This window comes from Uranotaenia lowii, chromosome 3, assembly GCF_029784155.1.
Source record: "Uranotaenia lowii strain MFRU-FL chromosome 3, ASM2978415v1, whole genome shotgun sequence".
In the NCBI taxonomy this organism is placed as follows: Eukaryota; Metazoa; Arthropoda; class Insecta; order Diptera; family Culicidae; genus Uranotaenia; species Uranotaenia lowii.
In genome coordinates, this window is record NC_073693.1 from 179,607,151 (window position 1) to 179,679,239 (window position 72,089).

The 72,089-nt window shown below is 36.9% G+C and overlaps 3 protein-coding genes across 3 annotated transcripts in view; 1 reads left to right on the forward strand and 2 right to left on the reverse strand.

Moving 5' to 3' along the window:
* Positions 1-908: 908 nt before the first annotated feature.
* Positions 909-3,186, reverse strand: LOC129755616 (tRNA (adenine(37)-N6)-methyltransferase). Its single transcript, XM_055752201.1, has 5 exons — positions 3,036-3,186; positions 2,852-2,975; positions 2,399-2,782; positions 2,081-2,344; positions 909-1,146 (listed from the first exon to the last, which is right to left on the reverse strand). Exons 1-5 carry the CDS (start codon positions 3,104-3,106, stop codon positions 943-945), a joined length of 1,047 nt encoding a protein of 348 aa, XP_055608176.1. The 5' UTR covers positions 3,107-3,186; the 3' UTR covers positions 909-942.
* Positions 3,187-9,257: 6,071 nt separating this feature from the next.
* On the reverse strand, positions 9,258-38,252 carry LOC129756837 (uncharacterized). Its single transcript, XM_055753868.1, has 4 exons — positions 38,027-38,252; positions 14,751-15,149; positions 9,870-9,992; positions 9,258-9,787 (listed from the first exon to the last, which is right to left on the reverse strand). The coding sequence occupies exons 1-4, from the start codon at positions 38,045-38,047 to the stop codon at positions 9,713-9,715; spliced, it is 618 nt and encodes a 205-aa protein (XP_055609843.1). The 5' UTR covers positions 38,048-38,252; the 3' UTR covers positions 9,258-9,712.
* A 32,390-nt stretch (positions 38,253-70,642) lies between these two features.
* The window catches only part of LOC129756455 (uncharacterized), a 2,483-nt gene continuing 1,036 nt past the window's right edge, over positions 70,643-72,089 (forward strand). The window contains exons 1-2 of the mRNA XM_055753346.1: positions 70,643-70,797; positions 71,855-72,089. The exon at positions 71,855-72,089 is cut by the window's right edge and continues 1,036 nt beyond it. Coding sequence (XP_055609321.1) covers positions 70,783-70,797; positions 71,855-72,089 — 250 coding nt within the window. The 5' untranslated portion in view covers positions 70,643-70,782. The remainder of the gene's footprint in view (positions 70,798-71,854) is intronic.

Here is a 72,089-nt window from a genome sequence, read left to right on the forward strand (position 1 = left end):
CGCAAAGAAAAGAAAAAAGAAAAGACGAAACAAATAGAAGGAAATTTTAGAAAATTTAACGACTATTTCCTTATTTAACATCATAAACTGTGAAAATTAACGTAGCTAATAAATTGAGGCCCTTGGAGCCAAAGTGAATTAAAGCTAATTTCGAGAAAACACGCTTTTAAGTTGTTGTATTTGGCCATATTCCATGTACTTTTCGAAAATTAGTGTTTTCTTCCAAACGTAAGAAATACTGACACGACACTTAGAACAAAATCCGATCATGCTCTGTCTAATTTTGTCTAATTGGACAAAAAATTCCCTGTAGGAAAAATTTACTTGTTTAGCCCGTACCTGTATCGTCAAAATTCCTTGAAAATTGGGTGACACTTTCCAACTGGGATAGAATTTCATCAAAAGCGATCAATGCGCACTCTGAAATAGATATTGCGTACTGCTAGAAAAATTATCCAACAAACGTAATCGAGTGTCCAGTCAGTATGATCAGTAATAAAAGTATGTAAATAAACTTCTCAAAATCTGAAAAAATTACCAAATGTAGTTTCAAATCTGAGAAACGTATGGCATAATTAAATCAAAATAAAAAATGTTGGCAGTTATACCTCTTTGGCTCTGAGGACCTCAATCGTACTGTCTGAACAGCAAATAGAAATTTGAAATTTTTAAGTGGATAAAATTCCACTATAACGACCGTTTTGAAGATGATGGCCGCTTGCAATCTGATCGAGGTCTCCCTGTTTGGAAAAGAAACGGATTGGCGGGTTATGATAAAGATTTCAGGAAAAGTTTAATTTTGGTTCAGAAGTTTTCACTGTTGCTAAAGTCTCCAGGTTATTTTCAGTTGTTTGGATGTTATGAAATATTTATGTGATACCTATACGAAAAAAATAAATAAAACATGATCCTTTTATCTGTTTTATTACATTCAACAAAGAACTACAACTCGTCTTGACTGCCAGAAGCGAGATCACACAAATTTATCACTTTCCTTACCTGCAATACTGTTACCGTGGATTGTTGGTCGTCAAATTTACAGGTGACAGTATTATTGCTCAACTGGAACGTAAATATCTGTGATCCATACTTGGTACGAAGATAAACTGATCGCGGATCCGCCTTAAGTATATCTGCAATGGATTTCTAAAACAACATAGATATTCAAATATGTTAGGTTTTTTTTTAATAACATAAAATAAAATAAATAGACTTGAGTAACTAGTTTGTGGCGCTTGCACTTCTGGCTTCAAATATTTCCTCGAAATTTATTTAGTAATACAGATATCAATTTAGAAAACCCGTTCAACTTGATTTTACGTCTAAATAAAAAGCCTTGTGAAAATCATCATCGCAACCTTCATAATTTTATGAAAATTGATAAGGACCTTCAAGGAGTGGGTGAGATGCATCCCGTTACAGCAACTCTGCCATGTTACAGGATGCATCAGCCAACGGTCATGAAAACGCATCCCAGTCACGGCGTAGTACACTTTTTGTAGGTACACTTTTTGTAGGTTGGTGGTTTTAGCATTTGTAAAATGCTAGCCATCCTCGAAAGTTTTACGCTTAGAGTTGAGTAAAAAGAAATCTCTTTGAGGAATTGAGATCCTGTGAGTGTGTGTTTGTGTTTAAAAAAAAAATGATATTTTGAAAGTTCAGGGTTATAAGCTTCCAAACCTTGAACTGTGTTTAGCGCAAACTTTTTTTGTTTTGCTTTGTTCGGGATTTTAACAGTTTAGCGCAAACGAAATTTAAATTTTCTAGAGTCTCAGATCTCGCTAAATTCAAACACATAGATGACATTAAGTGATCACTTATCGTCCTTCCATGTGGCTAGTATTATTCGGTCCGAAATTGTGATGTCTCAAATTTTGCCGAACATACAAAATTTACTGTCTCTGAAATCTTCATAATAAAGGTTGTATGTATTAAATTTCAATACTGATAGATGTTTTTTGCCAATGTTGATTTTTCCTGAAACAACCTTTGGTGACCCCGTGGTTCTACTGAGCAGACTTAAAACCAGTAGGTCCCACAATTTTTGATAGATTTTAGAAAAACTAGAAGTGGAACTTACCTTATCGATAGCTAATTCTTTAATTTGATTTTCTGCATTTTCGTTGAAAAGGACTCGTAAAGTAGAGCTATTGAGAACCCAATTAGGAACAGCAACAGAGGAGATCGCGTTAGAAGGCACTGGTCTAACCGATGCAGTGTTTTCGAAATTTTCCTCTCCGTCTGGCGCTTCCCTTGACCAGTGAAATTGCTGTTCGTCAAACTTTTCCGGTACATCATACTGAGGTATGTATGGTTTAATGTCAAGTACTGGTGTATCATTTACCTAAAAATACAGCTATTAAAATCGTTTTTAAGGATGTGGTTCAGTGTATTTTACCATGTCGGTTCCAAAAAAATAGATGGAAGAACCCTCAATTCTGTCAAGTTGAACCAAAGAAAGACCGATTGGACACGGTCGGTGGGGAGATCTGGTGCTAAAAACACCCACCCTTTCTCCTCCTAGACGGGGAGGGGCAACTTTAGCCTTTAGATGTGCTTGGTTTCGATGAAAGTGATATATAATCCAAACATGTGAAAACTTCTCCAATCCATCGAGTGAATGTTCCGGGTTGTTGAATATGGCCGAGCTAAGTTCAATCCGACTCACAACCTGCGAAAACATGTTCGCTTGTCTAGGAACAGCCTTTTTCTCCGGAAAAACTGTTTTAATAACACCGATAGGCTCGAACTCTAGCTTACTATTACTTGGTTCATTGATAATCTGTAAACAAAACATAACACAAATTTTATTTTGAAAACTTCAATTAAAACATCAAATTCCATGACTTACGGTATTGCTAGCAATACTATCAATCTGATTCGTACGGCAAGACTCGCATTGAAAAGATTCTAGTTTTTGGTTGATATTTTGAATCTCTTTCTGATGGACATGTTGCAGATTTCCAATTTGAAGCCTGCATTTGAAAGAACAGATTAACGATTTTTGTTCAAGATTAAAAGTTTATGGATCATACCTGAGATTCTTAATTTCGTTTCGCGCAATTGAAAGCTGATTTTTTAAAACTTCAATACAATTTTCATCCATTTTAAGTGATAACAAAATAAGTTGTAACTAGTGTAAAATGCATCGGATTGCGGTCTGTTTTTTTCCAAATAAACAAACCCTATCACATATTTTCAAAAAGTCTTAAACACATTTTTTTTTAAGGAAATAATGTGCTTTCTAATGTTTTCGTACAATTTTTAGGAAATTCGAACAAAAGGAAATTCATTGATCGTCAGTTTTTCTTAAATAAATCGTTTTGAGAAAGCTTACTAGAAAATTTCATATTTTCCAATAAGAAAAATATCCTATTTGGACATCAAAAAAGTGTGGCCAGCTTTTTCGAACCAAATAAATTATCAAATCATTCACACTCAATGTGGTGGAAAGAAGGTGATGAAGAAACACGCACACTAATACAGAACTCGTTATTCAAGAAGTAAAAAGGTAAACAAAGCCTACGTCACTTGCCAGGATGTTTATGTATCCTAGGCGAGAATCGTAAACAGCAGTTGGCAATGATTTTTTCTCTTTAGTTTTCGCTGTTGGTTGTTTGTTTGGAAAGGCAACTGACGTCACAAATTGTCATGGTTTCAATGTTTACAAAAAAAAACTTTTACCAACACTTAGCACGGGATTTCCTTCGCCACCTGAGATGTGTATACAGGTTGATTCACACTGTCAATCGGAATACATTCAAAATATACTCAGTTTTTAGCCACACGCCCACACGGTTTGTTTAAACAAAGCTAATGGTTTGTCGTTAAGAAAACGCATTTTGTGTTTATAGAATAAAGTACAGTCAAATTTTGCATAAATTTGTCAGCGGCAAAATTTATTAGCTGTTCTGCAATGGAACATAAAATCAGAGCTTCTGGCATCCTTGCTGGCAAACCACAATGACACACTGATGTAACCTAGCGGTCACTAGTGCAACTCATTAGCAGTATTATGTGAGTATTTAGCTTCCTCTCGTTTTTGTAATGGGTTTTCTTCACTATTTTTCTCAACTTTAAAAAAATGCATTTTTGACTATCCCGACAATTATTACTCAGTGGAGTATATTTTGCGTAACAGGTTATGCTCCTTGCATAACAAGTTACCCAATAAACATTTTGGCTGCTTAAGAACGGCAATTCGCTGAACAAAAGCTGAGCTAAAGCGTAATTGCTGCTTCTGCTTAATGGTTGAATAAAGACAAACTATAACCATGTTTCAGCGTTTAAAGAAGCCTCAGTGCAGCCAATGAAAGGAGTTGAAGAGTTGTTTCCATAACACTATTTCAGCCTTTGTTCAACCATTCGCTACCATTGGAATTTGACAGACTGTGAACTGTGGTAAAATTGCCCTGCATGATGGCGGCTTGATTGGAATGAGAGGGGAATTTTTGTTTTCTTTATGCAATGAGATTTTTTTTATGATTTCTCATTTAGCTTAATTTTAAAATAAAGAATAAATTTTCTCACAAATTTTATTTTTGGTGCCCAAAACTGAAAAAAAAATCATTTCTCTCACACTTATTTAAAAAAAAATATATATACGGTTGAGAGGCATGTTGGTCGCTTAAGATCGACAAATTTTCATCGCGCCGCAGACTTCATGATTGGTTCTGCGTACTGCGGCATGCGACCAACAAGCCGGAGGTTTAAAAGTCGGGGCAGTTGAAACAAAAAAAAAACAACACAGAGGGGAAAAAGTGGGTGCGGAAACATCTGACAGACAGACATTTGACTTTTTTTATTTTTTTTTTATGATCCGTCAATTGACGTTTAATGACGTTTGCTGAATAACTTCTCCAGATGAAGATGATTAAAGGCTGAAGACACGTGAATTAGTGAATTTTTGAGACCTTCTTTCAGCCAGATTGCTGATTAAAAATTGAACCACGATATTTTTTCAGCGTTTATCCGGCAAAAAGTGTTTGTTGAGATATGCTCCAAAATAAAGTAAACACGTTAGATCATTAGTAAACAAGTACAGAGCAGCTCGCAATAAGACAATCAATTTATTTTATCAGAGATATCATCCAGGCTTCGGACGCATCCTGAGGCGCGACTCAAAAGAGGCAGAGCAGTACCACTCATTGAGGAGGAACTCCCAAACTCCTGGCAGCATGGTTGCCACATGTACAGATTTATCTAGACAGGTACAGATTTTTGAGCTCATTTTTGGTACAGAATCTGTACGTACAGATGACAGATTTTCAAAATTCGGTACAGATTTGTACAGATTTTTGAATTTTTTGACTTTCATCCAGTTTATTGAAAACTTTATAGAAAATAAGTCAAAAGTTAGCCAGCATTATTCTGACGATAGGAGTTCCTTACTGGGAAGTACACGATGGAACAATAAGATTTTCAAATTTGCTACAAATAATTAAATATCTGATTATAATCCCCAATTCGTCAGCAGTGGTTGAGCGCATTTTCTCGTGAGTAAATGCCAATAAAACCAAAGTTCGTAAACGTCTGAGTGTTGACACATTGGACGCTATCTTCAAAACGAGAAGTTATTTAAGATTAAACGGTGGATCGAAAAATGTCGTATTAAATATGACGCTCTCAAATCGTTTTAATAAAACTATGTATAAATATCATGAACATAAGAAAGTGTTGGTTATGAAAAATATTTTTTAATGTCAGTTTTTTCAAGAGAGAAAATAAAAATGATTAAATGAGTTTCACAAAAAGTGTTTAACTAAAAACTGTACTTAGTGAAATAAAGTATTTATTTTTTTAAGGATTAAAAATAAGGAATCAAAATCTTCACATATCAGCATATTTAATGCAGAACTTTTTTTTTCTTTGGTACAGATTTTGGTACAGATTTTTGAGTTTTCGGTACAGATGAAAAAGATTTTTTCGATGAGCGGTACAGATTTTGATGTGGTAACACTGCCTGGCAGTCGAAAATCACTCTTTCTCGCTTCTCTTACCGCCAGAATCGCTAAGAGCGCCAGTCACTCTTTGCTCCCTCAGAGGCTCTGAGCTCCTCCCAAAGAGGCCTCCCTGGGAGAAATCACTTTGCGTGTGACGATTCAGAATTGCGTTCAAGTTAGGTGCATATGGGCGATGGAAGCGAAAAGCTATTCTTTCACTCCTCAAGAAAAACGCCTTTAGAACTGTCAAAAGTTGGGTGAAATTATAGCTGCATCCCACTTGCACTAATGCAAAACCATCACCCAAATTCGTCAGCGCTTCCATCGCCTATTTGATTGCTTTAAGTAGCTCACAGCCGCTGGCTGGCTTCCACCCCCGGCTGTGCCTAAACAACGTTTATATTATTACTCTAATTTACGTTCAATGTTCATGTAAAACGATTGTCGAAGTTAAGGCTTTCAGATAAACAAAGAAATCGGCCGGTGTTGAAAGAAGTACCGTGAACTGGGGCATCATACACAACTTAAATGGCTTTTAAAAACTTAACGTCCACAGATAATCATTCTGCTTGTAAATCAAAAGGCTTAAGGTTGATGGGACATCAAAATTCCGTAGTCAGAAAAATTATTGCTTCCCCAGCTATTTTCAAATCTACAAAAACATACGATTTTCACCCTTCACCCTTCACGCATAAAGCACCAAATGCAATAAGTTTTGGTTATGTTCGAATAAAATTTTACATTTTTTTCTGTCAAAAATGATTTTAAAACCATAAAGGTGCTGCATACATTTAGGGGTAAAAAATCATCTAGCTTAAATCATAAAAGTTCATGTTATGATAAATGATATATTGAATTGAACAAACGCGTGAAGTGAACCAATCATAACAGCTTATGGAATTAAAATTTAAAAGATGAGTCTTTGATTCGCATTTTGATGAATTTTTGGCCCAGATTGGTAACTGAATTATTCAAATATTTATTTAAAAAAAATGCTGATTTTCCAAAAAAAAAAAAATTAGACCAAGAGTGTTGATAAAGGCAAGATATTTTTTTAAGGCATTGCAAAAATATATAAAAAAAATTAGGTACATCTATGGCACAATTATTTATGTTTTCTATGATAATCAAAATATTTAAAAATCTATCTCACGATGTTAGGAAATTGGTCATCATCATTTTGTTAACATCAAATGATAACTTCATTACATTATATTCAAATGAAAAATAACACCTCTTGATGTGGTATACAAACGTAGCATCTAATCCTGCTGTTGCATGATGCCCCGTTTGACGGTTATTGGTGAAATAATAGCTACTCGAACAAAATATTTGAAATTTCTTTACAAACTTGAGGCCCTTCTTGTGCTATTGAACTTAAATTTTGCATGTTAACTTCACACAACAATCTGCTTATTTGAGCCACTCTACTCAACAAAATTATCAGCGGGGACACGTCCTAACTTTCGCTATTCATACTGAATCATTTCGAAATGACACCACCGGTGCAAACCAAAACAAACGAACACGAGCCAGCCAGATTCCCAGCTCATAACGTTTGCTTTTATGCGTTCTCCTAGGGAACTACTCCCGAAGAGCGCTCGTTTCCGTTTTAAGAGCAGAGCGAGAGGTAAAAAGAACTCCCTAGGAGCATGACATCTTCGAGGCAAATGGTCACTCCTTCTCATTCCTTCTCGCCTCTTAAAGAGTGGGAGCGGATTTTAGCTCCGTGGGTGTTTGCTCTCAAATGAATCCGAAGCCTGATATCATCAGTGAGCACTAAGAAGCGATTTGGAGAGATATTAATTCCCTTTTGAAGAACGTTAAAAAGTTGTATGTTATATTTTTTTTACCTTCGAAAATCATGAGAACCATAGGGGGGGGGGGGGGGGGTGGTAATTATTAGCGTTACGTAATTTTCGTAGGGAGGTACGTCGAAACGTTACGATTTGTGACATACGGGGGGGAGGGGGTCAAAAAATGCATTTTTTGTGTTACGTAATTTATGGATGCCGCCTTAATGAATAGTTGATTTATAAGAGAGCTAGACGAGGTGGTCCAAAATAAGTCCGTTACCCTATCTATTAGGATAAAAATATGAAAAACCAGGTTACAAAATCTTATTCTGTCCATTCATCGAGAAACATCATTTAAGCTTTAGCTCAGCTTTTGTTCAGCAAATTGCCGTTCTTAAGCCCGCAAAATATTTGTTAGGTATGACAAATTATTTCATTTTCATCTCAGGTGCAAATGCTTAGAAAAATAATGAAAAATCTCAGAGGTTCAAATGCGAATGTTATGACTGTTTTAAGAAGAAAAAAAAATAAAATGCTTAAGAATCTTAAGTTTGGATTGTATCATCAAAAAGTTTAGGTTGATTATCTGATTTTAAATACTCGATATTTATTCTAATAGTGTTTTCCATCGCGGACCGAAAAGTTAGCGGCCCTATTCAAATTGCTATATTAACTTGATCAAAATTATCGACCGTCATTTGACACCTCTAGATGTTAGGCAAAGGTAAGCACTAATCATTAAGTGAAAATAAAAAAAAAAATACGAAATTCAAATTTTGAAAAATTGTCATAACGAAAAGGAACGACTGGACCAAATATTACAATTTTGTATGTATGTTGGTAATCCACCATGGGAGCACGGATTCACCGCAGTTTCTGCAAAGTATGTGCTCACACGCATTCTTTAGATTATTTTATTAAGTTCGACAAATCTCCAATGCAACCATACCCGGAACCCATGGCTTCGTATGAACTGTTATGGAGTGAATGTATTGCGTGTGTTGATGTAGGTATATTTTGGAAGAACGAATCAATCAGAAGGGCTAGTTTACTTACAGGTATTCCGGCATCCGTGTATATACCTGACCAGCTGGCAACTGATTGAACATTCCTATTATATAGTCAGTTATAGAATAAAACACATCTTACATGTCACATCTTATATTCGAAATCAAAAGTTTTTCTTGCCGATACCGGGAATCGAATCCAATACGCCTGGCATACCAATACCAGACTCGCGTCAGTCTATCCGCTAGACCACATTGGCGCTCCTGGACAAAATATTACAATTTCGTAGAATAAAGTCTCTTTATAAAATTAATAACATTTGAGTTATTGTTGGAGAGGAACTGGAAAGCTATACATAAATATTTATTATAAAGTTATCAATTATGTATATCATCACTGATGTTTCATTAGTTGTGTCGTGAGATGGAATACTACAATTGACTTGAATTCAAATAAATAATTTTTTTAAACATTTCTCAATAATTTTCCCAGGTAAGTTAAGAAACTGATGTTTTAAGATACTCTGTTTGTATTTAAATAAATAAATAATGTATTCTTAAAACTAAAACTCTTTTGAGCATAACCTACAACTAGCATTCAATCTATTGGGAAGCATTTGATCGAGGACAATAAATACATTAAGGGCTCATTTTATACATTAATCATCTATATGTCAACGAAAAGAGAGAAGGAATTTCATTTTCTAGCATTGTCATTAAATGTGAGCTACAGGCTTCTGGTAAGAGATGTTCCCATTCGCTGAGGCTGCTCTCGAGTCAGCCGATTGCAATAACACAGAACCGTTTCACGCACATCGTCTCCCCGGTGGTTTTCTGAGGGTTCCCTTTTCAACTACGAGATATAAACGTGAGTTTTGTTGTGTTTTTGTGTAGGTACGACATTCAGGAAGAACAGGGTTAGATCAGCGCATTGGAATTTGCTCCGAAGGACACTTGACCGTCTACCTTATTTTCCATTCCTATAGGAATGCTTATCCCCTATGTGCTCCCTTGGCCACATGCATTCGCAACCGGCGTCGATCTGAAATGCGAAAGAGAGTCGATTATTGGTTTCCGCCAGATTAAATTTTCAGATTTCGCCGATGGGAGCATTTCGAACTTACCTCTTCCATTCGCACATGTTCCCAGCAGTTGGCGGACTTGGCATCTTCACCTATGGCCACCTTTCGTCGGGTAATGAAAATTTTCTGCCGAATCTGCGTACAGGAAAGGCCTGTCTCCATGCACTGCAAAGAATAACAAGATATTCCGGTTCAAGCGGTTAGCGTAACGTGCTGTATGTTTGGTTAGACAAAGGATTTAGAGATTTAGGTTGAACGCAGGTAATTTTGAGGCATATCTTTAAATTTGCATTGGTGCTAATCCAGGATTTTAGCCCATCTGATTTGGTTTGTAAATGAGTCAGAGCAAGAAGTTATTTGGAAAACGCCTAATGTTTATCTTTGAATTCTGTATTGAAAATGAATGTACATACATACATTCAGAAATATCTCCATAAAGTATGCAATTAAATGGATGTCAATATCTTTTAACTAGAATTCGGATGTTTCGTTTGGATTTAATTTAAAAAAAAAATTCAAAATATCGCTATGAAGATTTTTTCTTATAGTAAATCTTAATTTGATAAAAAAATATACTTCTGTAAAAAACTACAGCTCTCTCTGCTATCATTCGAATTTGTATCATTTTGACCACTGATTTTATGTTTAGAGAAGAATGACTTCAACCCAATTTTGTTTAAAACGTTGTATCATAAATCAAAATGGATTTATGCTATGTTCTAATTTGAGACTATGAAATTGCTATTTTCAAAGAACTATTTCGAATTCATGAGATTTTAAATTTTTCATAAAATGTCTATTAGACTGTCCTCAAATGACCCGACTTTTGAAAAAGTTATAAGCTACAGGCTAAAATTGATCCTGGACCTAGTACAAGATCTCATGCCAAATTTGGGCCAGATTGGACCACGAGAAGGGGTCGCTCAACGAGCCTGAAGTTTGTATGGGATTTCGAGACATTTTGTTCGAGAGGAACATGAAAAACCAGTTTTTCGTCAATAACTTTTGTCTCCTTCGACCGATTTCTTCCAAAAACGGGTTTTCTTTAAGCCTAAACCTAACCTAAACAAACATTTCATACGAAGGTTTCAATCAATCAATCAATTAAAGTTAAGATTAAAAAGTTATTAAGCTTCAAAAATTGGTAAGCTTTTTTAAGGGTGATATTCATCACTGTTTTAATGAGGCGTCTAAATGTCCGACCAGGACACTCAATGTGAAATGCATGCTGCATGCCGTTTCGTCAAATAATGACCGATTTTAACCATTGTTGTTGCGCTTGATTGCAATTTGTGATGTTTTTCTTATATTTGTATTTGGATGATATTAACTTGATAGTTCGGAAAAAAGTAAGGGCGGAAAAATCTCTATCAAAAGAAAGCTACGGCTAATATAATAGAAACGTGAGAAAAATGGGAAATTCAAAACCTGTGAAATCCCAAGCAACCAAAAGTCACATATTTACTTGAATGAAGGCATTGAAAGTTACGTATTGGCTGACAAAGAGAACCAACTGCCCAATTCCCTTTAGTGAACTTTACGTACTCATTAAGGAACTTGAAAGTTGCAAAAGTGATTAATATGTATGTCGTATGTGACTTGTTTTGCCCTATTCCCATTAGTGAACTATATGTGCTCATTAACGAACTTGAAAGCTGCAAAAGTGATCTATACGTACGTTATACGGGACTAAAGTCACATAAAGAGCACAAAAGTGCTCAATAATGGATTTGGTAAGTCACATAAAGGGCACAAAAGTGCTCAAACGGGATTTGATAAGTTACAAAAAGTGCATTGATGTGCTTTCAAAATCAAATCACCTCTTCGAGTTTTAGTTTCAGTTAGAACAACATCTAGGCGTGGGCTCGTGGTAGCGTGTTCGATTCTCACCACGAAGGTCGGGGTTCGATCTCCAAGCCGGGCAAGTTTTTTTCAATAAATAATTTAAATTTAAAATAAATAATTTTGTACTTGAGTGACCATTCTGATGCGATGTATGTAGGAAATGTAGGAAAGAAGCAATTGAGCAATTTGTCGAGTTTGAAATCCGGCGCGTGGCATCATGGCAATTTTTTTCGCTCATTTTGCGGTTTTTTGGGAAGCTGAATTAAGAGGCCGTTGGAAGCTGAATAGAAGATCATTAAGACTTGTTTTGGAACTTGAAAGTATCAATAAGAACTAAAATTTTGAGCTGCATAGAACGTACTTCATATCAATGATGGGGCTGAGTAAGCGTTTTTGTACCTGTTTTATGGGACTTTTGGGTACTTGGGATGTTATGCGCTGCAGGCTAAAATTGATTCTAGTCCTAGTACAAGATCTCATTCAAAATTTGGTCCCGATCGGATCACGAGAAGGGGTCGCTCAACGAGCTTGAAGTTTGTATGGAATTTCGAGACATTTTGCTCGGAAGAAACATGAAAAACCTGTTTTTTGTCAATAACTTTGGTTCCCGTTGACAGATTTCTTTCAAAAACGGTTTTTCTTAAAGGATGTTATTCATCACTGTCAATGAGTCGGGCGGTGGAACATATTGACGCCTCATTAACAGTAATGAATACCACCGTAAAAAAGTTAGCCCATTTTTGAAGCCTAATAACTTTTTTATCTTAACTATTATCGAAATGCAGTCTTCGGATGAAATATTTATCCTTCGATTTTTAGAAAAATTGTTTTTGAAAGAAATCGGCCGACGGGAACCAAAGTTATTGAAGAAAAACTGTTTAATTTATTGGTATCACAAATCGTCCAGTCATGCTCCTGTGGTTATGTAATTTTTTTTTTAAATTGTCAAGCATTTTTCCCCCCTTACTTCTTTCCGAACAATCAAGTGAATTCATCCAAACACAAATATTAGAAAAACATCACAAATTGCAATCGAGCGCAACAACAATGGTTTAAATCGGTCATTATTTGACGAAACGGCATGCTCATGCATTTCACATTGGGTGTCCTGGTCGGACATTTAGACGCCTCATTAAAACAGTGATGAATATCACCCTTAACAAAGTTAGCTTATTTTTTAAGCTTAATAACTTTTTTATCTGAACTTTAATTGATTGATTAATTGAAACATTCGGATGAAATGTTTGTCATAGTTTAGGCTTAAAGAAACTCCGTTTTTGGAAGAAATCGGTCGAAGGAGACAAAAGTTATTGACGAAAAAGTGGTTTTCCATGTTTTGTTCCTCTCGAACAAAATGTCTCAAAATCCCATACAAACTTCAGGCTCGTTGAGCGACCCCTTCCTGTGGTCCGACCTGGCTCAAATATGGCTTGAGATCTTGTACTAGGCCCAGGATCAATTTAAGCCTGCAGCGTATAACATTTTACAGGTTTTAAATTTCCCATAAAAAATTGGGACAGTCTAATGTCTATCTTGTAAAAAACTATCGGTGTTCGAAATAATAGCAGCACAGAGTAAAAACTCAACGAAAAAGCCGAAAACTATTGTTTTTTAATTTTTGAGCATCGTCTTTGTTAAGATTGCGAGGATGAAAAAAAGTGTTTCGAAAAATCCAATATTTCACACTAAATGAGCGGGTAGAATTTATTTGGAAGCATTATGTGATGATTGTTTTGTTCAGCACGGGCCAACTACTATGAAGTGGTAGATACAGATAGAGTTGCATCTACCACCAAAAATTAGTAAGCCAAGCGTGGTTCGCTCCACAAGCGGAACACTTGCAGTGCGAACGAACAAAAAGATGATATGTGATCGCTTAGATGAGCTCCCTTCAACTCAGAAACGCATCTTTCGATGTGTAGCTTTCATTTTCACCATCTTCCATTTCTTCTTACTTTCTATCCATCTATAATATTTCATAATCTTAAGATGTCCCTACTAAAAAGGAATATCACTTTTCACCGATGAGGCCGAAAAATTAAGTACCAAAATACAATACGGTGATTAATCCCTTCATAAAATTTGTCTTTATTACTAATCCCAACAGCGGTTTCATAAAAGTTGTAGATTGTTGAAGACATCAAAGCTCTACTTTTGAAACAAAATGCGTTAAGGACATTTTTTTAAACTAACTTAAAAAAACAAAAAAACAAAATCGTTCAACTTTTTTCGTAGTGAGTTTTGAGGCCTACTTTGTATAAGAGAGTTGTAACAATTGTTAAACTGCACAACTTCTTCGGAGGTGTCAAGTGTCTTTTTTAAAGTTAAATGTTACTTTTCGAGTGATTAATAGCATGTTATCAATTTTCAATATCTCTGAAGGTTGCAAACACTTGAAAACAAAACCATATGCATTTGACCGGGCAACTCAAAAAAGTTGAAAAGTAGCCCTTTTAAATATCTCAATTTTAGGTGAATTTATCAGGAAAACAATTACAACAAAATATACGCATTTCAAAATAATGAAACATTTTAGAACACACAATCAACATTTTTTGACACTTAAACCTTAAAAAAACCCATGGTCACGTCTTCCAAGTTTTAAACCACTGGGGTTTATAAATCGAAAAACGTGATGGGTTTTTTAAGGCTTAGAAGTCCTAAGAAGATCGACCAATGACAACTGAGAATGCTGCTGCTTTTAATTAACTGTGCACAGGAATCATTAAAAGTTCAACAAACAGCAGCCGCACATAGCCAAATTTTGAATAAATAAACAGTCAGTAACTAACAGGTTACTGCCGAAATTTTATACGGCACCTTCGAGATTTACACCCTAAAGAAGCTGGATTACGGGGTCTGATAGATTCTAGTAAACGAAATTCGTCACGGTGTGCCTAAGGTCAATGTTGCTATATCGGCCCGTCTTCAGGAAGCTATTTTAGGGATGGTAACTTTTCTTGGATTAGGTACCAGTTCTTGCTACGGAATAGGATGAATTTCGTTTGATCCTGGATCCTTTGTGCGAAACTACGAATATCAAAATGAATAGAGAAAGAAAGATTTGAAAATCTATACCTTGTTTTGAAAAGTGTTGTAAGTGTTCAGACACGATTCGGTCACGTAGTGATCTGGACGATACTGGTAGCCATCGGTTCCGTTGCCTACGTTCACATAATTGACGAGCACTTCACAGAGTGGTTGGCGCATGCGCGATCGCTTCGATCTGTAATCGATGGGTTGGGCATCTTGTACGCTAGATAACACTGGATCACTGCCGTCATCTGCCGAACTGGAGGAGTAATCAGTGTCATCGGTGTAGGTGTTCCTTGGGTAGCCAAAATCAGCCGGAGGGTGTGGTTGTCGCCATTTGATCATGGGCTTCCATTGGTGGTAGCCACTGAAACTTCTCAATGGGCTGTCGTCTGCATTCCCGCAGGCAAATGAGATTGCGAGAGCTAAAGTAGATACAAGTACCTGCAAAAGGAGTAGGGAATAATTCAATTACTCATTGTATCAAGATTGTGTAGAAGTAATAAATAAAATAGGGAAAAAATCTAATGGTTTTGTAGGAAAAGTCATTATGACCTTAAATTTTATAATATATAACCGTATTTCACTACTTGGAGCAGACATGATTTTTTTCACAAAAGCATCAATCTAAACTATAACTAAATCTCTTTAATTGATAATTTTACACAAAGATTTAAATTTCGAACATGCGGTGTTCTCAAAATCGAGCATCTTCGAGAAAGAATGACCCTAACGGGTTAGTTAAACTCCTATCAAAAAAGAAAAAAAATAGCACAGTTAAATACATTATTGTATACATCTAGGGTAGGGTTACCATATCCCGCAACACCAAAAAGATTACTTTGAGATCATTTATTCAAATAGAAACATTAAACAGTAGATCCCCGCTTACTCCAGTTTTCGGAACTTCCGCGTTATCCCAGCCATCAGCTTGACACATGATCCATATATTTATCGAGTTTTGTGCCCGGATGGTATGCAAAAGGATGTACAGTAGAATCCCGCTTATCCGAGGTAGTCGGGGCAGGGACCACCTTGGTTGGACAAGTGAAACCTCGGATTAAACGAAATACATTAGCTCGGTTCTAACATGAATTTTATTTTTCTATTTAATCGACGTTTCTCACAAGTTTAGACTTTAAACTTGCAAAAAACGCCGAAATCATACACGGAAAATAAAAAAAAGGTAAAATTTACCTTTTTGCGAGGTGAATTTTTTCCACCCCTCTTTCGAGGTAAATTTTACCTTTTTTTTCATTCACCTAGCAAAAAGGTAAATTTTACCTTTTTTCAATTCATCTAGCAAAAAGGTAAACTTTACCTTTTTCTTATTCACCTAGCAAAATAGTAAATAATACCGTTTTCCCATTTACTGAATTAAAAGGTAAATGCTGGTTGGTTTGATTGGTTTCTTCAATAAGAATTCAAAAAATACCAAATTCTTTCAAAAATGATATTTATTGGAGATAAATACGGACTGGTAATTCGGTTTCGCGTTCTTCTGAGCCGCCATGGCCGCTGAATGCGTTGCGTACATTCATGACCCCTTCCGTTCGACTAATCCGGTCAGGTTCGGCTTTCCGGCTGGAGGATGACGTGGAATACACCTCAAAGCTCTATGGGCCGATCGGAAACAAAAACAATGTATTATGACGAGAACCAGCTCAACTAAATGATATCTAAGAAAACACTTACCATTCTATTCCGATTTTCACATATTAGGCACAAAGCAAAACTTGTTCCTGAATGACAAACAGCTTAACCTCAATACTGATGTTATGAAATCGTTTGGTACATCTTTGTACCTGAAAATAATCACATTTTCGTAGATGACGGAAAGAATAAAAGAAACATAAGCTATCAAAGAACGAAAGAACATAAGCCGTAAATATCATGAATTTTTCGAAAAAGATACAACGGCTCACCGGCAGGACTCGAACCTGCAATCTCCGCTTCAGTACAACGGCGCGTTAGCCAATTTCACCACGGTGAACGTGATGAAACCGGCGAACTCGATTGCTCGGGTTCCATAAATCCATCATAAATTACGTAACGCAAAAGGCACTTTTTTGACCCCCTCCCCCCCGTATGTCACAAATCGTAACGATTTGTCGTACCCCCCTTTGAAAATCACGTAACGCTGATATAACCCCCCCCCTTTCTTCTCATGTTTTAAAAAACTGATTTTTAAAGATCAAAAAGAGGTTTTTACATACATTTTTCAACGTTTTACAAAACGGAATTTATATCTATCCAAATCGCTTCTTAGTACTCATTGATGATAGCTCTCTGATAAAATAAATTGATTGTCTTATTACGAGTTGCTCTGTGCTTGTTCGCTGATGATCTACCTTGTTTACATTATTTTGTTAAAAAAGCATAAAATTTGATGCAAAATACACTCCAATTGAGAATATTTGTCGGAATAATCAAAATTGCATTTTTTAAATCAATTGAGAATAAATAATAAAATTTCCGTCTTAAGGTTGAATTGAGTTCTTGGTGGTAAATGTATCTAATATTCGATTTTCCAACGGTTATTTCACGGATATTCAATACACATTTTAAGGAGTCAATCTCGGAATCTTTAAAGGAGAAAGGTTACAAACCAGTTTAAATCATCATACAAATTTTAAGCAGATTTTGGTATGTTTATCGTTCTGCGAAAATGGCATGACATCAAAATAGCTGCGATTAAGTAAACTGAAATTTTTATGGAAAAATTGTTACGTAACGATGAGCATACCTCCCCCCTCCCCTATGTCACAACTCGTAACGCTCGAGCTTACTCCCTCCCCCCCCCCCTAGGAGCGTTACGTAATTTATGGATGCCCCCTAACGCGAAAGCTCGTATAAGCGGATAACCGGTGTACCGTCAGAAGGGGCATCATGCAACAGCGTGGTTTGATGCAACATTTGTATACCACAATACTGATATATTTTTTAATTTTATATAACGTAATCAAGTTATCTTTTAATGAATATAAAATGAAGATGACATAAATTTCCACATCTCAAGATAGTATTTTGAAGTTTTTTATTTTCATTCAAAATTTAAAAAATTTCATCAATAAATATTCAAATTTTTACATTTTTCGATGCCGTAAAAAATTTTTCCCAGTATGACGGATTGGCTTAATGATATCACCTACAAACTTTTTACTGGTTCAATAATCATATTCCAACAATGTTGGTGTAAAAATATTTTTCGAACAATCACCATTTTTTTTTAATATTAATATTTTCATCATTCAGTTACCTGTCTGGGGTAAGATGCAACAAACTGCAAATCAAAGAGACACCTTGTAAATCTCGTTTCCATATGCTCGAATATGATTTTTTTTGCATCATGTACTTGTCAATATTGAAATTTCATTTATCCTAATATTAATTATTATGATTTCAGCTAGTAGAATTTTCTGTAGTAAAACAGTTAAAAAACATTAAAAAACATTGTTGACACAGACGGTTTGTTGACGATAGCTCAAATAATATTGATTGAACATTTTTCTCTTGGTTCTTGAAGTATATTTTAAAAATTTTGTTTAAAAGTGTGTTAATATCACGCGTCACGAAGACATCACATATTCATTGAATTCTACAAATCAATATGTAACAATTTAAAAGGATATCATTACTTAATAAATGTCAAACAAACAAGATGCAATGAGAATTACAGTATTTTTATGATAAATTAAACTTGCAGTCAATTTATTCAAAAGTTCAACATATGATACCCCATCGAAAGCTTTAGAAAAGTCAATTGTTAGAAGATAACCTACTCTTTTTTTATTAGTAATTGAAAATATGTCATCATGCACCTTGAGAAGTGCAGATGTTGTGCTATGTTTCGCGCAAAAACCGGATTGTGATGGATGAAGCAAACCGAAGGTACTGGTATCGTTCATCTAACATTTTAATATTTTCTCAAAGGCTTTTGATAAACTACCAAGGATACTTATTGGTTTAAGGTTTTATATCGAGGCTGTTTTCTTAATTGTATTTGTCGTACTATTTCATTTTATTTCACTTTTTTTTACTAATTTTTGCTAATCTTTCTTCGAAAGCAATGCAGAGAATCGTTAATGGATTAAGGCACAATATGCAACTCTTTTCCTAAGAAAATATATGGTTTTCTCTCTCTTTCAAAAATTTCGTTATGGTGGTTAATTTCTACGATATATTCAACGAGTAAATATAAATAACACATTTCCTGATTTTAAATCTATCTATAAGCTTCTTTAATCACTACAGTATTATTTTAGAAAGTTTCCACGCTTTCGGAAACTTGTCGGTTGTTAAATATAATCAGGTTTAAAATTGAAGTAAGTTGGGTTATAATTGAAGGTAAAATAAGCTTTATGAGTTTAATTGGTATTCCATCAAGCCCAACGGCATCTGATTTGATTGAAAATATAGACAAAATCACATCATTTTCGGTTATCGCAGAAGATTAAATCCAAAATAATTAAAAGTATAAAAGGAACTGTTCGCGAATCGGTTGCAAAATTGTTGTAAAAATGCGAATTGATTTCTGGACAAGTATTATTAGTTTCTAGTGAAGCTGAAGATTTGCAAGTTATTCTGATTTTCTTCAACTTGTTCCAGAGATTCTTGCTACTGTTTGATGAAGAAATATTGGTTGAAACAAAATATGATTTAGCTCGGTTGATCAAGGAAAATAAATGTTATGTTTAGAAAAATGTAAAAATTAGTTTCAACAGAACCAAAAATTACTGCAATTGGTGTTTGTAAGACTAGCCACTAGTCAGTCGGCAGGCGTCCCAGAGATTCCCTAAACAATCCCTAGGGTCGACAAGCTTACTGATAAAGCAAAATGCAGGGAATATTCGGAGGAAGAAAAACTCCACCTTCTAGCTTAAACTTATATTTATTGGGGAGCACAATCCAAGCTTTAATTCCACCACTTTGAAACAAACATGAATGAGAATAATGGTCATCTGACCTTATTACTGCTATCACCTGGTACTGGTCCTTTGGTTGGTCCGACCTAGGGTTCGGTGAGGTCAAACTCGGTCCAATGGCGTCGACGCGGCGATGTAGCTGGCGGCGCACTAAGATAGTGACCAGCGGCAGGTGCGAAGCGGTTGACGAGTAAGTTATAGTGTACCTGGCCCCACCTTGGGTGCTGAACCAAGCACGGAGATGTCGAAAAGCGAGGCTGTCGCAGGGTAAGTTGAAGCGTACCTGGTCCCACCTTGGGTGCTGAACCAGGCACGGAAGTGTTGTTGGTCGGGGCGATGCGCGAAACCAGCGGCTGATTTAAATTCGTCTAACGGTGGATTTAAATCCGAAGGAGATGGGGGTTACCTCTATTGTAGCGGCAGACGTAACCTCCAAGGCGACAACGGTTTTACGGCGGATTCTATTTGTAGGTTCGTATTTGAATCCGGTTGAACGATGACGGCGCGGCGATGGGTTGTTATTTCATCCCAAAACAGCGGGGTCCTAAATATAGGGTCCAAATATCAGATGATGTCGATGGCGAGAGCAAAATGGCGAACTTTACCTGCTGTCCGAATAGGTGACTTCAAACTTATCACAATATTCCAAATTTCTTCCGAAGTTCTTTCGCCAACGTTCAAATTTCAAATGACGATGGCCGTTCATATCACGGGCTTTGGACAGCAGGCAATCGTTGCTCTCGCCTCGCGCCTTTTTTTGTCTCGTCTAAATCCCATTCGCCTCTTCTATTTCCATTCGCCTCTTCGCTCCGCTGGGTAGCTTGCGGTCTCTGGTGGTGAGTGGTGGAACCAGTAGTGGTCATGGCTGCGTGCTGTTCGTGGAAGTTTTCGCCTTCCAGAGGAATAGTTCAACCCCCAAAATACTCACTGCATATAAAATTACAAACTACGAACAAAATCGCTGAGACCTCTTTCGAGAGACTAGCAGTGCTTACATGTTTTATGCATTATAGTCTGTATGGCATCAAAAATTCATCAAAAACTATATGAGGCCCTCAGAGCCAAAGGGGTATAAGTGACAAAATGGTCGATTTTGAGTTAATGATGCCAAACGATTCTTCTTATTTCAAACTACATTTGGTGATTTTTTCAGATTTTTCGAATTTTATTTACATACTTTCACGTTCGAGAGCAAAATACAAATTTTCGAAAAATATATGGAAATTGGCGAACACAATAACTTTAAAGCGTGTTTTCTCGAAATAACCTTTCATGCACTTATACCCCTTTGGCTCCAAGGACCTCATATATTTACATACGATTTTATTAAATTACTCTTTTTCTAAATACAGTGAAAATCGCATGGTTTTAAAAAATAAAAAAAAAATGAAAAACCAATAATTTTTCTGGCTACGCCAGTTTAATGTCCTACTAACCATACAATTTTTGATGCAAAAAGGGTATGATTATTTGAGGACCTGAGTTTTTTAGAAGCCATTGTCATTGAAAAATGTTAAATGTTGCCCCAGTAGACGGTAAGTATTTCGTATTATCTTAGGTGGTGCCGAGATATTTCAATTCAATCATACAATGCTTATGTATTAGAGGTTATGTGACTTACATGACAATTATATTTTTTTTAAATGTTCTTATACTACCTATATTTTGTTCATATTGCTTACTGTTTGCATACTCAAAGGCGCTTATCGCGCTCACGTTTTAACGAATTAAAAATGCATGTTTATTATAACAAGATATTAAAGTTATTCGTTGTACTCTGTATTCCTTTCATTGTTTTTGCATAAGAAATGAAACTACTTCATGAAATGGAAGAAAAACGCTGATTCTATTTTTTTCTGATTGAATGTCTAAAAAAGAGTACATACATACATTTGGTAAAAATTCACAAAAAGAAGAGTACGCCAATATCTCGATCGAAAAAGAGTACAAGAGGTATGGTATTCCTAAACTGAGGTCAAAAATTAGATGGAATACATATACAAAAGGGGCAATTTTATTGAACTGGTTAACAAGAAACGGTTTATGTATTTACTATAACACTGCGACATAACGAACCTTGTGTGAAAATTTATTCTGATTAGAGAAGCGAGTAGATAGAAGCACTAGTTATTGAATAGGTTCCAGATATTGAATACTAGTAAAACATAAAACCAATTAAAACAATAATATACAGTAGAAAATTTAAACAAAAATCCTAGTGCCACTGTTGAAGCATTTTCAACCTCTGTTTAAATTATTGTCAATAATTTCGGACTCTTAAAACCACAATTTGCGAACTGTAGTACATGTTCATATTTTAAATTGATTTTTTTGTAGATGTAGAAAAAAATATTTTTTGACAGGGAGCAAAATTTTATTAAAAGCAGATAAAATTTTTCATATGATTTCTGGAGTAGCAGCCTTAATAATCTGGATTTTCTTAAAATTTTACAAATTAAAGTGTTCAATCATTGGATCAACGGAAACGCCAATGTTTCAATTATTGAATGTTTAATCTTGCAATACTCGTTTGGTGAAGAAATGCATGTATCAGTTATTGAACAAACATCGGTTAGTGCTTGGAAATATAAACAAACTGTGTCTTCGTTGCTAGGTCAACCCAAACCGTCCCTGCAATGCATTCTATCAAACGAAATACCCCTAAATATATACATTGATTTCCGATGTTTAGAATAAAAAGGCCTAAATAAAATCACCTGAATTATAAAAAATAATTAAAAAAAACATCGATTCGAAGCTGTGAAACAAGCTTAAGACACTCTATCAAAATTTCATCCAAAAAACTATCCGTTATTATTTCTTGGCCGCTTATATGCTCTAATTTAAAAATTCAGTGTTCATTATATAGTATCCTTACCCTTTTGTAATATTGAACATAAAAAAATTTCAAATTGACATTCTAAAGCTTCCAAAATAATTTTACGCAAGCTAGTAACTGTGATTCAGTTGCAAGGCGTCGGGAGTTATCTATAGCATATTATCAAATAATTGGAGTAATTAGAAACGACAACCGAAATACACCTGCGTCCTGTACCCAATTAAACATATTTGGCAAATATAATATATACCATCAAGTGGTTACCATAGGCAGTCAGCAGACGGGCGAAAAATTGGCCCATCCAGTGGGTATCACGAAACGGCATTACCGTTCCGTTATCGGAATGTTATAACGTGGTCGGCAAAACCATACGGTTTCATCCGACCATCCGGCCTCTATCTGTCTCGATAACGATGGAAAATGATATCCGAAATGACTGCCGTCGGACTTCCTATATTACATGCTACGGCGCCAAGCCAATAACTGTTCTTGATTATGTGGAAATTGAACGGAAAACAATTCCACACACGTTCAGTGTAGATAATTTGTTACCGCAAGACGTTACTTCCTAATTATGTTGACCAGACATTTTTATAACACGATTACAAGAACAATTGTTAAAATATTTGGTTAAATGTTCAGAATGACAAAAAATCAATATTATTGAATGTTGTTCTGTTGTGTTTATAACTAAAGTTTTGCATAACTTTAGTTTCTCACAAAGAGTACCATGCAATGCAGTATGCTTTTATTGATTTGCTCAAAGGGACATTTTACTTGCCTTTGTATGCGTATCGTGTCATCATGATAACACCTTTTTGAAATAGAAACAGGTGTTGTGCAATCATGACTGCAACATTTTACATTGCATTGCTCTCTGGGGTTTGAAAATAGGTAGGTAGCATATTCTCGGTTCGGTTTAGTTAGCTAGCTAGCAGAAGGATTAGATGCTGGAACATGTTCACAGGACGTGTATCACACATTATGCCTCAGCTGGAAAATGTATGATTCCAATGAATGTTGTCGATATCACAGTCGTTCCACAAATTTGGCAAAGTAGTGAAAATTTTACTGGATTATTTTGTAGTAGTGGTTTAAGGTCGACTGCATATGTCAAACCTTTGAACTTTAGCAGAAGTTTTTTTTTAAAGCCGATTTGGAGCCAAACTGATTATAACAATTGATTGCTTTAATTAACATTAAAAAAAAAGAAAAATGAAAATAAGAAAACTTCGACATGAAGGTCGATAGCATTGAAAAAAGGTTAGATTACGAGATGTGCTGTGCAGTAGACTGAGTCGATTTGAGGTCATTTTTGAATTTCTCAAACTCTGGGATCTAAAAAGTTTGGTATTGGTTCAAAACTCATCCATGATATTTTGCAGAATTGTCAAGTAACGTTTACATAAGTAAAGTTGAACTTTTATCTTTGTATGGGAAACTTGAATATTTTGTACTGAAAAATCATCACGGTTTTCGTTTCATCTGTGGAGCCGAGTCTGCTTATTGTTTTTGTGCCAGTGAGATCCCCAAAGGAAATTTTCCGCTGAACAACTTTGTTGAAGACCGTAACTTCGTATCTTATTCGGCAAAAAAGTTATCAACCACGGGAAATAATAAAAAGGTAAAATTTACCGAGTTAGCAAAGGTGAACGCTCGTGAAAGCCAAAAAGGTAACTTCTACCTCTTCGAGGTGAAACTCACCTCACAGTGAGCTAAATTTTACCTGAATCGAGGTTGGAAAAAAGGTACAATTCACCGAGAAAAAAGGTGAATCCAAAAAGGTAAATCTTACCTCGTAGCGAGGTGAAGTTCACCTGAATTGAGCTCGATAAAAAAGTATAATTCACCTAGAAAAAAAGGTAAATCCAAATAAGGTAAAACTTACCTCGTAGCGAGGGAGAATTGACCTGGATTAAGCTAAACAAAACGGTACAATTCTTTAAAAAAAATAACTATTCGCCAAACCCGTTCATTGATTTTAAGCTGTTTTGTCATTCTAGGAACAAGTTTTGCTTTGTGCCTAATATGTGAAAATCGGAATAGAATGGTAAGTGTTCTTAAATATCATTTAGTTGTGCTGGTTCTCGTCATAATACTATTGATTTAGTTTCAGATCGGCCCATAGAGCTTTGAGGTGTATTCCACGTCATCCTTCAGCCGGAAAAGCCGAACCTGACCGGATTAGTCGAACGGAGGAGGCCATGAATATTCGCAACGCAGGTGGATTCAGCGGCCATAGCGGCTCAGAAGAAAGCGAAGCCGAATTACCAGTCCCTATTTATCTCCAATAAATATCATTTTTGAAAGAATTTTGTATTTTTTTAATTCTTATTGAAGAAAACAATCAAACCAACCAGCATTTATCTTTTAAATCAGTAAATGGGAAAACGGTATTATTTACTATTTTTCTAGGTGAATGCGAAAAAGGTAAATTTTACATTTTTGCTAGGTAAATTGAAAAAAGGTAAAATTTACCTTTTTGCTAGGTAAAATTTACCTCGAAAGAGGGGTGGAAAAAATTCACCTCGCAAAAAGGTAAATTTTACCTTTTTTTTTTATTTTCCGTGACTTTAACAGGAGTACCGTCAAACGGGGTTAAATGCAACATTTGTATATCACTGCATAATTTTATAAAACGTAATCGAGTTATGTTTTAATGAATGCAAAATGATGATGACATAATTTTTCACATCTTAAGATAATATTTTAAAGTTTTTCATTTTCATGCAAAATTTAAAAATTCCATCAATAAATGTACAAATTTTTACATTTTTCGATGCCTTAAAAAACTTGACCCAGTATTACGTATTGGCTTAATGATATCACTTACAAACTTTTTACTGGATTAATCATCCTATTCCAACACTGTTGGTGTAAAAATATTTTTCGAAAATTCACCATATTTTTTTATATGTTTAAATATTTTTCTAATTGAGTTACCTGTCTGGGGTCAGATGCAACAAAATGCAAATCAAAAAGACACCTTGTAAATCTCGTTTCGATATTCTCGAATTTGATTGTTTTGCATCACGCATTTGTCAACATTGAAATTTAATTCAACCAAACATTTAATTTTAATGATTTCAGCTAGTAGAATTTTTTGTAGAATTTTTTTACCCCTAAATGTATGCAATATCTTTATATTTAGAAAATATATAAAAATTGGTTTCAAAAGAACCAGAAATTACTGCAATTGGTGATTTTATGCGTAATGGCTTTTATGGCATAAACAAATCATCAAAAGCTATACATTTACATAAGTTTTCATTAGATTTTTTTTTATTAAATTCGAAGTTTGTTGAAAGTTATCCCTTTTTCTAAATACCATAAATATAATGGAAATGAAAATGAAAATACCATAGTAAATATAATGTTTTTAGAAAATTAAAAACGTGAGATTTTTAGAAGCCATTGAAGTTGAAAAGTGGTGCATGTTGCCCCAGTTGGCGGTATTTCATATAGGGGAGAATGAGGATACTTGATCCCCTTTTCTTATTTTTAGCATATCTTTTTCGAAAAATTTAGCAACTCGTCGACTTTAGCATTTTCTGACAGCGTATAATTTCAAGTTTATATGCTCTAAAATTGTGAACGATACATGAACTCTGGATGAACTAGAAGCATTTTCGTGGAAGTGAAAAGTTAAGGGAGACTTGATCCTTTATTCCTGGGGCCCTAGTCTTTGAAAAATTCAAAAAAAAAAAAAATCAAAAAAGAATGTTAATTGACTCATGGTTGACTTTTGGTCATGTTTTTCCTCATTTTACAATTTATTAAGGTCAAAGAAGAAAATTCCAAAACTATGTCTCTACCCCAGTGTCATTGCATACTTTAAGGCGCTATTTTCTGAGTTTTAGAGAAAATCAACTTTCCACCAGATAATTATTATATAAATATCAGTTATTGGATAAATAATCGAACACGATCTTTTTAGAAGAAAAAAATACACTTTTGAACTTTAGGGATCAATTGAACCTATAATGCACATTTTAGAAAATCTTAATTTAGAATTTTATCTGAAAAATGTTGAGAGTTAACCATTGTTTTATATGTATCTACATGGTGTTATGAAGTTCATATTACTTCCCAACAGTTTATGTATTGGAATATATGATTTGTTTCAATTTGTTCATGTCAGAAACATTTAAAAGTGATAAAAATATATCTTCAAGTCACATTTTGTGAAATTCTTCAAACGAAGATCAATAACTCAAACAAATATTTTGTTGAAATTTTATGAGCTTATAGCATAGTTGTTTTGCTCCATCTAGCACATTTTCCTAGAACATTAGATCTTTGTAAGTCATTCCAGTTTCGAGATATAGCTAAGGAATAGGGGAGAATGAGGATACTTGATCCCTGGGGATACTTGATTCCTTAGCTATATCTCGAAACTGGGATGTCTTACAAAGATCAAATGTTCTAGAAAAATGTGTCAAAATGAGCAAAACAACAATGCTTGAAGTTTAAAAAATTTTAACAAAATAATTGTTTGAGTAATTGAACTTTGTTTGAAAAATTTCACAAAATGTAACTTGAAGATCTTTTTTCATCACTTTAAAATGTTCCTTACATGGTAAAATTACGAAAAAATATTTGTTCCAATGTATCAATCGTTCGAGCGTTAAATGAACTTCATAATGCCATATTTTCAAAGCAATGGAAAACTTACAACTTTTTTTCAGAAAAAGTTTTCTAAAATGTAGATTATGGGTACAATTGATCCCCTAAAGTTGGGTACAATTGATCCCTTTTCCAAACGGCTTATTTTTCTTCTGAATTGATCGTTATGATTGCTGATAATGAAATTATTAATATTTATCCAAAAACTAATATTTATCAAACAATTGTCTGAAGTAAAGAGCAAAAATAATTAATTTTCTCTTAATTATAAAAAATATCGCCTTTAAGTATGCAATGTTATTAGCGTTGAGACAAAGTTATAAAATTTTCTTCTTATTTCTGCTATAAATTGTGAAACAATAACAAACATGACCAAAATTGTCAATTAACATTCTATCTTGGGGTTTTGTTTGATTTTTATACAAGGATTAGGGCTTCCTGAATAAAAGATCAAGTCTCCATCAATAGGGGATCAAGTCTCCCCTAACTTCAGAAAGATCGCAATTTTTTTACTCCCACGAAAATGCTTCTAGTTCATCAACGGATTCAATAATCGTTCTAATTTTTGGAGCATAGAAACTTGAAGTTACAAGCTCTCAGAAAATGTCAAAGACGGCGAGTTGCTAAATTTTTCCAAAAAGATATGCTGAAAACAAGAAAAGGGGATCAAGTATCCCCACTCTCCCCTAAAGTATCCCCAGGGATCAAGTATACTCATTCTCCCCTACATATACCACTCTTTGAAAAATAATTTCTTTTCCTAGTCGTTAACCATCGATATCCGGGCAACTGTAAAATATGATTCCTCTCCTAAAAGTTGGAAGTAAGAATTTTTGTTAAAAAGACTCATGTCTAAAATGTTCTAAAATCATAATTTAAAAAAAACTGGTGTCTGTGTGTTTTTTTCAACTACCTAAACGGATAGAGGTTTCAAATAAAAATCATTGCAATATCAGCCTGCGGTTATGCAAAACAGCACCTGTTATTTTTTAATGATTATAGGCTCTAAATATTGCAATGTCTAATCATTTAATGTTTCCAAATTTAATTCATTAAAAATCTTTAGCACTTTATAATTTAAGCAATATTTATATTTCAACTCCTTTTTTTGGTAAATAGATATTCTTGCGTTCCATTAAAATATGCAGCATCGCAGTCACGCACCGATAGAACTTATCGATTCCTCAAACTCGATCGAAACATCGGGACATTCGGGTTTGGCAGCATTGATTCTTACCATGATGCAGCAGGACAAGGGAATTTCTAGTGCACATACACATCCTACAACCGCAACAACGAATGGGCAGTTGTGTTTCTGTAAAACCATTATCGCATTAAAGACTGGACGCACAACACAACACAACACAACACATCCCTGTTGCAGTTACTCTGACCGGTTACGAATTTTAACCAAATAAGGGTAAAGTGTAACATTGCCATGGGGCACCGAATGTAAAATGTACTTTTGTACGATGGAAGCTTAAAAATTTTAAAAAAAGTAAACGCTATTTATAAATCATCCCTTTCGAGATTGTCATTGAATGGAATTGTAAATGATATCAATTTTTTTTTTGAAAACTGAATCACTCATAAAATGTTTAATCAAATCAAACTCTTATAGCGATAATTCTGAGATTATAATGATTCACTGTTCACAGCCGTCCACGAATCGTCCACGTGTCCACGTGTGGTAGGAAGGTACGTTACCCTCATTCGAAATAAGCATAATTCAGTATTTATTTGCATTCCAACGACCGACTAGGGTTTGGTTTTGGTGCATGCGACAAACAGCTGCCATCAGACGTGGTATTTAATGCTTCCAAGCTGATTTAATATTTCAAATGCTGAATCAAAACATATGTATGTATCTGTAACATAAAGCAATGCAAAAGTGATTAGAACAAAAATCATTTTTTTCCTCTCATAAGTGGGTTTTGCAGCACTATCTTCTTGCGTGATATCGGTTCTAATTTCTTGAGGATTATTTAATTTTTTGTGGTCATAAAACCATGGCTGATTTTTTGTAAAACTGATTCACCTTCACAGTGTACAATAAATTCAATTTAAACATTTGCCTCATACGTAGGACCTTTCAATTCAGCCTGGAAGAGAAATATTTCAGTATTGTATGTATTCGATTTCAATCAGTTTCAAGCTTTTGTCTCAAATTGATTTTAGATGACAGCAGTGACTGGCACACTTTTTAGATTATGCTGTAATAACTTCACTTTTCCATTCTGTTTTGTTTCATACAAGGTTTTGTCAAATTAATTCTAGTATATTGGATGTTTGAATTATATTTTTTTACTATTAACCAGCACCAGATCGGTGATTGAATCAAACCAATTCGACATTTGAGCGATTCTTTCTGTTTTCCAGCCCTGGATTACTACCTTAATGTTAGACTTGGAAAATCACACTAGAAATTGAAAGTTACATATTGGCGGACAAAGAGAATCAACTGTCCAATTCCCTTTAGTGAACTATATGTATTCATTAATGAACTTGAAAGTTGCAAAATTGATTTATACGTACGTTGTACGGGACCTAAGTCACATAAAGGGCACAAAAGTGCTCAAAACGGGTTTGGTAAATCACAAAAAGTGCAAAATCAAATCAAAACTTTGAGTTTTTGTTTCAGTTCAGAACAACATCTAGGCGTGGTCTTGTGGTAGCATGTCCGATTCTCACCACGAAGGTCGGGGTTCGCTCCCCAAGCCGGGCAAGTTTTTTTTTCAACAAGTAATTTGGCTGTTGGGTGACCATTCTGATGCGATATTGATATATGTATATAGGAATATACAGGAAATGTAGGAAAGAAGCAATTGAGCGATTTGTCGAGTTTAGAATCCGGCGCGCGTAAAGTAAATAATCGAGAGAAGGTGATATGAACCGATGCCAAGGGTGCAGTTGAGATAGATAAATAAGAACTTAAATTTAGAGCTGCAGAGAACGTATGTATGTATGTAAATATGTATGAGAACCCACCAGTGGCTATAGGTCTTTCGACCCGGGGCAGTACGGGAAGTCTCGATTGCACATTCAAATATTGTTCATGCTTAACTCATCAACAATAATTGCATCACTACCACTGGCTTGGGACAAGTTTGACTCATCTCACTCCCTTCCAACTGTTCGAAACAAATAAAGAATTCTGAAAAGGTTCTTAAGTACCATACTCATAATTCTAAATTTGCCGAGATACTCCGGCTGGCTTGAACCCACAATCCATTGTATATCAGTCTTCCGATCGTTTGATGTCCTGTCCGACCCCCTCTAAACCCCATGATAGAGTTAAGCTATTTTGAACATATGAATATAAAAAAATAGTTACACTTTTAACAGCTTACCTCCTTACCACTTTAAAAGGATACCATAAAATTCTTCGCGAATATTTAAAAGGACCACAATCAGTGCTAAATATTTACCTGGTCGCAGCATGCCGAGAATTCTATAGCGATCACCCGAACCAAAAAATAAACATATTTTTCCATACCAGCATGATATCACCACTGATCACAATACGAGCATCAGTTTTTGAAAATAACATCCAGATTCGTTGAAATTGGTAATCGGAATATGGTGCTTATTATTATGTCCATTCAGTAAGAAGCATCCAAGAACTAAGAACAAAAAACACTTTAGGTACACAACCAATGTTTTACACCAGAAGGTTTCTGTTAAAAAGAACCATTTTCGGTACATATAACCTCAATTATCACGTCGGAGCTTGCGGGATCTTGAAGTGATTACATCTCATTGGCATTATGATACCACGTTTTATTAAATTTGGTTTAGTTTTTGTGGTGAAAAATTATTTTTACTCACGATAGTCACGAACCAGAGATAGTCACTATAAGTTGCACAAAAAACACTTGCCAAGGCAAACTTTTTTACACACGGACCATCCACAAATACGTTCGAAAAACTCCCGGGGATCTGTGTTCCATTAGACACCCGCTCACTCTTTGAACATATTTTCGAACAATTAATCACAATATAACTATTAAAAACAACTTTTGGGACGAAATGGAAAACCCTCGGAAAATTTGCCGAGCTTGAAAATTTTACGTCAGTTGAAGCCGCCGACTAAAATTTAGTTCGTATTAAATACAAAATTACTACAATAGGTGTTTTTATGCGTTATGGCTTTGAGGCTTCACAAATTTATAAAAAACTTTTTCTGAGTAGGGTGAAAATCGTATGTTTTTTGTAAAAAAAATAAAAATAACTGAAGAACCAATATGTTTTTTGACTATGACTATATTTGATTACCCAGCAACCTTAAAACTGTTGATGCATAAACGGTATTAATTCCTGTGGATATATATTTTTTTGAAGCCAATAACTATATTTTTATGTAGTGAGATATTTCAACTTATATGAAAAGTAAATATTGTGCAATTTTTTCGAATTGTTTTCGTTGTTTCCCAAACCCGCCTTTAGACGGGGTTTATGTTTCAACTCTGCTTCCTATCTTATAGGGTTAGTTGCCCTACTTTGGACCCATTAAGCGGTGGTTTTTAAATAATCAAGGTTTTCTCACGAATGGACGGCAAATTTATATCCTTCAGGAAGTTCATTTATAAGTCATGATCTTATCTGGAAGTTTCAATGAAAATTTTCAACATGGCTTTCGTCATTATTGAGAGATTTGCAAAGCTATGGATGATTTAAATTTCCAACTTTGAACCTACTGTTCCTATTTTGGTACTGGACCGGTTCCTTTTATTAGACCTAGATCTAAAACTCTTATAAAATGTTTGATTTTTCGAAAATAAATAAACAAATTTATTGTAAATGTAAACTTCAATCAATTACTACTATAAAATAATATTACAGCTTTATTATATTTAAAAAAATTAAAATTTCTGTTATGAATATCAAAAACACTTTTATTCCCCGTCAGCTCTATCAGCAAAACGATAGCTGAGACTTGATGGTTTTTACTTACTTATAGTTTATTTGCGTAAATCTGGCAAAAATGTTGGAAATATTCAATATTGGTTCTGAATAATGCCCCAATTAAAAATTCGCAACATTGTTGATTTGTTGGTTTTGATACAAAGATTTGGTGATATCAGGTCTAAACATGGAACATCAAAGTCGAAAGTTTCCTATATTTGGACCATTTGCAAATTTTCCGAGTTTTCCATTAATTTTCATGAATTTTTGGAAAAATGGTTAGTATGGTTCATATTGTTCACAGTGAAAGAAATTTCCCTTTAAACTTTGGCTTGGAAACGCCCCCACTAAATGAGCTGTCTGATTTACCACTGATGAAGAGGTACATTTTTAAAAACGTTGAAAATTTTATCAGAAAGGCTTTCAATTGCAAAAAACGGTATGGTAGGGTTCAGGAAGAATAAAAGTTCATTGTGTGCATAGGAATATCTTTATTTTATGCCAGCAAAATGAATTATTTTCAATTTTCGGCATTTTAGGACTAAAGTAGGCTCTAGGTCCAAAGTAGGAGCACTCACCCTATTTTTTTTCTCAAAAAATCTATCCAGAATTGTGGTAGCCAATCGTTTATTAGATCGTAAAATACATTGAGCAATCATTTCTGAGGCTACAAAATTGATAATTTTTCGAAAAATAGGTCCACTTACAGTTTTCACATGTTTTTCTTGTCATGTTTTGCTTCTCTGTTACTTTGACTACTGTGAAACAGTTTTGAGTAACAAGGATTGATAGATTAACATATGTTTAGTCATCTAGTAAAAAAAAAGGTTTAACGCGGTTTTATGACTATTTTAATATACTCCGTCTAAAGGCAAGGTTGGAAAAAAGTGCTTTTGCTCTCAGTTGACGGTAGCTTTTCGCCGCTAACAATCGTGTTCTATTCTATGACAATGGAAAAAAATGTTGTGAAATAATTCAAGTAGCGAATAAGGCCAGATTAAATGCCCAATGCTTCCTTAATTTTTTTTTGCAAACCTCGAAAAGGAGAATAAATCTATTGTCAATTTTTTAAAGGACAAATTAATTGAATTTTAAAACAGTTTCAAAAGCAAAAAAAAGTGATAGATGGGAACTTAACCCTAAGAACCCATTTTATTGCTGATAAATTCACAGAATCAAAGTGTTATGGTTATGAACAACTTTTGTTTTAATCTTTTTTTCTTTTTGGTGAAGATTTTTTTTGACACTTTCTACGAAAATAGCATAATCACAGGGGAAATCGACTTCAGGACTTTTTCGATTGTAGGTTTTATCCACTTCAACAAAAAAAATTCCTAAATGACGAAACAAATACATAAGTCAGTCATGGCTACAATTTTATATAATTTTTTATAAAATGGTTCAAAATAACTGAGATATTAAAACTTATAGTAAAAGCACAGAAAAAGAAGAATTATACAGTAAATTAGGTTCGATTGGTTGTCGTTTTTTCCCAAACCAGTTTTTTGACGGGGTTTATATTAAATCTCTTCTGCCTAAATTAGGATTTATTTTATCTTTTTTATTTTCAAAAAATCAATGGTGGTAGCTCTTAGACCTTACTGCCATTATTTTTTTTTGTCGAAAAACACATGGGCCAAGGATTTCTAAAAACGTTTAGAGTGTTTGAATAAAACTGCTGGGGATTTTTTTTTATTATCTGACAATTTGCGCCGGGGGTCTTCAGATTTTCCCCAAAATTGAAAATTTGGTTCATTTTTGCGACTTAAAATCACATGTATTTTTTCAGATTTCTAACATTTTTATTTTTTGAGTTAGCTTCGGTTAGATTTTTTTGTAAATAAAAAATAACCATTTTTCAAAGCTACATAACTCTGTTGTTTCTCAACGGAAATTATAAAATAGCACATCAAAATGCATTGAAATTTTATCAGCTTTCCAAATAGAATAGTTGAAAAAAATTAAATAATGACCTTCAACATGAAAAGTTGTAAATAAACTTCAAATGGCGTCTAAAAGTACCGTCTGCACCACCGAATATTTTGCAAAAAATACCATTGTATAGCTCGATTTATGATGCAACTTTCATCTGAAGACACCAAAGTGGGCCATTAACACCTTGAAGAGTTATGAAAGAAATAATGACAATAAATCTCTTTTTTTGCATCTAAAACAAACAATGGTGGAACAACTGCACTCACATATGGAGATAGCAAGCACTTCTAACAACATGGAAACAAAAGAACTTATCAAAGCAGGTAAAAACACTACCTTTTCGTGCTTTGTAGAGTGTTTGCAGCATAACTGACTTTAAATTTTAACCAAAATTCTGAGTACCGTATGGTTTATGTAGTATAAATAATAATGGGAATGTTGCTTTTACAACGTGATCATATACTATATAACTTATTAATTTTTCGATCAAAGATCATTGTGAAGCATAATCCATGCCAATAGTAGAAGGTTCAGTCCCTGTGTTTGGGATCACAAAAATGTGATTAAAAAAATAGACGTGCTTTACATAGTTTTTATATCGGGAGCTAAGCACTGGACACCAAAATCCTTTCCCATTGATCAAAAAAGTATGAGAAGGTGGCACAAATGTTGAAGAAATAATCAAAGAGCTCAGTATGGCCAGCCCAGACTGTAAAATGATGAAAATATGATACTATTACCGTATTCATTTTCTACATTCACCCAGTTTTGAGGTTTACCATACTAGAACGAACATAATTCGTAGTCAGTGTTTTGCTCCTTCGATCGCTCACACACGAATCTTCAGTGTTCCACCGTCCATTTTAAATCAAATCTGGGGAATTACGGATGCAAAACTTAGCGCATAAACTTCTAAAAATGACAGTAAAATGTGCATAACTTGTTGTGACCTGGTGCAAAACTGGGTATAAACGAATACGTTATTAGATTTTTGTATATAACATGAAGTCAGTTAAGCTGCAACAATCTACCGCCCCTTCTTTCATAACAGTCCCATATACAAAAATAAGCAAGCGAGACAATCAGCTTTTTCTGTTTTGGAATATATTTTTAAATTGTGACCACCACTTTCAGCATAAACGAAAATCGTTTCTAGGTTGTCATAATAAATCGTTAGACCTGAAATTTTCGGGATTGGGTTATTGGTAAGGTCGAGAGCACCATTTTTATTTATTATGGGACTGTTAATCGATCATATTTGAAACCTTTTTCGAATCTACTAGCATAACAGTCCCATACAAAATATATTTTTCTCACCAAGCTACTTTCTAAGACTTAAATTTGATCATTTTTGAACTTCTAAATGCAATTGTCAGAAAAAGAAACATACTTTTGCAAAAAAATATCATGAATACCACATTGTAAGTTGAATCTTTTTACGATTTTTGATTGCATCCGATAGTTTTTCGCTCAGGAAGTCATTCCTAAGAAAGTCAGACCTTCCTTCGAAAACTAGTGTGCATCATTCGACATCAAGTGAGTTAAAAAATGTTTAAATGATTCAAAGCAATAAACCAAAGACTATTTCGCCGAAAGAAACATTGAAAAGTAACCAAATCCGTGGTATTTCACATATGAGACTGTTATTCAGGTATATTTCATATAGGACAGCCACGAATTGATATTTTTTTTTTTCGAAATTTCTAGAACAAAACCTCTTTTTTTAGTGTTTTATTTTGAAACCTTATGTTGACCTAAAATGACGAAAATTCATATGGGACTGTTATGCGAGTAGAGGCAGCCTGAAAAGGACGAAAAAATAGTGTTTTTTTACCTGCTTTGATAAGTTCTTTTGTTTCCATGTTGTTAGAAGTGCTTGCTATCTCCATATGTGAGTGCTGTTGTTCGACCATTGTTTGTTTTAGATGCAAAAAAAGAGATTTATTGTCATTATTTCTTTCATAACTCTTCAAGGTGTTAATGGCCCACTTTGGTGTCTTCAGATGAAAGTTGCATCATGAATCGAGCTATACAATGGTATTTTTTGCAAAATATTCGGTGGTGCAGACGGTACTTTTAGACGCCATTTGAAGTTTATTTACAACTTTTCATGCTGAAGGTCATTATTTAATTTTTTTCAACTATTCTATTTGGAAAGCTGATAAAATTTCAATGCAATTTGATGTGCTATTTTATAATTTCCGTTGAGAAACAACAGAGTTATGTAGCTTTGAAAAATGGTTATTTTTTATTTACAAAAAAATCTAACCGAAGCTAACTCAAAAAATAAAAATGTTAGAAATCTGAAAAAATACATGTGTTTTTAAGTCGCCAAAATGAACCAAATTATCAATTTTGGAGAAAATCTGAAGACCCCCGGCGCAAACCCGTCAGATAATAAAAAAAAATCCCCTGCTGTTATATTTAAAGTATCTGGTATTAGCCCCTCATCATTCATATAGCTTATCAATGCTATTATTATAGGTCCTTCTTGCAGAAGATATTAAGTTATTTAGATTGATTTTTCCTAACGAGGAAAGCGTATTTTTAAAATAGAGTAGTAAACAAATAAACAAACCGGTGGATTGTTGCATTTGTTTAATTTTTTTGGTTCAGTGTACAGTAGAGTGCCCCAAATGACCCGACTTTTGAAAAAGTTATACGCTGCAGGCTAAAATTGATCCTTGGCCTAGTACAAGATCTCATGCCAAATTTGGGCCAGAACGGATCACGTTTAGGGGTCGCTCAACGAGCCTGAAGTTTGTATGGGATTTTGAGACATTTTGTTCGAGAGAAACATGAAAAACCAGTTTTTCATCAATAACTTTGGTTCCCGTCGGCCGATTTCTTTCAAAAACGGGTTTTCTTAAAGCCTGAATTATGACAAATATTTCATCCGAAGACTGCATTTCGATAAAAGTTAAGATAAAAAAGTTATAAGGCTTCAAAAATGGGCTAACTTTTTTAACGGTGGTATTCAGCACTGGTAATGAGGCGTCATTATGTTCGACCGCCTCGACTCATTAACAGTGATGAATACCATCCTTAAAAAAGTTAACCCATTTTTGAAGCCTTATAACTTTCTTATCTTAACTTTAATTGAAATGCAGTCTTCGGATGAAATATTTTTCATAGTTTAGGCTTTAAGAAAACCCGTTTTTGAAAGAAATCGGCCGACGGGAACCAAAGTTATTGTTGAAAAACTGGTTTTTCATGTTTCTCTCGAACAAAATGTCTCAAAATCCCATACAAACTTCAGGCTCGTTGAGCGACCCCTAAACGTGATCCGATCTGGCCCAAATTTGGCATGAGATCTTGTACTAGGCCTAGGATCAATTTTAACCTGCAGCGCATAACATTTCACAGGTTTTGAATTTCCCATACAAATTTGGGGCAGTCTAGTGTACAGTAAAAATTAAAAGAACGATTTCTATGAAAAAGTGAAGCTTTTTTTTGGAATTCTTTTTGACTTTGCTGGGTGAAGTAACTTTAGCCTAGCGATTCAACAGGTGCAAGTCTGCAGCACTTCACCGTTATTGATATAAAATTGCAGTATTAGATAGCCAGTTAGCTAAAATTTATTTTTCTCATTATATACTTGAATCGATCAATTGCCAACAGACCTAAATGTATATATCCACACAATGCTTAAGGTTGTTGACTAATCAACGACTCACTTTTACAAGTGTAATGTGGAAAAATAACTTTAACATTTTTGTAAATATATCCACACGTTTCTAAGGTTAAAAATTGAGCTTTAAATCTGGAATCTTGTTTCCATTACAAAAAAAAAAATCACTACATATAAATGATAGCTTGACTAGGTTTGTTTTAACCGCACAACAAGTTGATATTTATTATGCATAGTAATGCATAATTATGCTTCTATTGATCAGGGATGATAATAGTTTCACTGAATCTTCTTAAAACTCCTTACACTTAACACGATATTTTTGTTACGGGTGATGCGCTTCATACTTTAGCTTCAACATGTTTCTTTGAAACAACCACGTAAAGATATAGCGGTATTACATTAAAAAAACTCACTTATATATAGGTTTTAGTATTAAGAAACAAAAAAAATCACTTACAAAATTGATTATTTTATTCATGATGTAAAATAATGATAATAGCTGGATCAGGTTCTAACTCAATCAAATAATAAACTATAACTGAAACGAAATATCACAATCACATTCGATACGAGATGCGAGCACTATCCATACTATGTGAAAATTCTAACAATCACGAACAATAGAGGTATTAGGAACACTTTATTTCTGGTGTTAACGATTATGGACGTCTGGACAAGCTTGTCCAACGTTTCGCAATGAATTAAAAGTTAAGTATGCAAGGGAGCTTTTATTCTCTTTTTTCGCAACAACGAATATCATAGTAAAAATACAAACACTTAGATAATGATATTCTTAGATAAGGATTTTCCGTCAGAGAAATGATAGCGCATGCTTGCTGATGACAGTGTTAATCCGCAATAACAGAAATTAATCGTACCGTTCATTTTCATGTGGTTGTGATTCTATGGAAAGCGCATCCTTTTTTGCAATCAACTTGATTTAGGCCAACCTTTTTTCAAATCCAAAATAAGCTACCTTTATAATGAAATGCCATTTTATTGTCTGCATCATAGTGGCATTGAGCTGAGAAGAGATGTTAAGGAAATGCCACAGTAGGAAGAGCCTTCGCTGAGATTAAATTCGAAAAAATATACCGGAGAATCACTATGTAGTGGTACTGCAGACTTATATATATATATTCGTTCAAAAGATTTCTAAATTAGAACTCAATATCAGCGTTGTTTATACTGATTAATTTTTACTGGTTGGCGATTCTTACGAAAAAGCACAAACTGCCTTTCTGATCACGTAGAGGAGTGTTGTATAAATTTCGAGTTGAAATTGTTTAGCAAACGAATCGTTTTTCGTAATTTTCTAAAAGCATTTAACAAATTTTAACCGTGAACTGGGGCATCATGCAGCACTTTTCAACTTCAATGGCTTCTAAAAACTTAATGTCCACAGATAATCATACCGCTTGGACATTAAAAGTTTGAAGGTTGCTGGGACATCAAATTGACGTTGTCAAAAAAATTATTGGTTTAACCAGTTATTTTAAACTTTAATAAAACATGCAAATTTTACAATACTAACAAGAAGGGATAAAAGACTTTGTTTTTAATGAAAAATAAAATCAAAACGTTTGAAAATTTATAGTTTTGATGTATTTGTGCTCTCATAACGCATAATGCACCAATTGCAGTATTTTTTATTTTGGTCGGATTAAATTTAACATTTTTTCTGACATAAATATTTTTAAAGGAAAAGCATAAGGGTGGTGCATACATTCAGTGGTAAAAAGTACTACACTAATTCTACTAGCTGAAATCATAAAAATTAATGATTGGATTTATGGAATTTTGAAATTTCCAAACGCGTGATGCAAAACAATTATACTCCAGCACATGAAAACGAGAATTCAAAGCGGAATCTTCGATGTGCATCTTGATGCATTTTAGCTTTCAATTATAAAAACATTTATTTTAAACATTCATCTCACGATGTGGGAAACTATGTCATCCTTATTTTGTTATCACTAAATGATAACTTTATTACATTATATTAAAATAAAAATTCAATAAGTGTTGTTGTATACAAATGTTGCATCTAACCTTGCTGTTGCATGTTGCCCCGTTTGACGGTATTATTCATTATAGGGTGCATTCCCTGGTCTGGTTCGGTTGACAGATTAAGTATTATAAAAAAAGCTCGTTTTTTGCTGGATTTATTAATGCTGTTGAAAAAAAAACAGAAAACTCAAATTGGGCTCTACATTTTTTTTTCTAGGGAGTTAGTGAAAACGATCTGAACACTGCTGAAGTTTTCCTTAATAATATTCAAATCTAAGGTGTTTTTTCTTACTTTCTTTGAATTCATTTCTTACTAGATTCTGATTAGATTGGTTTAGTCCGGCCTTGGATACATGATATTCAACTGTGTTGCTTAAACCATTTTTCTAAAATTCATGTCAGAAAAGGGATAGATTCAATTAAAACAATCAAATGTAAATTTAATATTAGCCTTAACATTGTTGATATGGCTTTACATCATTTTTATCTCAGCTATTTATATGTCATGCATTTTCTTCAGGAAATGTACACCAAATATCTTTTCTTCGTCTTCTTCTTCTCCAAACACCAACAACATGGCCAAAATTTGTAGGCATCCTGGAAAATGATAAATTTGTGTTCCTCATTTTTCTTTTCAACATATCTGATACATACAACATGCATTGCAGATACTTCTACGGCCAGGCCAACCATGTGATGTAAAACGCAAAAGATACAGGAACAAAAGAGGGGAATGAAGCGTGGAGTTCCCAGCCAAAAGCTTCATATGATTCTATAGAATGCGGGTTTGAAGTGATAATGTTCAATTTTCAAGGTTAAAAACAAAAAAAATAGACAAAAAACTGATTGATCTTACCCGATACTTTCACTTGACGCTTATTTCACAGGTAATCCGATCTTTCCCACCTTTCATCTTTTCCAGCGCTTCTCAGTTAATGTTTTACAATTTTCACTTAACGTCACAAAAGCTATTGTTAATTCAATCTGAGATTTAGATTTTTTTTTTCCTTATCTTCATGATGATGTAGAACATTTAATAATAATAATAACAAACACGTCTTCGAACGATCGATGCTTACTTAGATTCTGAGAGAGACTTTTTAAGATCTGTATTGAATATCCATGAAATAACCGTTGGAAAACCGTAAATTAAACCCCCAAGAACTCAATTACACTTTATGGGTTTTAACATGCAAAATTTAATAGTTTCGAAGAATTTTACTAAGTGAAGTATATTTTGCATAACAAGTTATGCTTCTTGAATAATATAAATTAAACTAAGACTATCAGCTAACAAGCAAAGTCAATCAATGAGTTAACAAAAAGTTATCATTATTGACTTCTAAGAAGCAATCTGGACAGATATTGTCTCAGTTTATTTTATTGTATGTTATTTAAAGAATGATGAAAAAAAATAATAGTTTAAATTAAAACTCGCTTTAACCTTCAAAAATCAAAATTCAAAAATATGAAAAAGGGGTGAAGGAGGGGGGGGGGGTATTAATCAGCATTACGTAATTTTTAAAGGGGGGTACGTCGCAGCGTTACGATTTGTGACATACGGGGGTAGGGGGTAAAAAAAGTCAATGTTTTGCGTTACGTAATTAATGGATGCCGTCTAATTACGTATTTGAAATCTCATAAACAAAAATGTGGTCGGATGATTTTTTTTACAGTTATATACTAATATTCACACTCTGAAAAATATCAATCGGAGGCTCTAATTTTAAAATGCTTTTGCCAAGGAACGAAAAATCTTAAAAATAATCTAGATACATGCATGAATCGTAATTTCCGAGCAACGATATCTACTGTGAACCTAAAATAATACAACTTCTTCAATCCATAACTTTTTTCTCCCACAGTAGATTTTCATGAACCCATAGTAACTTTTTCTTGTTTCGTAAAGATCTTTCGAACCGTCAGCTCATCCGAACCGAATTGCCTCATATGATATCTGATCATATGATCAATATTTTCCCCCTAAATGTATGCAGCATCATTGTTCATCCTTCGATTAAAAATGTTTTTGAAAGAATACGTAAAAAGTAGTTTGGTCTTAGCAAAAAATGGCTAAATTTCACCAAAACAATAATTCAATGATTATGCTTTATACTCCTAGCCTCAGATAGTGTTTTAACAACTGTAGGTTTTACGGAAAAGCAGCGTTATGAACAAAAAGGTATACTGTATTCATTGATTTGATGCTGTACTGGAAAATATGTAGGTACTGATATTTTAGTATTGATGTACTGATTTATTTGGTCACAACCAAATTGCAATAAGCTGAAATTAAAATTAAAAAAAAAATCTTGAATTTATTTTCACCCTTTGTAAAATATCGCCAGCAGTGGAGATCTTTTTTCTCAGCCCTATGCGTCGGATAATCGGCATCGGGCTCTTAATTAGATTACAAAACAAATTTGGTCAATAGTTGTTATTTATTGAGCATATCCTTTTGCTGAATATCAATAAATAGATAGCTTAACATCAAACGAATAGATGGTAAGTTAAGTTACAGTGAATTCTTAACGAATAGGATTGCAGTTTTTCAAAAGGTGAATCATTGCAGTGTAATGATGTTGGGAATTTCGCAAAGATAACGCGACCAGCTCAAGCCGGTGTTAATTGGGACTAGAAGGTGGGACAATGAACATAAAAGAAATGAAAACCCAAGCAATCAAAATTCCCACAAAAAGGAATTATAAATACAACTCCTAATCAGCGTTCTTCATCAGTGAATTTTATTCAGATCCCCAAGAATTCTAAGTACCTAATATACTTTCTTTCTAAGAAATGTTGCTGATGGCTTGTTCAAGCGTGATAACGAGATACGCGATTTTAGTTGCACCTTTTCACCAACTTACCTTCTTCCAGATACATTCAAATACATTGCAATACTTCAAAAATTGTATGTATGTGGGTTTATGTATATATTTTAATCATTCTCAATTACACATGCTGTGAGAAATTGGGCTCATTACCACGAAACTCAATTGATATTCTTTTGCGTGATGAATTTTTCAGATTGGTGCATAGTTACCGATTTATTCCCGAAAGAGAAAAACGTAGCCGCATCACGTCCCGGGTAGAAATTACGACAGACCACCCTTGAAAGATGTCCTCTTCCAGGGACGATTTAAGCTCTCATCGCTTTGACCGTTCGCACATAAATATGTCCGGAATTATGCACACCGGGATGAAATATAGTCCCTAGAAAGCATTTTTCAATCTTGCTGGTTCACGGTTAGGCACAATTCAACGCCACAGCGCTCCGTTGCTTGCATTGTTGATTCTCGAAATCAGGAACTCATTCCTAGACACACCTTTCTTTTATATTTTATATGCAACCGAGAATGCATTTTGAAAAGCTTCGAATTTATGAACTGATATGGAATTCGATTTTGGTGATTTAAATAGTTTGTTTTTTTGTAAGGATCAACCGATATATTTTTTCATTTAAGTAGATTCCGTAAAACTTTGCGTTTGATTGAAAATGCCATTCTTATTCAGGATTCCAAAAGTGATTAGCCGTTAGCCATTTCAGCACAGATGTTTTCATTTCGAATGCTCCAGAGGCCTGGAATTCATTGATTTGCATCAGTATTATTCGAATGCTTTTTCGAAATCAACGAACACCAGCAGAAGAGAGTCCTGGAATTCGTTGATTTGTTCCAGCATGATTCGTAGCGTTGTGGTGTGGTCCACTCATGATCGTCCGGATCGGAATCCAGCTTGTTGCCGTAGGAGCGTAGCGTTGATTTTCTCCTGGATCCTGTTCAGGATCATTTGTACAGATCAACGTTATGCTTCGCAAGTTTCCGCATCCTGTAAGGTCTCCTTTCTCCGGGACCTTTACAAGGATACCATGCATCCAGTCGGCTAGTAATGTTGTAGTATCCCAAATGTCAGCGAAAAGACGGTGCAACATTTGTGCTGACAAGGCAGGGTCGACTTTCAGCATTTCAGCAGGGATTATAGTCGTTTTACCATCTTTGTGGCATTCGCGACTTTATCAACGTTGCAGTTGGCGGACAGTTATTGAAAAACTAATCCGGTACAACTGTGTTCGATACTTACTCTTGGGCTCGAACTCCTGGACATCGGCTCAGGAAGCAACTGACTTGCCAACTGAGCTATATCACAAGCCCCCATATGTGATAAACGTATCTGGGAAGTAGCTCCGATTATCCGAGCTTCCACGTTTTCCGAGCCATCATTTTCATTAAAAATCCATGTAATGTTATGTTTTATCATCGCGATATATTGTTATGCTATATAATCGACGTTTTTCCATATATCTATATATAACGATCTATGCGCCTGAAAGATATGCAAATCAGAGCAAAAAATAGGGTTTGTACGTATGTAGTTCGTGTAATTCGAGGTTTCACTTATCCGTGGTGGTTCTTCCCCTCGGGACGATTTGCTTGAGATGATATAAACTTAATCGAAGAAAAAAAAGGAACAAAGATTTGAATTGTCAACTTTTTAAACGTCGATTTTTGATACCTAAACTTGTAAAATCTAAAAACTTTAGAACAACATAAATGCTCTAATTTAAGCTTCCATAACTTTTAAAGAAAAGTGCATAGTTTTCCGCTCAGCAGATTTTTTTCATCCTACTGTTAGCTTCTAAATCATCACCTACCCTTTCATTCGAATTTAGGGGCATATACAGCCGATTTTTTTTCTCTAGATCTCAATAATGGGATCCATTTCAAGTTTACAGTTTACAGTAGTTTGCATCATTTTTTAACAACGTATGATATTCTAGAATCTGTTATATACGCCATATACCCCACGTACCAAAGAATGTTAATTTTTTTTCGCCAAAACCATGGTAAAAGTATTTTTTACTTTATAGCAAACCCTCAGAAATGGCATATTTCGATTTTTATTGGTTCAAAATAACACTTGAATTTTCAATTTTCCTTGATATATTTCTAATCATCGTAATGTAATTAAATTTCTATATACTGTTACTCCAAGGAACTCTAAGGTTTTGAAAAAAAAATTTTTTTTTCTTTCAATTGCTTGATACGCTAATCTTAATATTTTTCATTTTTTGTGGGAGGCATTTTTTTATATAATTACAGATACACAATTCTAAAAAACTTATAAAGTAATGATTAAGGCTTATTTTCAAGATTTGAATGGTTATCGTAATTTTGACTGCAACAATTTATTTATTTTTTATTTACATAGTATTCCGTCTCACGACATAACTTGACGAACATAATTCCTAAAATTCACTCGGTCCATGGCAACCGTTCTCCAATTTCTCGGGCACCCCACGTTCGCCAGATTACGCTCCACTTGGTCTAACCACCTCGCTCGTTGCGCTCCCGCTCGTCTTGTTCCTACCGGATTCGTAGCGAACACCTGTTTTGCAGGACAGTCGTCCGGCATTCTCGCAACATGTCCCGCCCAGCGTATACGGCCATCCTTCACTACCTTCTGGATACTGGATTTACTGTAGAGTCGCGCGAGCTCGTGGTTCATCCTTCGCCTCCACACTCCGTTCTCCTGTACGCCGCTAAAGATGGTTCTTAACACTCGTCGCTCGAATACTCCGAGTGTACTCAGGTCCTCCTCGAGCAATACCCATGTCTCGTGCCCGTAGAGAACAACCAGTCTAATAAGCGTCATATACAAGTTACACTTCGTGCGAGGGCTAAGTCTTCTCGATCGCAGTTGCTTGTGGAGTCCATAATAGGCATGACTTTCGCTGATAATTCGCCTCCAGATCTCACGGCTGGTGTCATTGTCTGCGGTCACCAGTGAGCCGAGATAGACAAAGTCTTCGACTATCTCCAGCTCGTCGCCGTCGATCGTGACCTTGTTATTACTGGACAAGCGGGTTCGGTCGGTCTTGGATCCGCAGGCCAGTGTAATATCCTTGATCCTACGTGTTTGCCTGTCTTACTTATACTCACCTTTGCTCTAGAGAGATCCCAATATTTATACTCTCGTTTACCTTGCTCTCGCCGCTCATGGCTTACTATGATGTGGGATTATCTTCTATCAGGATACCACATCCTCCCTTTGCACAAAAAGCTATGAAAACAACCCTTGAGATTCTTGTCGATAACTCACTTAAGTATTTCTTTTCTATTACGTCTTTAAATCTTTCCTTCATGTATCTATCTGTACAGCTTTCTTGTTTTAATCTTTTTATAACTACTTTAACATTTTCCACGGTTTTATTTGAGCTTTACGTTTTATCTGTTCCTCCCTTTTTCCAATCAGTTCATACACTACTTCTTGAACCCCTCTCTCTCTCTTTCTCTAACGTAATTTCCTTTATCTTCACTATCATTGAGTTTTCTTTGCCCATTCTCTTCCTTCTCTTTTTCTCTAAATCAATTTTCCTTTATTCGTCATTACCTTGTTGTTAATCCATTTTATTGTTATTTTCCACTTCTTCCATTATGTCTTTCATTGTCACAATTTCTCGATTTTTTTTCTCAATTCTTTCTCAGATTTTTCTCATTTTGTTTTTTTTTTGCTTTTCCTTCTTCATGCCCTTCGCCTGACCATGAGCTTATACTCCAATTCGGGGCTTAGTTTCTTCTTCCTTTATTTTTCTTTCCCTACCTGACCATGAGCTTTTACTCGAGTTCAGGATTTTGACATATATGTTTCCACCTGACCTTGAGCTGATTCTCTGATTCAGGATTTTGCTTTTACTGCCTCCACTTGACCTTGAGCTGATACTCGGGTTCAAGTTTATTTTACAATAAATTGCGCCTTGGGCTGGATCCGACTGCAATTATTAACACTGCCTTGAGCTGTACTCTGACTAGTGTTCAACGATTTAATGCATTTTTTTGCCAGTGGTGCCCATTAAATCACACCCCGTCTCACGACAGCCCGTTTCACAACATTTGATCACTGCTGCGTTTTGCACACCGCTGCGCCTTGCACATTGAATCAATCAGAATGTTTTACCTCGCTATCCGGATGACATCGGCATGATTTGAAAATAACCCATCCGTATGGCATTCTCGAGACTGCATCGCATCGCGAGTCACTCATCTTGCCACTGTCGTGCTTGCCCTCGCGCCATCACCCATGCGTCATCGTCCTCGCGTCATCGTCCATGCGAAGTCGTCCTCGCGGCATCGTCCTCATGCCATCGTGCTTGTTCCATCGTCCTCGCATCGCCGGTTCTAACACTGCCCTTCCCTTGGATTAGAAACAAAGTCCACTAAACTCTTTCTGCAAGCGGTTCTGTCACGGTCGCCAATGTAATATCCTTGATCCTACGTGTTTGCCTGTCTTACTTATACTCACCTTTGCTCTAGCTAGAGAGATCCCAATATTTATACTCTCGTTTACCTTGCTCTCGCCGCTCATGGCTTACTATGATGTGGGATTATCTTCTATCAGGATACCACAGCCAGCATGTACTTCGTCTTGGACGTATTAATCATCAACCCAATCCTTCCTGCTTCGCGTTTCTGTTTGCGATAGATCTCCTCCACCGCCGCAGATGATCTGCCTGACTGTAACAAATAGATTTTAGTTATCAACGAATGCTCAGAAAACGCGTGTTCATAATCAACCCGTATCTTGAAAAATATGAGGTAAATATGAACACTTCTTTGTGCATGGGTGGATTTTTTCAACAGAAAATCATATCACGCCTCCTGGAGCATCAATTACTGGAAGTGAAACTTCCAAAAACAACATTTTATCTCTATTCACATTGACGAGGGACGCAATTAATAAGACACTTCTCAAAACGATTTTCTTTTCTCAGAGACATGAACTTTGTTAATAGTTAATAGTTGTAACTACAAAATGTATATAGTTATGTTTACAAGTTATAACTGTAATATATCAATGAGTTGGTTTCGAATGCTAGCTATCGTTCGGTGGCTTTTGGCGCTCCGCCAGAAAATAACGCTCTTACGCTGCTTACGAATGCGATCACGGAACTAAGATCTGACATTCAACAGATAGCCCGTAAACCGATTCGTGCCCCATTGTGGGACAAATCGACACCTACGCCTGAGCTGAGACGCCCTTTGAAGCGTACTCGGATCCCTAGTGCAGCATCCACCGAACCTTGCAAATTGGGTTCCAAACATGCTTCAGAAAACATCGTATCCATCCCACTCTGCGACGACGATAACCCTAAATTATTTTGGATTTATCTGTCGCGGATTAAACCTGACGTCTCCGAAGACGCCGTTCGGGCCATGGTTCAAACCAACCTTGGAATTGAAGAGGCCAACGTCGTGAAACTGGTTCCCAGAGGAAGTGATATAAGTTCCTACCGGTTTATATCATTTAAAGTTGGGATTTCGCAAGACGCCAAGCAACAAGCGTTAGATCCTGAATCGTGGCCAAAGGGAATGTACTTCCGTGAGTTTACGGATTATAATTCCAGACAATTTCGTGGCCCTCAATAGTGACCAATTTCAACCACCTTATTATTGGACATCGGGACGCACCAACCAAGTCAGTTCGGAAGTTCTCTTCTCTGACCACCAACGACCGTTCGTTCCTGCCGCAAGTCGTCCCGTTTATCGGTCAGGTGGTTCAGGGGGAGACTTCCAACTGCCATGCCATGGCAAGTATTCTGCTGTTTATTGTTTTTCCCCGAGTCACGCACCTCTACCTTCCAGCCCCGCATTATGCGCTTCAACTCAGCCTTATTTTACCCGTTATGTTGCACATCTCACCACGGATGTCAACTCTTTGCCACTGCCTGCTGCTAACGATGCTTTGAACACAGAAACCAATCTGGCGGATCTCTTCTGGATGTCGGGACGCACCAATCAAGGCAATTTGGAAGTTCTTTTTCCTGACCACCAACGACCGCCCGTTCCTGCTTCAAGTCGTCCCGTGTATCGGTCAGGTGGTCAAGGGGAAGGCTTCCAATTGCCATTCTATGGCAAGTATTCTCCTGTGTTTTGTTTTTCTCCGAGTCACGCACCTCTGCATTCTAGCACTCAATCGTATACGACGAATCAGTTTTTTGCTGCACATATATCTGAAATCTACCCGGATGCCAGCTTGATGCCACAGCCTGCTACTACAGACGGCCTCGATATCGACTCTGTTCCTGCGAATCTCTCTAGGACCTCGGGACGCACCTCCTTAAGCAATCTGGAAGTTCTTTTCCCTGGCCACCAACGACCGTTCGTTCCTGCTCCAAGTCGTCCCGTGCATCGGTCAGGTGGTTCAGGGGGAGACTTCCAATTGCCTAACTATGGCAAGTATCCGTTGGATTTTAACATTTCACCCAGTCAAGCAGCTCTTGTGCCTGATGATGTTCCCTTTTCCAGCGTACATCGCACACAGACATCCGGATCGAAATCTTTTGATTCCATATCCTTTTACTACCAGAATGTCGGTGGTATAAATTCCTGCTTGTCCGACTACCTTCTCGCTACCTCATGTTCCTGCTATGACGTCATCGCCTTTACGGAAACATGGCTGAACGACTGCACACTATCTGGCCAGATATTCGGCCCTGACTATTCAGTGTTTCGCTGCGACCGTAGTGCCCGTAACAGCAACAAGTCTAGTGGAGGCGGAGTGCTAATTGCCGTCAAGTCGAATCTCTCAGCGCAGCTCATCGACGATAATTCCTGGTGCGATCTGGAACTTGTGTGGACTCGCATCGATCTTGGAGATCGGAAACTGTTCGTTTGCGTACTGTATTTGCCGCCCGATCGCTCTAGAGATGTTGCCCTAGCTGAGTCGTTTTCACGCTGCATCTCAAAAGTAAGCTCTTCTTGCGCCCCGGAGGATGACATACTCGTCATTGGCGATTTCAATATGCCCGGTTTGAAGTGGTGCTCCAACCATGGTAGCTTTTTGTACCCGGATCCTGCTCGTTCTACCTTTTCGACTCCTTCGAACATCATATTAGACTCCCTGAGTACAGCGACTTTGCGTCAGATCAACAGCGTGGTGAACGAAAACGGTCGTATGCTGGACCTTTGTTTTGCCAACGATGGGTCTCGTATACCGACCATTGAATTAGCTCCTGCACCGCTCGTTAAAGCAGTTCCACATCATCCTGCTCTATCGGCCTCACTTGAAGTAACTAAGTTGAACGCTCGTGTTGTAAATTTACCAGCTTTTTACCTCGACTATAAGAACGCCAACTTCGATGACATTTCTCGCATCTTGGCCACCATCGACTGGGCATCGGAGCTCGATATATCGGATCCTAACTCTGCTGCAGAAACCTTCTCGCATATCCTGAACTATGTCATTGATCGTCATGTGCCTAAACGTACTATCAGAGAAAATCTACGAACTCCCTGGGTTACGACTGAATTGCGACGACTGAAAACGGAAAAAAGATGTGCGCTTCGAAATTATAACGAACAAAAATCTCCTTACACCAAGTATATATATCGGAAGCTTAATTCGGCTTATAAAAAAGCCAGCAAACGTTGTTACCAGAACTACCTTCGCCGAGTACAACGTAACCTCAAATCCTGCCCAAAATCATTTTGGAAACATGTGAATAGTCAGCGGAAAGAACCTGGTATTCCTGCTCAAATGTTTCTGGATGACATCACGGCGAACTCTGATCGAGAAATTTGCGATCTTTTTGCCCAAAAATTTTCAAATATTTTCACTACAGCTTCCACATCCCCAGAGCATTTGGCTAGTGCTATCAGGAACATTTCGCCACTGGGCTTTTCATTGAACGGTATTGAAATCGAGGATGCAATCATCTCGAAGGCAGCGTCGAAGCTCAAGAATTCCTTTTCTACAGGTCCGGACGGGATACCAGCTTCTTTTCTAAAAAGTTTCATGCCTGTTTTGTTGACTCCTATTCGTCTTATTTTTCAAGCTTCGCTTGACAGAGCTACCTTCCCACTACTGTGGAAAGAAGTTTATATGTTCCCGGTCCACAAAAAAGGTGATAGACGAGATGTGAACAACTACCGTGGAATCTCAGCCTTATGTTCGATAGCCAAACTATTCGAATTAGTGGTCCTGGATCCCATCTTCTCGTTTTGTAAGAACTACATTTCTAATGACCAGCACGGATTCATGCCTAAACGCTCTACGACAAGCAACTTGTTGACGTTCACTTCTTTTGTGCATGAAAGCTTTGCTGCAAAATCTCAAACTGATGCCATATACACCGATCTGTCAGCTGCATTCGACAAAGTGAACCACGAAATTGCCATAGGGAAACTTGGACGCTTGGGGTTCGGTGGTACTTTACTTGGCTGGTTTCGCAGTTATTTGACTGGGCGCAAACTGACTGTTAGGACTGGTGATACCTTTTCCAAGCAGTTTTCTGCCTCCTCCGGTGTGCCACAAGGAAGCCATTTAGGACCGATTATTTTCCTAATGTATTTTAACGACGTGCTTTCACTCCTTGACAGCCCAAAACTTTGCTATGCTGATGACCTAAAACTGTTTTACACCGTAAACGACTACGACGATATTAATTTTCTGCAAAATCAGTTCAACCTCTTCGCTAATTGGTGCGACATCAATTGCTTGCCATTGAATCGTAACAAATGCGCAGTTATCAGTTTTTCTCGTAAGCGGCAGCCTTTGATTGCGGAATACTACCTTGGAGAACAGCCCATCGCACGCGTGGACCATATTAACGATCTTGGCGTCATCCTCGATAAGCGACTGGAATTCAAGACACAAACAAACTACGTAGTCAACAAAGCATCCAGAAGTCTTGGTTTCATTTTTAGAGTAGCGAAGGACTTCAAGGACGTGTATTGCCTGAAAAGCCTATATTGCAGCATTGTTCGTTCCATTCTTGAATACGCATCTGCCGTCTGGTGCCCCTACTACCAGAACGGCGCTGAACGTCTCGAGGCTATCCAGCGGCGCTTTTTACGATACGCCCTTAGGCATCTGAACTGGCAAGACCCTTTCCGCTTACCAAGCTACGAAAATCGATGCCGCCTTATCGACATTGACACTCTTCAAGCTCGCAGACATGCAACCCGTGCATCTTTCGTTGCTGATCTCTTGACATCGCGAATCGACTGTCCCACTTTACTGGAAGCTATTCCACTAAGTGTGCGACCCCGTGGTCTTAGAAATCAGGATCTTCAATTATATGTTCCCATTCGAATGAACAATTATGGAGCAAACAGCGCCCTCATCGGTGCAATGAAATCATTCAACCGCTTTTCCGAGCATTTTGACTTCGACGATTCGAGGGATGTTTTCCGAAGAAAAGTTCTAAGTGCGTTGAGGAGCCCGTAGCTAGACCTAAGTGTTTTGTTTTAATTTAATTTTAATTTTAAGTCATCATTTGGATCTATATATGATCTGTTGATCAGAATAATAAATAAATAAATAAATAGTTCAGTTTATGCTTTAAGACCCTATTAACTATGACCTAAACGGCGCTAACAGCGTTAGTTCATAATTACCCCACTTAGCCCTAAATTCTTCAACCAATCTGAAACGACGTATTGGATTTTTTGTCTTATAATTGCTCTTGCAAAACATTCTTAGTTCCTTTTATCCTACGAAAACCCCCGAGCGTTTATGTGTGTAATAGATGGAAATAAACTATTTCTTTTTACCTGTGGACAATAGCTCGCGCTGTAAAAAAATAGTAACGTGCCCATTATAAGAAATTGCGCCCCCACTATCATATCAATAAATTGACGATACCGTTCTGATTTGTCATCAACTGAAAGACGAAGGCCGGAACGACAATCTACGACGGCACGGCTCCATCGAAAATTTTCCTTCGCGAAAAGGGGATTTTTGTCGATGCTATTTTTATCGTAGCATGACGAGATTGTCTACGTGAATCCGACATATGGCGGCTACTCAATCAACATCTATGATGCGTTAACAATCCAATAACGTCAATCAAGCGTGGCGCTTATTCAAGTGATGAACTTTTGTTTGCTTATTTTATATCACCTGTCTGGTGGTATGTCAGAATGATTATTATGGGCTACCTACTCATCAACTATCGACATGAACGCCTAGCTGTGTGAATAGCACAAATAGCGATACTGTTTGGCGTTCGTTCTATCAGAACGAATACCAATATTGTTCAAATCATCTATTGGGTGATTTAAGTTAGGTTTGCGACGCAATATTATTTGTTATAACTGTTTTGCTACATTGTGAAATAACTGATTATGTTTTAAAATTTTAAATGTTTTTCAGATCGACTCAGTGGAGCAGATACCGTAGATAAAAGCAGAGGGCGCGATTCGGAATATGACGTTTTTGATTGACGTATTTTCAAAACGTGTGTAATAAAATGGTGTTCTGTTACAGCTACTCGAAAAGGCACATCTTCAGCTGATTGTAGATAACGTCCATGTATGTCGTCAGTAACTTTCATATCTTCCCAGGTGGAGATATCACAATACAGGTATTACGTGTTCTTTGCATCATACCTGGATTAACCCATTTTTATGTTGTATACATTCCATAGTTGCCAATGACAATATTCTCCAACTAAACGTAAGCATTTGTACTTCTGTTATTGTTCTTGGAAATTATCAATGATAAAAATCATGATTTGACGATGACAATTTGTATGCTGCGGATGATAATTGGCTAGTTCACACAGCAAGTGATTTATACATACGTTGTTAGAGGGAGTCATTACCAACACGATAACTCTTTTTAGATTATTTATGTTGCAAATGGAAGTGATTCAGCAATAAAGATTATCCCCAATAGCAATAAATATTAAACTTTTACGTTCACTTTCTCCGTAAACAGACTAAAAGGATATCAATAGTTTGTCAGGTAGAGATGCTTTCACGATAAGGGCTGATGAAATATTATGTGATATCATAGTTAGTTTTTGTCTTCGTTTAAGGGCATCAGGTAAACTGATTACAAGGCGACTTTTTCATCAAAAACAAGTAATATAATATATAACTCATGAGAGGGGTTTCATAAGCGGTATTGGCGAAAATGCAACTTGAAAAAAATACTAGTATTTTTAATGATTTAAAAAAGCACAACATGGAAAAACGTACAACTCGTAACAAAAACACAATCGCAGAAATAACAAAAATGACAAAAATGACAAAAATGACACAAAAATGACAAAAATGACAAAAATGACAAAAATGACAAAAAATGACAAAAATGACAAAAATGACAAAAATGACAAAAATGACAAAAATGACACAAAAATGACAAAAATGACAAAAATAACAAAAATGACAAAAATAACAAAAATGACAAATATGACAAAAATCCAAAAATTATAAGAATTTTTAGAATTTAAAAAATATGGGGTTTGAAAAACTACAGAGTCACTTGTTTTATCTGTTATAGGTACATATGGCTATATGAAGAGTAGGCGGGTGCTGAACCGTCAGCACGTATTTTTTTTTCGTGCGATAAAATTTCTATCAAATATATTTTCAAAAATTTTATAGTTTCGAAGATTTCTGTAACAGAAAATATGGTGATCGCTTGGAGTATGTGAAGAAAGTATTTGTGACTAGTTGGGGACTTGGTTTGAATACAGAGGCTGATCGAAGTGCCAAGAGAAACGAGCGAGGTTTTGTTTGCTCTGCTTTGAAATTATGGGAGAAAGTGCGAACATATTGATTCGTTTATGGGGACGAGAAGCAGTACTGAATTCAAGAACAGGCTCGAAATAATGAAGATTGATTTTGGGTTCCAATGCTGGATTTTGTGATAATTGCGATATTTTAAATATTGGTGGAAAAGCACTGCTGAAGAAAATCGATTTGAACTAAGAAAGGATGGAGATAATCTAAAAGATAAGTATCCTTGATATCTAATTTTTGTTGATGGTATTGTAAATTTTATAAAATGTCAATGATTATATTATTAAATGTATAGTAGCTTAACTCTATTACTGGGGATAAGTGGGGGGTAGGACAGGACATCAAACGATCGAAAAACTGATATACGATGGATTGTGGGTTCAAGCCAGCCGGAGTATCTCGGCAAATTTGGAATCATGAGTAGGTCACTTAGGTACCTTTTCAAGAATCTTAATTTGTTTCGAACAGTTGGAAGGGAGTAAGATGAGTCAAACCTGTCCCAAACCAGTGGTAACGGCCCCTTGGTTGTACTGCGATTATTGTTGATGAGTTAAGCATGAACAATATTTGAATGTGCGATCGAGACTTCCCGTACCGACTCGGGTCGAAAGACCTATCAGCCACTGGTGGGTTCAACTACATACATACATACATATAGGTACATATGGCTATATTTTTGTATTGTGATGATAAATAATTAGCAATTTGGTTAAAAAAACCTTGAGTTTTTGTAACGGTATTTATCAAAATTTCAATATACAATTTGGGATCTAATTAGTAGAAGAAACAGATCGAAATACATGTTTTCGATTTTAATAGTAGTAATTTGTCAAGAATCCAGAAAGCTCGATGAAATTAAAAAAAAATCTATTTTGAACCTAAACTGTGACAAAATGAGTCATTTTGTGAAATAACAGTCAACGATGTTTATAAAAATTTCTGTCCGAATCATGAGTTAGGAAGCAAAATTCACTGGGCCATTAGATAATTTTTAGACTTTCATAATGAAAATTGCAGCCTGTGTTAATCATCGACACGAAACTTCATGGATTCACTCACATTCCATAGAAGCGTTTCAATTATTATGGGTGTAGAAAATCTTGAAATGAAGGGCCATTAGAAGCGAGTAGACAGCAGACAGGTATAATGAACGGAACTATGAATGAAGCGTATTCTTCCATCACACAAAAGTATAATGGAGACACCGGAAGAAAAGAGTGACTTCTATCTTTTTTGTTGTCGGCGAGAAGCACCAGAATCGTGGAAAAGTGACAGTGCAGCTTTTATTTGATGTTCAACGACCCGTAAATTGTACTACCTGTGGCGGGTCAAGAATCAACTAACGTCCTTTTGAACTTTGTTTGTTTTAAGCAAAAAAGCAAGCATAGCAAAAAAGGTGTCATCTGAGGGAAACCATTATTAAACGAAGGAAACGCTATAGCGTAGAAATGTTTAGTGAAGTCACGATGTCGTTCACATCTCTTACTGTAACAATTTCAACTGAAGCAATAACTTTTTCTTCAGTTTTTTTCTTCAAAGTAGGTAAATTCAAAAGGACCCATAGAAACTTCAAATTTTAAAACAGTATTTATCTTGTGCCTACATTGCTACAATGTATTAATTTTTAATTAATAATTTATTTACGATTTAAAATTACAGTGTGGACTTGTTTACTTGTAAAGTGTCCAATTAATATTTTCAGTCAATTGTACACAATCTCAATCGCGAACGGCATCGAAGGGCTAATGGAGTGCGTTAATGGTTGTGCAAGAATTCGTTAAGATGTAAATATTGGAGCAAGGAACAGAAGGTAAAGGTAGATAAGTGTATTCATTATTTTTTCAAGGGACTTTAATCCGTAGATTTTTCATCCCTACTTCAGCAGGATGAAGCTTAGCAGGAGAACGATTTTGCACGGACGAGGGGATGACCCATTAAAAATTTGGCACTTGTTCAATTTTGCTGTCTATCGACGAAATCGGTTCTCTTGATGGGTGACTAATTACCTCTTCTACTTAAACCGAGATAATAGGGACGACAGTGAGGCTTTGGTTTTGTTTGCAAATTAATCGAGCAAATTTTCAGTTTTTCTGCGTATAAATCGGAATTTTTCTCTGTTTAATGATCGATGGATTACACCAATTAATTTAACAACTAAGTTGATCGGTACTGGCTTTTTTTGCAGAACAACTTATGTAAGACTCAAACCCTCAAGCCACACTATGCTACTTGAACCACAATTTCGGTTGCAGAGAGAGACTCGTTCATGTCATAGAGTAGGGATGAGCAAAGTGCGGCCCGCGAAGGTTTCCTGAAATTTATATCAATTTTTCGACTTTTTTCTATAGATTGTTTATGGGAATTATTGAGCAAACATGCAACTGCAGTAGAGAAATCATGTCCTCCATATTAGAGATGAAATTAGTTATGAAGCTTTTAGGAACACCAATACATTTGCTCCTAACTACAAAACGTCAAAGATTTACCTGACATCGCGAATTATTACAAAGTACAAGTCCATACAAAACCAAAAAGAATGATATATCGAAGACTTCACCAAACATGCACTTCACTTGATTGAATTTGCATTTGTCCCACAATCATTCAGATTTTTTTCACCTTTTTTTAGTATTCGAAGCATTTATGAAGTTCTTTTAAATTCAAGATCCTTGAAATCGGGTCGAAAAAGTAAAAAAAAAATCGTAAGGCTATAAAATAGGCATACGAAATTTTACCTGTAAATAACCGGGCCAGGCATATTGGTCGAATTTTTGAAAAGCCAGGTAATAATCGAGCATTTGATTAAAAATTTTCCCATCCACAATATCCGGGCAAATTTGAGCCTAATTCGAGTACTACTCGAGCAAAACAAGAGAAAGTTTAATTGAGTCACTTGAAATTCTTTTTTATAAACTAAAAATTTTCAGAACATCTACCGAGATTGAAGGAAATAATTCTAAAAATTCATTTTGTTCCTATATCTATATCATAATCAATAATAATTTAATTTTAATTTTTGCTAATTTTCGTGACTAAGTGTAAGTAAATGCGGACACAATTCGAGCAGGTTTTCATAAAATTCGTACGTTCGGGCCCGACTGGATTTGTCTCGAATTATTTCTTGAATATCCAGGAATGAATCGAAAAATCTGAAATGCATACTTTACAGCTACAGATGAGCACGAGCTTCTCTAAGTTCAATGGCAAAGTGATTGTTTTTTAAACCTCATGCAAAAATAATTGTTTTATGGTAAATATGTCCAAAAGATAAGTTTTTTAAAGATTCATTTATTTCATTACATTTGGAAAAACTCTTTCTTATTTCGTTTGCACTGAAATATTGACAAAAATGAAACCATTAACTAGTGAAATATTTTTGTTTCGAAAAATCATACCAGACATTGAAATATTGAGTCATTTTAGGAATGGATATTGGCAATTCGAATTATCAATGTCGAAAATTTTCATAAATCAGCCTTAGAAATCCTATTCTTGCAGTGGCATTTTAATTTAATTAAATTAAGAAAACCTTCAGGAAACCGTTAAAAAAACAAGAATTAGGAATCTTAACTGTAAATTAGACTTTTCGTCAAAATTTGCTTACAAATCATTAAAATTATGGAAACTTCAAACTTTGCACAAAATCCGAATGCAATGATCTTATTCAGAACTCAAAGTTTAAATCGTCAAAAAAAACTTCTCAAAAAATATGCACAGAAAAGAAATATTCAAATCATTAAATTTCGATAACGATTCAACGTCGAACGCTAAGAAGACAGCAATTTCCAAATAAAAAAAAAGTCTGACCATTAGTTATCGTTAGAGACTTTCAAATGGAAGTACCCCCCATTTTTATAGGCCGTGAAAGGCCTTCAAAAATTTGCGCTTAGGTTAAAAAAAGCAAAGAAGTTCAAATTGAATTATTCAAAAATAACCATAAGAAAGATTTTGTGAATAATATTTTTTAAGATCGATTGCTGATTTTAAACTTCCAACTTGTAAGTAAAATTTCTGTACAAGTTGGTAGTTTAAATTTTTTTAAAAATTTCGGTTTGTTATGAACTATTTTCTAAAACAGATCCATTAAGATGATTAATATCAACCACCATACATCGAAAAATATCATTTTATATTATCAGTGGCTTGTTTGAACCCTTAAATTTTTAAGAGAAATTGACTGTTTTCACAAAACTCTTTCAGAAAAGTAAAAGGTTTAACAGCGGCACGTAATCCAAACAGACGGAGAAATTGTGCTCCATTTGGTCATACCACTTCGATCGTTCCTACTGGATTGATAGCGAACACCTGTTTTGCAGGACGGTCGTCCGGCATTCTCACAACATGTCCTGCCCAGCGTATCCGGTCAGCCTTCACCATCTTCTGGATACAGGGTTCACCGTGCTTCGCTTTTCAGTTTACGGTAGATCTCCTTCACTGTCCCAGATGATCTGCCGACTATACCATTGTCGTCGGCAAAGCAGATAAGTTGACTGAATCTGTGGAAAATTGTGCTCCGCACTTCACCGACCGCTCGTCAAATAACACCTTCTAGCGCCACATTTAACATCATGTAGGATAGACCATCACCTTGTCGAAGCCCCTTGCGTGATTCGAATGAATTGCAATCGATTCGTCAATCAGTTTGGACGCGTTTTTAACCCGCTCCCGGCCCGCGCGTAATAATTAATTAATTGTTTTTTTTTTTGCTTCTAGTACTTTTCGCAAGTTAGCGCTTTTTTCTTTCTGTGCCGGTGTTATAATAACAATAATATATATAAAAAAATGAGTAAAGTTTGCGAAGTGTGTGAAGCTGATTCTTCCGCTGAAGTGCTGTGGTCATGTGTCGGGTGCACCCGGTCATTTCACCCCTCCTGTGTGGGGGTATCGTCCCTGCGTGGCTCACTCCGCATCAAGAAATTTGACAAAAAAACGGTGGATCCATCCTCGTTTTTACTTCCATGCTGTGAGTCATGCCAGTCGCTGGTATCCACAACGTTTGATTTTAATGCGCTTGCTGAGCAACAGAAGCTGCTAACGAAGCAAATAAATGAAAACACCGAGGTGATGCACCGACTTGCGCAGAAAGGTGAAAGACCGAGCGATATCCAGCAAATTTTGGAGAGCATAGAAATTTTGCTTAACGATCTTAAGGAACAGATGGCCTCCATAAATTCATCCTCTTCAAATTTAAAAAAAATACATTAATCAATCGCTGACCATAATTAACAATGACATTTGTCAGCTTAATCAGCGAAGCATCGAATCAGCAGCCATTTGTACGATGCATAACAATCCTTTGCTTGAAATCGACATTATAGGTGAACTAAAAATATTGTCATCGAATGTTGATGAGCTTAAATCGAAGATTGTTCAGGCTCCCACTTTGCCTGATTCACTGCCAAGCTTAGAGTTTGAATTGGATTTAGTCAATGCTGATAATTCAGGATGGCGACTATTAGGAACCACTAAAATTTGGAAAGCTGACTGGAGTGAATATGATGAGCGAAAAAAGCGTCGCTTACTTCAGCAAAAAATGGCAGATGCTGCAAACATAAGAAAAAAACAAAGAAAAAGGGAATACAACTCGAACAGTCATAATAAAAATAACCACAACTACAATAAAAATCGGTACCACAATCCCAACCTCAACTTTAACTGCAATAACAACAATAACAACAACAACAACAACATTAACAACGACAGCAACAGAAACAACAACAACAACAATTACATTCAAATACCTACTGACCGTGAGCTTCTTGCTGCAGCGAAGGTTCAATTCTCCAGACCTCCACCCAGTCATCGACCAATTCACTTTCAAAGGGGTGAAATTCTTAATCCGTACCCAACAAGTGCTGCATCAACAGTTTCAACACCTATCGCTCCGCGCCCGTTTAATTTGTCACCGTCTGGAACTTTTTCGGCCCCAGTATGCAGTTCATCTTTTGTCCCAGGGCACGAACCCGTGGCTGTGCAAACGTCATCGACTGTTCCATGTCAGGCTTGTACATGCAGACATTCGTGTTTTGCCAGAAATTGACAGACCCCTTGGAGGACAACAATCATCTTGAAGAATCGACGACTCTCCATCAAGGAGAGGTAACTAACTTTAAAGAGACAATAATTTATTGTCAAAATTTTAATCGAATGCGGAGTGCAAGAAAAATTCATGAAATTTTAAAAAAAGTTAATGGCTGCTCGTATGACATTATTTTAGCTACAGAAACAAATTGGTCTGAAGATATAAAGAGCGAAGAAGTTTTTGGAAGCCGATTCAATGTTTTTCGAAGTGACCGCGATTTCGAATCAACTGACAAAGAATCTGGTGGTGGTGTACTTATCGCAGTTGATGGCACTCTTTCCTCTGAACAGCTTCCTAGCAGTAAATGCGCCGAGTATGAAGACGTCTGGGTTAAAATTACGATTCATGAAGAAATACATATTTTTGTATCTGTGTATTTCCCTCCAGATATGGCTAAAAAAGACTCATATGAAAAGTTTTTCCGGACTGCTGAAACCATAATTGAATCATTGAAACCTGAGACTAAAATACATATTTATGGTGATTTTAACCAGAATTCCATTGATTTTATTGAAGATGTTGAAAACTCATCGATATTGCAACCGGTTATAGGTGAGAACGTAACATTACATTTTATTTTTGATAAAATAAGTGAACTAGGATTTCATCAAATTAATCATGTTCGCAACCAGCAAAACCGCTTTTTAGACCTATTGTTCACCAACTGCACGGAAGATTTTTGTATTGAAGAAGCTGCAGATCCATTATGGAAAAACGAAAAATTTCATACTGCCATAGAGTATTCACTTTTTACTGATCTATATAGACAGCGCCCTAGTGGTGCCGATTTGGAACTCGTATACGATTTTAAAAACCTAAATTATTCTGATTTTGATATGCGTTTCAATGATATTAATTGGCAAAATCTTTTGAAAGATGAATCAGATATGAATGTAGCTGCTGGTTTATTTAGTAGTAATCTATATACAATTATTGACGAACTTGTGCCTAAGAGAAAGAAAAGAATACTGACAAGCTATAAACATCCAGCATGGTACACACGTGATATAAAACAACTCAAAAATAAAAAGCAAAAAGCACATAAAGCCTATAAGAAAAATAAAAATTCGCACAATCTGAACGCATACAAAGAAATTTGCAGAGTACTTGATGTAGAAATATCGCTAGCTTATAACAGTTACAACGCAAGAGTAGAGAGCAATATTAAATCCGATCCTAAAACCTTCTTTAGCTATGCAAATGAAAAAATGAAAACATCTAATTTTCCATCACGTATGCAGTTTGAAGACTTTGATGGATCTGACAGTGAAGAGATTTGTAACCAGTTTGCTCGTTTTTTTCAAAATATTTACAAAAAATCTAATGCTTCTCCAGACTTAAATTATTTTTCATATCTTCCTGAACGAGTAAATGACGTTAGTGTTGAAAATATTACTGTGCAAGAAATTTTAAGTTCCCTCAATAGTCTTGATGACAAAAAAGGTTCAGGTCCTGATCAAATACCTCCACTATTACTTAAAAAATTTGCTACTTCATTTGTTAATCCACTATTTTGGCTTTTCAATTTATCTCTTAAATCAGGAGTCTTTCCGATAGCCTGGAAAAAGTCATTTTTAATTCCAATATTTAAATCTGGTAAACGATCAGATATAAAAAATTATCGAGGCATTGCTATTATCTCATGTATCCCAAAGATGTTTGAGGCGATTGTGAATCAAAAGATGTTCAATCAAGTAAATAATCGCATCTCCAATAACCAACATGGCTTTTTCAAAGGTAGATCAACATCTACCAACCTATTAGAATTTGTGAACTTCTCGCTTGGAGCTATGGACAGATGTAATTTTGTTGAAACTTTATATACAGATTTTAGTAAGGCGTTTGATAGAGTTGACATTTCATTGCTACTTTTTAAACTAAAACGTATAGGATTATCAACTTCACTTTTAAAATGGATCGAGTCATATTTGTCGGATCGAACGCAGGTAGTCCGTTTTAAAGGAAAAATCTCGACAGAAATACAGGTCACTTCTGGTGTTCCACAAGGATCTCACTTGGGCCCCTTGTTATTTATAATTTTTGCAGACGATGTCAATTTAGTATTAAATAGCGTCAAAGTACTCATTTATGCCGACGATATGAAACTGTACATGGAGATACGTAACAGAATGGATTTACAGCATTTTCAGGATGATATTGATATTTTTTACACTTGGTGTGCAAAAAGTCTGCTAGATCTCAATATTAAAAAGTGCAACATTATATCTTACTCTAGAAAACTGAACCATCATGATTTTAATTTTACTTTAGGGCAGCAGCAGATTGAAAGATGTAACAAAATTAGGGACCTAGGTGTAATACTGGACACCAAACTAACTTTTATTGAACATTTTAACACGATTATTAATAAAGCTTTCAGTATGTTAGGGTTTATCAAAAGATTCTGTTATCACTTTAAGGACCCTTATACAATAAAAACACTTTTCATATCGTTTGTAAGATCTATACTCGAATATTGTAGTGTAGTTTGGTGCCCGTATCAGCCCACTCATGTTACAAGAATAGAATCGGTTCAAAAACAATTTCTACTGTTTGCACTAAGAAAGCTGGGCTGGAGTTCCACTTTAATTCTTCCATCATATGAAGCACGATGCATGTTAATCAATATTGAAACGCTTGAAAAACGAAGAGACGTTGCTATGATTTCCTTTGTTAACGATATCATCTCCCAACGTGTAAAATCAGAATACTTGTTAGAAAACTTGAACTTTTACACACCCTCACGCATACTAAGAACCAGAAACTTATTTCAAGCTGAGTCTCAACGAACCATGTACGCCAGCAACAAACCTGTAAACCAAATTATGAAAACTTATAATCAATATTGTGTACATATTGACATAACCATGTCCAGAGCTGCAATAAGAAAAGTGTTAAACAGAAGACATTTACAAAATAGTGGTTAAGACAATTTTTGTATGAGCAAATTGTAAACGTAGTCTACAACTGATTGACGAAATAAATAAACAGAAAATAAACAGAATGATCTCGTTAATTTCGTTAATCCGAAATCCACACACTGCACTGCGTTCCATCCATCGTCCCCTTAATCAGTTTGGTCAGCTTCCCGGAAAAGTTGTTCTCGTCCATGATTATCCATAGCTCGTCTCTGTCAATCATGTCATATGCGGCTTTGAAATCGATGAATAGCGTAGGGACTTGGTGTTCACGATATTTTGGAGGTATTGTCGTAGTGTTAAGTTTTGGTCCGTCGTTGACTGTCCCTCCATGAAGCCGGTCTGATGACTTCCCACTAATCTGTTTGCTTGTGGCGTTAGGCGGCGTAGTAGGAATGGGGTCAACAGCGATACTGGTAACATTATTTTATTTATTTACATAGTATTCCGTCTCACAACATAACTTGACGAACATAATTCCTAAAATTCACTCGGTCCATGGCAAGCGTCATATACAGGTTACACTTCGTGCGAGGGCTAAGTCTTCTCGACCGCAGTTGCTTGTGGAGTCCATAGTAGGCACGACTTCCGCTGATAATTCGCCTCCGGATCTCACGGCTGGTGTCATTGTCTGCGGTCAATAAACAACAATAAACAACAAGCGGGTTCGGTCGGTCTCGGATCCGCAGGCCAGCATGTACTTCGTCTTGGACGTATTAATCATCAACCCAATCCTTCCTGCTTCGCGTTTCAGTTTGCGGTAGATCTCCTCCACCGCCGCAGATGATCTGCCGACTACAGCACTGCGTTCCATCCATCGTCGCCTTGATCAGTCTGATCAGCTTCCCGGAAAAGCCGTTCTCGTCCATGATTTTCCATAGCTCGTCACGGTCGATCGTGTCGTATGTGGCTTTGAAGTCGATGAATAGATGGTGCGTAGGGACTTGGTGTTCACGGCTTTTTTGGAGGATTTGCCGTAATGTGAATATCTGGTCCATCGTGGAGCCCCTCCATAAAGCCGGCCTTATGACTTTCCACGAATCTGTTTGCTTGTGGCGTTAGGCGGCGGAGTAGGATTCGGGACAAAACTTTGTAGGCGGCATTGAGGACAGTGATCGCTCGGTAGTTCTCACAGTCCAATTTGTCGCCCTTCTTGTAGATGGGGCATGTTACCCCCTCCGTCCATTCCTCCGGAAGCTGTTCTATGTCCCAGATCCGGACTATCAACCGGTGTAGGCAATCGGCCAACTTGTCCGGGCCCATTTTGATGAGTTCAGCTGCGATGCCATCCTTTCTAGCCGACTTGTTTCTATTCAGCTGGCGAATGGCTTCCTTAACTTCACTCATCGTTGGGAGTGGCTCCTCTTCGTCGTTGGCTACGCCGGCGATGTACCTTCCCCCACCGTCTTGATCTCCTGCATGTGCGCCGTTCAGGTGTTCATCGAACTGCTGCTTCCACCTTTTGATCACCTCACGATTGTCCGTCAGGATACCCCCGTCCTTATCCCGGCAAATTTCGGCTTGCGGCACGAAGCCTTTGCGGGATGCGTTGAGTTTCTGATAGAGCTTTCGTGTTTCTTGGGAACGATGCAGCTGCTCCAGCTCCTCGAGCTCCTCCTCCTCCAGGCGGCGCTTTTTCTCTTGGAAAAGTCGGACTCGCTGCCTCTTCCGCTGTCGCTGATTTTCCACATTTCGACGGGTGCCTCTTTACATTCTCTTCGTCCATTACCCTCCTACACTCCTCGTCGAACCAGTCGTTCCGTCGAGATCGCTCCACATAACCGATGACGTTCTCCGCAGCACTGTTGATGGCTGTTTTGATGGTATCCCAACAGTCCTCGAGAGGGGCTTCGTCAAGCTTGCCCTCTGCCGGCAGCGCTGCTTCGACCGATTGCGCGTAGTCTGCCGCGACCTCTGGTTGCTTCAGTCGTGCGATATTTAACCGAGGCGGGCGCCGGTTTCGTGTGTTGTTCACTACGGAGAGTTTTGGGCGCATCTTCACCATCACCAGATAATGGTCTGACTCGATGTTGGCGCCTCGACATGATCTGACGTCGATGATGTCCGAGAAGTGCCGGCTGTCAATCAAAACGTGGTCGATCTGTGATTGCGTTTGGTACGGTGATCTCCAGGTGTACTTGTGTGGGAGGCGGTGCTGAAAAAAGGTACTACGTACGGCCATTCGTTTGGAGGCGGCGAAATCAATAAGTCTGAGTACGTTTTCGTTGGTCAGCTGGTGCGCACTGAACCTTCCAATTGTCGGTTTGAATTCCTCCTCCTGGCCGACCTTAGCATTGAAACCCCCGATGACGATCTTGATATCATGTTTTGAGCAACGGTCGTATTCACGCTCCAGCTGCGCGTAAAATTCGTCTTTGTCGTCACCGGTACTTCCGAGGTGAGGGCTGTGCACGTTGATGATGCTGATGTTGAAGAACCGGCCCTTGATTCTCAACCGGCACATTCGTGAGTTGATTGGCCACCACCCGATCACGCGCTTTTGAATCTTTCCCATCACTATAAAAGCTGTTCCAAGCTCGTGTGTGTTGCCGCAGCTCTGGTAGATGGCACGACCATTTGGGTACGTTCGTACCGTGGAACCCTTCCAGCATACCTCCTGCAGCGCTACGTGGGTACGGCCCACAAAATTTAGAGATCGGCAGTTCCATGTTCCAAGTATCCAATCGCTAGTTCCTTTTTCGTCGCGTGGGTCTTTGCCGAATTCCATCCGAAATTTGTTGTTCGTTGTTCGTTGCTAATGTTTTTTTGTAGTCACGGGCTCGCAAGGCCCGCAGCTAACCCCACTATCTCGCAGGAGGACCGTCGTGATGTTGCTGTTTTGGGTCCCGAACACCACCAGGACGTTGTGTCACTCCGCACGCCGCCCCTGACATGGAGAACAGACGCGTACGAAGCCCCCTGACTCAGTCTGCATGCGACCAAAGCATCCACCGGGGTTGGGTACCCGATCTCCGCTAAGGTTGCTCGCACCCCAGCTAGCACCACGGGGAGGTAGAGAATCGGAGTTGCAGACAAGAGGTGATATGACCACTACCCGAAGGTTGGGTGTATGGGGTCTCGAGTTGCACATTGTCTACCGGTCACTAGCCAAACTGGTAACATAGTTTTTAAATTACCCATCCCCATGGAGAGGATTGGCGTGCGCTGAAAATTAACCCAAAAATACACGGCGTGTAGAAAAGTCCCAGCAAATGTCATCACTGTCTCAATTGAATCAAACAAAACTCGACGCACGAGCAAGTGGTGGAGAAAGTTTGTTGGGAGGAAAATGCAACCGAGTGGTTTCAGTTTAAACTAAGGTTGCCAGATTGCCCGGTTTTATCCGGGTTTGCCCGGATATTTAACACTAAATTTAAGAACAGTCCGGCCTGGCCCGGTTGCCCGGATTTCATCGAAAAATGCCCGGATTTTGCCCGGATTTTTTCACTTTATTTGGCAAATGAAACAAAACAAAACAACAGACACCCCCATAGCAAAATTTGTTGAGCAAGTTTTATAAAAATAATCATGAAATGTTTTTTGGAAGCCTTAAATACGGTTCAAAACCAATCGACGAGTTTTGATGAAAAAAGAAAATTTCACATTTTCTCCTGATTTTTGTTGAGGAATTTCTGAGTTTTGACAAAATTTGTCCGGATATTGCCCGGATTTATGGTCGTAAATTTGCAATCGAATTCCCGGATTTTGCCAGGTTTTTATATACAAATTGCCAGGTTTGTCCGGCCCGAATAAGTGCTGATAAAATTCTGGCAACCTTAGTTTAAACCATCCGGGCGCACACCAAGCCACGTCACTTGCTGAGCTGCTAAGCTAAGGAGGAATTGCAATTGGAGTCGACAAGAGGGGACTTCAAAGCTACAAAACGGGCAAAAAAATCGTGGGCCGCACAGGTAAAGAGCGAATACCCCGTAGCCCAGTGAACTGAATCTAACGTGCGCTTTCCCTTGTAGCATTTACACTAGCCTACATCAGTTTGAGCATCACTCAGAGCTAGGTTGAAACGAACAAAAGATTTCCTCGTTATCTAGTGGATAAAATTTGTGAATCCACTAGATGAAAAAGCATAAAAGAGTTCGCAATTGGCCGCGCACAGTTTGAAGTGGAGATCCACCACAATCTGCGGGATGATCATCAATAGTGATCGTGATTGCTGGATATTCCGTTTAACGGGATCGGCTGTTTTCACAGCCACCAGGATGTTTTAGAAAGAGCTCGGAAAGAAAGCGATCACGATCATCTTCAGTACAACGGTCAGCTAGACGATGTTCTTGTGGAAAGGCCGAGGTGAAGTGGTTGATATTGCTGTTTTTTTTTAATGTGGATCGCGATCATCTCCAGGAAACCATCGGCCTTTTATTCTACCCGTTGGATTTCGTCGTTTAGGACTCGGACTCGAATGGAAGAGATCGATGCAGTCCAGTTAAGGACTAATGCCGAAAAAACTCACGAAATGTGAAGGCAATTTAGCCAGCTAGTTTTTTTTTTGCAATACACTGTTGTTATATTATGATATTTTCTAAAGTTTTCTCGTGAGAAGCTTTGTGTTGAGCAAGTGTCCATCAAGAACATGCTGCGGACCCACGACTTCCCGCTAGCAGCCGGGCAAGGAAAGAATTTAAGGCGCGAAAGCCAACATTTTGCTTTGGACCTTGCCATCGAAAAATTCATCTTCTTTCCGACCATAAAACGTTACACCCTCACAAACGGCCTTTTTCTTCGTCACCCTTGATTGTCATCACTTGTTACTCGCGGAATGCCTTTTCCGTGCCGTCAACCACGGTTTTGCGGAAAATTCCACCAGTACCACCTCACTGTTTTTTTTTGTGCTTCGTCAACGATCACCGAAACTTAGGCAACCAGATTGACGACAGGAGGGGAGCGACTCGGAAGGGACCAGACCGACAGCAGTCCCAAGGGCTGGACTTTAACTTTGGAAGCTCTAGGTGTGCGCGAAGGCGTATCCCCGTGGGAATCCACGGCGTAAACGCCAGCTAAATCAGAGATAAGAGTGGCACTTTCATGCAGGTGGCACCATTCATGGCGTTTTGGAAGCACGACACCAGATCATAAGAAGGAGCAAAGGCAGGATGGAAAGGAGCCACCATGTGAGCATGTCTTTGTTGTGAAATCCTGATGAAGGTACACGCACATGGACGGGGAAGTGTAGGATATTCAAACTGTTGCCCCAATATAAACCAAATCCAACTAAATCATGAGCTACCGAAAGCCAAAAATTCCATATTACAACATACTATCCCCTCGTTCCACTCCTACGGTAGCTGTTGTGTCCCAGATCCGTACCATCAACCAGATAGGCAATTGGCCAACTTGTCCGGGCCCATTTTTATGTGTTCGTCTGAGATACCATCCTTGCCAGTCAACTTGTTGCCTCAGCTTGCAACTACTGGCTTCCTCAATTTCACTCATCGTTGAGAGTGGCTCCTCTTCGTCGTTGGCTACGCTGGCGATGTAGCTTCCCCCACAGTCTTGGTTTCCGGCATGTGCGCCGTTCTGGTGTTCATCGAAGTGCTGCTTACAACTTTTGATCACCTCACGATTGTCCATCAGGATGCCGTCGACCAGTTTTTAGAGCTCCTCTTCCTCCAGGCGGCTCTTTTTCACCTGGAACACTCGGACTCGTTGTCTCTTCCGCTGCCTGTGATTTTCCACGTCTCCACGGGTGCTTCTTTGCACTACTGCCGCCTGCGAGGCGTTTTCTTCGTCTATCACCCTCCTACAATCCTAGTCAAACCAGTCGTTCGAGTTCGTTTCACATGCCCGATTACGTTCTCCGCAACCCTCTTGATGGCTATCTTGATGGTATCCCAACAGTCCTCGAGAAGGGCTTCGTTCAGCGCGCCCTCTGACGGCAGCGCTGCTTACCAATGATTTATCCAATAAATCCGAGGAGGAACTGCGAAACCGGATTTAAGACTAAGTTGTAGTCCGAAATAAGTGCCTCGAGCGAGTGCGTTGTGATTCATCCGAAAGCGGAAGAAACGCTCTCGGACATCGTTACAGAGCGCGATGCCCGAGCACGATCCGAGCTGCGCTGTAACAATTTTTCATGGATTTTGTTTAATTTTTCTCCAGAGCCCGTTGAAAAAAAAAAGATTTCTTCTTCTACTTTTTTTCTACTTGAACTGCTTATGCAGCATCGATGATCTGCCAGAAGTTTTGGATTCGGGGCCAGTAACTTAGACTATATGCCCCAAATTGTTTTCAACGACGAATGAAATTCAAAAATAAATTCGTTTCTAAGAACTTTTCGCAGTCACGGGCTCGCAAGGCCCGCAACTAATTCCACTAATTCGCAGGTGGACCGTCGTAATGTTACTATTTAGGGTCCCGAACACCACCAGGACGTTATTGCACTCCGCATGCCGCCCCTGACAAAGAGAACAAACGCGTATGGACCCTCCCCCCCTCAGTTAGCATGCGACCAAAGCATCCACCGGGGTTGGGTACGCGATCTCCGCTAAGGTTGCTGACAGCCCAGCCAGCACCACGGAGAGGTCGAGAATCGGAGTTGTAAGATGATATGACCACTACCTGAAGGCTGGGTGTATGGGGTCTCGAGTCGCACATTATCTACCGTTCGCCAGCCAAACATAATTGATAAAAATTGTATCATTCGAAAGACGAATCTTTCACCTTTAATCAACATACGATCCTGTTTTGGAAAGTGTTCGAAATAAACCACTTGGATTAATCTTTCCAAGATTATGGTAGAAAGTCCGATTTCCGTAAGAATGCAAATTTGCGATAAATTATCATCAATTTAATCATTTGATTGAAAATAACGATGTTTTGGAAACCTTTTTTCAAACGCGACCATAAGCAATGAAAAAGAGGCGGTTTCATTTGTCGAAAGGTTTAATGGAGTCAACATTGAAAGAAACAAACCTACACATTGCCCGCTGCACCTAGTGCTCGAAATAGAGCGTAAGCAATTAGTATAATGGCGGAAACAAAAGAATGGGCTTTTCAATTTGTAAATGTGCCATTTATTACCACAGGTAAATTTCTCGAAAAGCCATTAACAAAAAGCCAAACAGTTAGCAAAGGCTGAGCAAAGCCGGGATTAAATTAAATCCAAATATTTTCCGGCAATTAGCCAAGGCTATCAGGAATAGCTCAAAGCTAAAATTAAATCCATAACAATCATGGGACCGGTCTGTGGATTCCGTTTTTCCCACTTCGGTGTCGATTCATCCATTCATGCTGCTATCCCTTTTACCTGTAACCAGTTGGAAGAATTTATTGCACTTTTATGGTTCCGAAGCCAACGGCCATATACATACATAGCTATTGCCCTTTTTGTAAGGTCCATGCTGCTGGAGGAGAAAGTCGCCAAGAAGAGTGCCAAAACCATGTCGTTAAGAAGGCCCAAATAGACGAGAAGGAAGGGAGGGGAGCCCAATTTTCCGAGAAGGATGATAACCGAAAGTGAGCAGTTTTTGAATAACGAATCCAGGAAATCATGGTGTAGAAAATTAGTTTGCCAAAAGTGCAAGGAAGCATAAAACCAAAGCAAAATGGCAATTGCTGCAGTTTGATGTCAAATCAGTCGAGTGTGAAATGCGAACCAGTGAGGTTGTTTTGTAATTGAGATACTTTTGAATGCACTTGAAACAATTAGTCAAAGTTCAGGATGAATAAATTTCACGTAAGTGTGACCGGGGTTCAAAGTTTCGTTCTCAAACGAAAACTTCTGCGCGCTATTTGAAACATACCACAACCAAACTTATGGCAGTGCGTCAAGAATTTATAAAGTATTTTATCATTTCTGAAAATAGTTCACCTACAAAATACAAGATGCTTCCGTGCTGAAAAAAACAACCAGAAAAAGTTTTTGTTCGACAATTTGCACGTGAAACATAAATAGTTGGAATGTTGCCACTTATCGTTAGAGAAATCTTGGCAAACAACTCCAACTCAACTGGATGGTTACGGAACTCAGCAGTGCTTCGAAGTGAAATTGAATTTAAAATTCCACTAGTTCAAGTTGAAGCTAAATTCTAGTGGAAAGATGAAAGAGGAAGTGATAACATGATAGAAAATGCAACAAATTGTGTAAAAAGTGTAGGCTCCAAAATTTATCCAATCACATAAAAAATATAAAAATCCAACGGACAATTCTGTGTGTCTTTGTTGTCCTTTCGATTGGTTGTTCAAATTGGATGCTCAACACAGTTCAATTTATCTTTTTTATACATTTAGCGCAGAGCACAGTACCGAGTTACGACCAATATTAATCAAAATAAAAAAAAAACGATGGAGAGTAATCTGCTTTCCAATAACATTTAGATACATATTAAAAAAGAGTCGTGCCAACAAACACACGAGTTGACAAATTTGTAATAACTTTTCATATCTCCATTGAACAAAACGTAAAATTAAACGATTGAAGGACAATACGAGCATTATCGATGTTTTTATTTCGATTGAGATCACCATTGCAGAAAAAATAATTCATTTATTTTAAAACCTTGAATTTGCTTTTTTAAATTTTCAAAACTTTTTTGCACTTTTTTTTTTTAAATATTTCTACTGAGCAATATCTTAATCACTTGTATGATTTTGTCACGCTCTAAGAAACTCGCACTTTTCCGAGAGCTCAAATGTGATTACTTTTTTTTAGACTTTTCCAGACCTCATATCTAACACAAACAAGTGAGATCGATGTTATTGATTGGTTTTCCAAATTTTCATTTTTCTTTCAGATTAAGCTTCTTGTTTTGTTACTTCTATCAACGTCACAAGTTTTCGCTGGAAATTCTTTACGAAGGTTCAAGAGAACGAAACGTAGCTTCTTTTCATCGCTGTTCGGGAGTGACCCAACAACAGAATTGCCGCCAAAATTGCTGGAACCAATTGAAAACAACGTTGATCATCCGGTTTATTTGGTTCCCAACCAAAATGACGACAATGTACCGCCGTCGTTTGTTCCAGTTATTC

Excerpts from the sequence above, each read along its gene's own strand:
- LOC129755616 (XM_055752201.1), bottom strand. The coding sequence starts at position 3,106 with ATGGATGAAAATTGTATTGAAGTTTTAAAAAATCAGCTTTCAATTGCG. Across the intron at positions 2,783-2,851 it reads ATAGTATTGCTAGCAATACC|ATTATCAATGAACCAAGTAA; the intron begins GTAAGTCATGGA and ends TTTTGTTTACAG. Across the intron at positions 2,345-2,398 it reads ATTTTTTTGGAACCGACATG|GTAAATGATACACCAGTACT; the intron begins GTAAAATACACT and ends CTGTATTTTTAG.
- LOC129756837 (XM_055753868.1), bottom strand. The coding sequence starts at position 38,047 with ATGAATAAAATAATCAATTTT. Across the intron at positions 15,150-38,026 it reads TGAATAAAATAATCAATTTT|GTACTTGTATCTACTTTAGC; the intron begins GTAAGTGATTTT and ends CTCCTTTTGCAG. Across the intron at positions 9,788-9,869 it reads AACATGTGCGAATGGAAGAG|ATCGACGCCGGTTGCGAATG; the intron begins GTAAGTTCGAAA and ends TTCGCATTTCAG.